Below are 66846 nucleotides of genomic sequence, written 5' to 3'. Positions count from 1 at the left end.
TTTAATGACCCAAAATGATGAGAGGTTTCTGCCTTCCCAACTCAATTTTTTGCATTTACTGTTAGAATTCCAAAGTAGATAGCAGTTGGGAGAATCATAACTAATCCATTTTTCTATCTCAATCCTATCTGACATTCTACTTTCGCCACGTGTCCCCTGTTACATAAGATTTTCTTTTTCTTTTTTTTCTATAATTCTTTTTTTGTCTGAATGGGACCCACTATTCTGTCGGACGTTGGCTTTGTCTGAGTTTTAATTGGTGGGTCTTCCACCATTTTTTTTTTGGTCAACTTTGTCTTATTTATTACTCCAACCACATCAAACATGAAACGTCCAACCATTAAATAAGTCAGTTGAGCTGATTTACTCTCTCTTTTTTTGGTATTAAATTCCATAAGAAGATTTCAAACTTGCAACTACTATGGTTGAAATGCCAAGGAATTGATTATTCTAGCTAGACTTGGCAAAAGAAATGAGTCGGTTTATCGCAAAAAATCAATCTTCGAAACTCAATAACACGTTCGATAAAGCTCGAGTTTGAAGTACGATGTGAAGATACTGAGAGATTACTGATGTTGCAGAACAGAAGACCCAGAAAATAAACAGGAAGAAGAAGAGAGGAGAGGCCATTGGTTAAAAAGGAATACCAATTATTCAGAAATTACAAATTTTCCTTCTTTGACAGTTTTTTTTTAATTAAAAAGAACAAGCTTTTACACTTTACATCTCCTTGCCACCTAGTAAACTGCAGAATTAAGTTCTAGGGGCAAATTCCAAGAGCCTTAATCTCTGCATCTTACAATGGTGATAAGGGAAAAGGAGAAAATTTTAACATAAAGAAAAAAGCCTGACCTTTTCCTGGATTCTTCTCTATATCATCTACCTGCTTGTTTCCTCTATTTTTTATACACATGATCTCCAAATCCTCCCTTCTAATGAAATTACAATGATCGATACATCGTCATGGTACTTCCTCCGGTCGCCCTGCGGTATTTCGAGTAATTCGTGGAAATCCATACCTGTATATCACCATAACCAAGTTAAGAATTTGAATATATCAGTGTTGTTATATTCTGAAAAGATGAAAAAAGAGAAGGGTTGTAGGGCGGGAATCTTTTCGTCGTACCAGCTCTCTTGGCAGCCCGAAACAGAAGTAGTTCAACCAGATGTTGAGCCGGGTCTCCCTCGGGTTGCAATGTGATGAAAAGTTCGACTTCAGAAACAGCTTCTTCGTTTGTGAAGTACTGGTAGAGTCCATCAGATGATAGTATCAAAAACCTGTCCTTTGGTCCTAATCTGTGGTGGTAGAGAGATGGTATACAATTGATGTATGGCGATCTCCCGACGTAGTCGATTCGGAACATCTCCAATAGTGCATTGTTCCATTTAGGCTGCACATAGGAAGAACACAACATCTGTGTCAACGACTGCAATCTCGGGATCGGGAATCAAAATTCCAATCTCAGATAGGAAATCTCATGTATTAACAGAATGATGAAATGCAAAAATCATATAACTTTGTGTCAATCCAGGGTGAAGAAAATGATTCAGTTATAAGTCCCTATGCCAAGCGCCCAGTTCATTAAACAAACTGAATTCATCCGATGGACAGAACCATATAGCATCGATATGCTATAGTGCTTGTAGCTGAAGTTTAGATATTATGCAATGGATGCATTCGACTGACCAGTTTGGACACCAGAGTGATAATGGTAGTTCCATGCCTCGAAATGTTTGCTTGGAACATTAAACGAAATCAACTATAATGAGTATAATCAGTTCGGAAGATGAAAGGTCAAGAAAAGAACAGTTGCAATCCAGATTAATGCATTTCAGATCAAACTAGCAAATCGGTTATCAATTCAACATTCACTAGAAAGATAAACACTAGATATAGTTTGAAGCGATCAATGCAGCTAATTGCTTCAGAAGAACAATCCATATAAGAGCAACACCAACCTGTTTGAGAAAACCAGCACCGAACGCACGGGTAACCTTCAACGAGCCTTTCACACGGTCGTTCATCACTGCACCAGCATCATCGGGGTGTTCATTTTTAATTCTCTGAACTTCCTGAAATACAAATCACAGCAAGAACTATATCAAGCAACAGAAATGCATCAAAATCCCAAAGGATATCATATCATATCATATCAGAAAAAAGTTGTCTTGCATTTTAGAATACTTATATCACCTCATCAACACTGGTGCTGTGATCCACGGAAAGCTGAAAAGCAGTAAGGTTGGCGGGGGTGAATCCTCTATCACCATCTAACGCTTCAATGTCATGAACTGGTTCTTCATTGATCTTTTCCAAGTCGTTCCGAATCTTCCCGAGCCAATAATCGGGCTCGGCCTTTTGCGCTAAAACAGCCCGGCTGTCACCAACATTCATCACATAAACATCGTCTCCCTTCATAAGCATCACAAGCACACACGAACCCATCAAAGCCAGTTCAGGATTTTCCACAAGCATCTTGTCTGCAGTATCCAAATAGGCCTCCTCTGTTTTCTTCAATGCCTGAGACAGAGCTTTGAGGACATCCGAATTATTAATCGACCTCGAACCGTTGGACCCGGATCGATTCAGTTGCTCCTTTAACCTCCGATCGAGTTCTAATCTTTCCCGGTCCCATTCGCACTTCCACCGCCGCTGATTATCCTCCCACTTCTCGGCGGCTCCTCGAAATTTCCCTCTTGAGTTCTTACCTTTCCTTCTCCGAGAATTCGATCCAGAATTTCCATCTCCACTAGCGCAAGGATGATTTTCTTGTTCCACACAATGAGAACAAGCATCACTCCCCCAATTTCTCTCCGAATCACTGTCATTAATCCCTAAAGAATCTCTTGTTTCTGAATAAGGATTCTCAGATCGTACAGGGGAAGTGGCCGGAGGGGCGACTCCGGCGGAATCGAGCTTCTCATCCCATAACAAACCTTTGAGCTCCTTGTGAACGGAGGAGTATAAATTCGACAAGAGATAATCGGGAGCATCTGGGCCGTTGAATCCATCATAAATCCCTACGAAAACCCACCCATGTTCTTCGGAAACCACAACATGAACTCGATCTTCCCCTGCTTTCCCCTGAGCCCACTGCAGATTCTGGCTCTCCATCGAATCGTCATCCTCTAGACTTCCCTCACTACTGAAATTCAAGCTGCTCACAGTCAAATTTTCGTTATGCTTCTCGGGCATGACGATCCAATCGGGTTCTTTAACCGCTTTAATCGGGGCAACAATGGAATTCTGCCCTCGATAAATCGACTTCGAAATCGCGCTTCGAAGAATCCGGATTAAGCGGCTTTTTCTGGATCTAGATCTGGAACCGAACCCTCCTCCATGAGAGAAACTTCTCTGAAACTCACCGGACGCAGAATTATCGAGAGGACCCGAAAAAATCCCCCGATCCAGTGGACCCGACATAAACCCTCGCTCAATTGGACCCGATAAAAACCCTCTCTCCAGAGGCCCGGAACATGGGATTCCACTGAAATTCCCCGAAATCGGCCCCGAATTGATCATGTTTCGAGGGATCGGCTGCAAAGGGATCGAAGCAAACGAAGTGGAGCTCTCAAAAGCCGCCGCTCGATCAATGCTATTGTAGGAATAGAGATCGATAAGAGCCGTGGAGAGGGGCGTCGATGTGTTGGCACTTACAGAAGCGCCGGAGATTGATCGGAAAGTGGTGGTTTCCTCCGAATGAACTTTGGACAAAGAAACCCTCAAAGGGTCCGGCCGGACATAGCAGAACGAGTGGCCGAGACCTTCATCGAGAGGATTCGATAGCAGAACGGAAATATCCGGCCGCCGGCGATTCTCCCCAACTCCGGTGAAGCAAACGCCGAGCTTCCCAATCCCGTTACCCATCGAGAAGAAGAAGAAAAAAATGAAAACTTGAAAAATAAAAAATAAAAAAAAGCTAAAACTATGTATATTTCATGGCAGAACGAAGGAAGAAGACGGAGGAGGAAAGGGAAGGCGAGTGGAAAATGAAGAAGAAGAAGAAGAAAGGGAGACAGAGGCGTTGACTTTGGAGTAACGTTGTTTGAAATAAGAAAAAACGCCGTCTTGGTTTTCAAATCTTTAAGAAAATTAAAAAATAAAAATAAAAATTGAAGAGGAAAGAAGAAAGAAAAAGTTATTATTATTTTTCCTTATTTTCCGTAGCGTGGGGCGTTGACTAAGGTTGGAAGTTTTACTCGGACTCAAATAGGCGTCTTTTCTTTAGGGTTAAAATAAATAAATAAATAAAAAGAAAAATCGGTAACCGAGACAGTGTTGTTCACGCGCGGCTTGAGTGGGGCCCGCTTTCAAATCAACGGTCCCGAACGAAACGTTTTGCACGCGTATAACTCGCCGATTTTGGAATTGGATTAAAATTAAACTCGAAATCCAGAGAATTAAATAAATGGAAAAAAAGTCAAACTGCAAAATTGAAGTTTTTTGCATCGCATGGGAAACCGAGTCACATCACCGTTGGATCATACGCAAGGGTTTGATGAAAACCATGGTTGACTGACACGTGGCAAGTGCCCTTAGCTCTGGTTGACGTTTCTGGAGCTCTCTACTCTCTTCCCCCTCCCGCAGCTAAACTTGACTTTTCCCTCTATTCCATAAAAGCAACCATTTATTAATTATTAATTCCTCTTATAAAATTCAATTTTTTCAAAGAAAAAAAATTGGGCCTTTTTTTTTGTCTTGTTTTTTTTGAGGAGTGCGTTGGGTTGGTTATTTATTGAATTTGGTATGGTGGAGTGGTTGCTGGTTAGTAATTGCGTTGCATTTACTACAATTTGAGAGTATTAGGTAGCCTTGACTTTCCATTTCTTTTTTATGTACTTCTTTATATATTTTTTTCCCTTTTTTTAAAAAACTCTTTTATGTTGCCTAATTCCTCATTAAACTTTACATAAAATTCATTTTCATCATCGTTTTACTAAATTTCTATGTTTTACTTCATAATAAATTTTAAGTTTAAATTTTTTTTTTTACTAATTTCTTTAAGTTAATTCAATTTACTTTACGCTGTTGACCTATTCTTGTATGTCATATCCTATTATATCTTCACCTGTGAGTTTAGTTAGCATGCAAAGTTAACATTTGAGTAATGATATTAATGTCAAATACTTATTGAGGTCCAAAATTGAAAATTTAAGGACATCATTAAAAATTATTTAAGTTCAATCACAAAATAAATATAATTATAATTAAATTTCATATCCGTTTCGTTTTTAATTTTTTTGGTTTTTTTTAATTAAGCTTCTAAATACTATTTTTACCAATATATTTCTTTATTTTACATCTATTTTTAGATATATTAAAAAAATTGAGCTAAAATTTTGAAACTAAAAAAAGTAATTTTCAAAAAGTAAATTTTGTTTTTTGTTTTTTGTTTTTTAATTTTGAAAGTACTTTGCACACCAAAATAGTTATAAGCAAACACGTATAATTTTAAAAAACATAAAATTAAAAATGAAAAGATATCAAATAGGACCTCAAGAACTAGATTTCTATCACGTGGATTTTCTTTTTAATACAACAAATGTTAAGACGATAGATTGAAAAGTTCTCACCTTTTAAGGAACAAAATACTTTTTATTTTTTTGAAGTTGGGGAAAAATAGAATTAATAATTTATTACTATTATTACTTTCAATTAACATTCAACTTCACGTTTTCTTCGTTTAATATTTGGTAAAAAATGAAAGTACATTTTCAACTCAGTGTGAATTAATGACCAGATTCAAGAAGTCTAATGTATCTAACAATTTCACCTAACAGTCAAAACTTCAAACTTACTATATTTGTATAAGAAATAGAGAATCTCTCCTGTTTTTCAACCCTACCAAAAATTCCTCATTTCCAATACAAAGTCAATTGTAATTTTTTTTTTCTCTTACAAATATTCCTTTCCCAACATTCATTTTTTCCTTTCATCAAATTAGTCAATATATTAGACCCGCTCAAACATTATAAAAACTAAAATATTTATTTATTTATGTATATAAAAATAGAGAGAATTAATTGTCAATTCGAGTTGCATAAAAATGGTGTTGTGGAGGTCAATTAGAAGTTAAATCAATTAATATAAAATGACCAATATGGGCATATACTCTCTCCACTTCCAGTTCATAGTTCATATCCCTAACATGGATGCCCATACACGTGTACCAATAGGAATCATCCACGTGGAAAATAAAACCAATATGTGGAGTATCGTGAGACAAAGCCAAATGGTTTTTAGGTACATGATGACACCCAACACCACCAAGAATTTAAAAGAAAAAAAAATGTTGATGGAATTTAATCCAATTCCCATGAATTCTAGAAATTAAAGGAGACCCCCAGTTTAGGGGTCGGAAAATAAAATTAAAAGATTGAATTAGTCAAATTCGAATATGAATTGCTTAAAATGTCCACTTTTGCATAATGATACCCCGTGATGAAAAAAGAAAAAAATAAATTAATTTCAAAGTCATAATGATTTCAAATATTGCAAGTGGGGAAAGCTTACGCAGCCACCATCTCCACAATCTTCCATCGTATTTTTTTATCCACGCCTCTATTTTTATTTATCCAATCGAATTTAATATTATATATTTATCCAATCCAATTTAATTAATATTGTATTAACACGAATGAAATGGTCTGATATTAACATCTCGCTCCGATGTAATTTATGAATTATCTTCTGTTATTCGTATGGAAGAAATGTGGAAATGAAAAATCGAATCTCGACCTCTAACATATGAACAAGATATTTTAATGGTTGAATTATGTTAATGTTAGCTTAATATACTAATCATAATTGGTAATAAGTCATTATTATTACGGAACTGTATATAAGATTATCATCTCATATTACGAGAGATTTTAACCTTAAAATTTATTTGTTCGTTAATTGACATTCTTGATCCCAAAAAATAACATATATATGTAAAATATTTGAATTTTTGTACAATCAACAAATAATAATCTAATACATATGAATTAGTTAATTGAATTATTTGAATATGATCTTTCATATATTATTAACACGTTGAAAGTTTTGAATATGGTTAGCAAGTGGGGCACTACAATATGGAAGTGATTAAGAAAAAAATATTAGTCAAACCAAATGAGTTTGTCGTCCTAATCTTAGCCATAATTATTATTTAATTAACCAACTTGGTGATATATATATATATATATAAAAATGTTAGAATAATGGATGAAATTACAGTAGTATAATATCACGTAAATATGAAATTGAAAAAGAAAGAAAGAACACAAGACCTATTGGGAATAATTAATGATTTCCAACGTGATAATGATTATGTTGAATATATATCTTTTTCATTAATTAAATTTATGGCTCGTCTAGAAGGAAAGATCCAGCCTTGCCCATTGACTAATCTATGTTTAAATATTAATTAAAATTATAATATAGGTATTTTTCTTGACAAATATTATGACATAGGGTTTGGATCTTGAAATATTGACTTGTGTTTTGATAAATTAATTGAACTTGCATGTACATTTTTACAATTATTTTAACGGAGGCGTGGGATATAAACGTAATTTGAAGTGAGATTATATGAACATAATTTTGATTACTAACCTTATAAAAAAATAAATATAACCCCTTAAAAGTTAAAGGTTGAACCTATTTTTATTGAACTAAATATTCAAATTGTAATTTTGTTCAACTCGGATGAATTTGAATGATTTTAAACTAAAATTTAAATCTTCCGCCACGAGGTTGAATGTGATAAAAAAATATTAGTTAAATACTATAAAATAAAATATTGAATGAACTGAAATTAAAGATATATATCTCCCTAATCAATTTATATTATATTTTACGGAAATTGTATTGGATGGCTAAACTTTTATATATATTTATAAAAATGTCAACCACTTTTGTATTTTTCAAATATGGTAAAATATTTGAATTTCTATTTTTGAAATTTTTATTATTCCAATTTTACTCTCATGATATCTAATATACACCTAATGTATATTTGATATACGCTCGATGGAAGTATATCTGATATACGCGCGATGGAAGTATATCTGATATACGTCCAATATATCTCTAATATACTTCCGATCTACATCTGATATCTGATGTACATCTGATATATCTCTGATATACATCATATGTACGTATTATACATCTAATATACATCTGATATACCTCTAATTATGATATACTAAATATATTTGTAATGATATACCTATGTATATCTTATATGATAATATTTGATGTATCTAAAGTAAGTAAGTATATATATATATATGATATATAATTGGTATATGAATGTTATGAGGGTAAATTTGATATTATATTATTGGATCTCCGTTTTTCTAAAAATTCTGCTATATTTGTAAATCTAAAATATAGATGTTAAATTTGTTTCTTTAAATTTTGTTGGCATATTTGTAACTACCCCTATATTCTACTAAGGATAAAAGATTCTGTTTTACTTAATAAATTTAGATTTATTTGGGTTTAACTTCAAGAGGAAACTTAATTAAGAAAGTTCAGAAGAGTGGGTAAACAAACCAATTCAAGAGTTGAATTGATTGGATTTTTTAGATGACCAAAAATTTTCAACGTCTAATTTTGACCATGATATAAAAGTCTTAGCTAGAATTTTGAAGACTCAGAAAGAAAAATCAATGGTAGTTAAAAAAAATGTATGACATTAACTTAAAGTAGATTTTGTTTTTCAATTTTATTTATTGTTATCTATTATTATTTATATAATCCATTACTATTCACGCATGCTAGAGAAAAAAAAATTAACAACATGATTTAGGAAAAAAAAAAACGAAGACAAACTAATACAAATTTGGTAGTAATTTCCAATATTTCAATACCTTAAACATAGTTGAATTAATCAAATATGTCTACTTATAGGTTTAAAACTCCCTTATTTAATTATAGACATAAAAAATGTTAAATATATATTTCGAGAGAAAAAGTATTATACCTCTTCCAAATTTCAAGTTTTGATTCTCTTGATTGACGTTTCCTTTTCCAAATATTAAGTATTATACATTTAACTTTATCATCAACCAATTTTAACATTAATTAATAGTATATCTTATAAAAAACTAGTAATCGGTGAGATATTAAATTGAAAATATCAAATATAAGAGACTAAATTGAAACATTTAAAATAATTAGAACTTGGTTAAAAACACTTTTGGTCAATGTACTTTGGCTAAAGTAACAATTTAGTTCTTGAACTTTAGTTTGTAACGATTTAGTTCCTGTACTTTCGAATTGGTAAAAATTTTGTCTTTGTAATTTAAAGTGGGTAACGATTTAGTCCTTATCGTTAAATTTTTTTTTTGTTAAATTTCTTATATATATAGATTGAAAAACAAAAAGAGACCAAATATGTTTATAATTATAAAGATTAAATTGTTATACGATAAAATTTTAAATGGGAGAGACTAAATTGTTACAAGTTCAAGTTCAAGAACTAAATTGTTACTTAAGTGAAAATACAAGACTAAATCGTTATAAACTAAAATTCAGAGACTAATTTGGGACCAGATGTATTTTTTAACCTTAAATTAAATTAAAAAAAAAAAACCTCCATCATTAAGCATTAAACATTAGAAGATATATTTAGCTAAAATATAAAATGGACAACATCCCATTCCATCTACCAAATTTAAATGTTATTACTAAAAGGGGCAATAGTGGAATTAAAAGCAATATAAATACAAGGCATTAATTAATTTCTATTTCACATACTGTTCACTTGACATTTGACCAAAGCAAAAGTTTTAACTCTCAATCCCATCCCCATGGTGTCAATTATTTGACTTTTGGAGGCACAATTACACATTTTTCTTAGAAAAAGAGGGAATATTCATATATTTGTAAAGTCAAGGAAAACAAATTAATAAATGAGAGAGACGTGTATTTTAATTTTTTTTTTCTAATCACCATTCACCTACCTTGTTTTCAAAATAACAATACTATTTGTTGTACTTTCAAAAAGAGAAGAAAAAAAAAATATTTTTGTTGTAACAAAATGAAAATCCTACAAGGAAAAAAAAAATATTTTTTACAATAAATATATGGACATGAATTTGAACTCTACAATCAATAGAATATATAAATATTTTAATCGTTAAAACGAAGTTTTAAAGAATAGTAAATTGTAGAAATAATAATAGTAATAATATAATAACAATTTTTTTGAACCCAAGTAAATGGCAAAAATTATTACTGCGTAATACCTTTATAGGCATATGATTACTTCTTCAAATTTATTTTACTACTTCAAATTTTAAAAATATCTATTTTAGTCTCAGAATTATTAAAAAAAATAATTCATTTTGATATTTTTTATACCATCTTTTTTACCTCCACATTATCAAATTGTTAGAAAAGATAGACAATAACTAAAACAGTTATTTTTTCAAAACTAATAAATTAAAATTGATATTTTAAAAGTTGAAGAAGACAAATTTGTTAGTGGAAGGATTAAAATAAAAGAATATACCAAGTTTAGGAAAAAAAAAAGAAATTTTAAATAGAAATATAGCAATTCATAGTTGATTTCAAGATTTTAAATGTTGATAAAAATATTTTTTAAAAATAAAAAATTTGTATATAATATTTTAATTAAAAAATAAGCATTTCACAATCTCTAAATTAATTAAAATGATTAATATTAATGTTACGTCCCTATTAACAATATTTTATTGATATTAATCATATTTTGTCAAATTTTTTACAATACCATAGAAATATTGATTTACCTTTCTTAATGATATCAATTCTATAAATACATGAAAATGTCGATAAAAATATTACATGTCCAGATATATTTAATACCATAGAAATATTGATTTACCTTTCTTAATGATATCAATTCTATAAATACATGAAAATGTCGATAAAAATATTACATGTCCAGATATATTTAATAGCTTGACCGGTTAAAGTTGTGGTTGTATTTTATTATTAGCAAATAAAGGATAGGCACGTGTGCAAAGAAGGATATTTATGGGAAACAGAGAAGAAGAATAATTGAGGAAACACGGGAATCCAGAAGTTAAGACTTTTTTGAGTAATATAAAGTCACATTGTTGAGCCCTCCACTTTGTCACCATTGTTTGGCATCCACGTTTTTTTCTACAACAATTTCACACCTCTATATGGCCACACACTTGGAATTTAAATCTGTTTTTGGTCAATTTTTATGACCCAAATTTATGGCCACACTAGACCAAATAAAGGAAAGAAAAAAAAAAAAAACTTCGTGGGTTTTCTTCCTATTTGGATTTGTTCAAACGTTTTGGTTCAATTCATAATCTATTTCGGTATAGTTTGATTCCACATTAACAAAACATATGAAAAAAAATTGCAGCTAATGACTATCCGTTTAATATTGTCTTAAAATTACTACTTTACCTTGTAAGATTCTAACAAACATCCCGTCAATCATTGTATACTTTGAAGATTAAGTTAGTACTTAGTCTGAACTAGTGTCGAACATAGTTTAGTTAGTTTGTATGACAATCAGGTCAGTGTTGAATACGCTTTCCACAAGGTCAGTTGATTGTACTTGTCTCACCTTGTCTCCTGTGTGTAAGAATTAAGACTCAAACACACGTTTATGGGAAAAAGAGTCAGTGGCATGCTTGAATCTCATCCCAACAATTATGACTAAAACAAAGCATCTCAAATCTATCCAATAAATGAACTATATATATATATATATAAAAGTATTACAAAGTGGAGCTAGAAGATTGAATTGGACTTATAGTAAAAAAAAAAAAAAGAATGCTTTAGCTATTGAGTTTTGCTTGGCAAAGATAATAATTACTAAATCATGAACAAGTTGATATTTCACATCAATTATTGATATTATTTTACCCAAAAAAATGCTATTTTTGAAATGGGCCATAACAGAAGTGAGAGAAAACGGGCCCGTGCGCAGCTGGGCGTCAATCTATAATAGAACAAGACGAGTGAAAAATGGACCGGGAGTTTTGCAATTTAAATTTCTAAAGTATTTATAAAAATATTTTTTTCATTAAACTAATTGTAAATATAACATTTGTAATTACACTTTTAACATTACTTTTTTTTAGAACTAGCATTAATTCAAAAATACATTAGTAATTAACTGATTTGATAATTCATAATAATGCTTCTTATTTTAATAACTATCTGATAATTGTAATTATTTCTTAAATTGTTAGTTTTTGCAATGGGCCCGTAAATGAGCCCAGCCCTTAAGAGTACAAGAAAATTCCACGGCCTACATTGACCCAAAGAATTGAACCTTAAGTCCAGAATCCACGGGCCAAGCTCTCGTGAATATGGCCCACGATCCGTAAGCGTGTAGATCGATTCCAAATATTCATCGAAGAACATAGCTTTTTTTTTTTCATAACTACCCTTCGAATGAAAAATTCGAACCAACTTCGAGTAATTGCCGGAAATATAATCTGTTCATGTGAGTAATTTTTGCATTTCTTTAACAAGAAACATTCATGATATTGTGACGTTAAATCGAAATTTTAACTAAAATTCTCGTTGATAATCTAAGAAATCGTAGTTTTCAGATACGGCTTCAACATTTTAGGTGATACGGCTGATGGAAGGGAGGAAGGATGAAGAATTGAAAGAGAAAACTAATTTCCATTTCATCCGTGGAGAATGGGGGAACGCACACTTGTTTGGTTGCCGAGAAACCGATGGAAAACTTTCAAGCTGAAGGTTTCAGGCTCTGAACATCCAAAATAACAATCACCAACCCAAAGGAACAGCCGAAATATAGACAAATTTCAGTTAGGTCAACCGAAAGGGGATTGAATTTGCAACCCATTTCAGTTTCGACGACTTGCGAGGAAATTGGAAGCTCTCAGGTCAGTTGTAGCAGGTCAATATTTGTGTACCTAATTTCAAGTGGGGCTGGGGAGAAGAAGAAGAAGATGATGCCATTTCCTTGCTTTTTGCAGTTGATTATGATTTCTAGAAAAGGGACAGCCCTAGAATTATACATGGTTGCGTATTATCAAACTCGTTTTCATCGCTGAGATTTGATTATTTTAAATCCCCCAATCACATCAATGTTCTACCTCCCCATTCTATGAATCGCATTAGAATTCTATATTCAACGGCTTAAGAAAACAGCAACCATGTATTTTGGGTGGAATAGGTCATATCTTCATGTAACCTAACGGTCCTTGGAATTTTCGATAATTTCTGCAATCACCCAATTTCTCTCCCTATCTCTCTCTCTCTAGATTCTAGGATTGGTCAATTAACCCATTTGTTCATCTTATGAAGACTCTGCCCTGAGGTCGAGGTTATGGAGTTTGGACCAGGCGAAGAGACTCGTGTTGGGACCAAGGGTGCCAGGATTCACCAATCTTGGGTGCGGTGGGTCTCCACGGTTAGATTTCATCACTCGCCCTGTGTTCTGATCTGAATTCTATAATATATTATCATCTTGATTCTTTGATATTTATCAAATTCTGCTGTATCCTTATGAACACATAACAAAATGTTTTGGTAAGTAAACAGAAACAAAGTAGTTATGATAGATTTGGGTCGTAGTCAAATCAAATTCTTTATCATATTTCAGCGCTTTTACTTTTCTCTTCGGTTTACAGTAAACTCGGTCTTTTTCCACAAAAGAAAAACCTGCAAGTTTCCTATTTTCTCCTGTATTTAAATGTGTATGGATTAAAACTTCTTGTCTTCTATCTCATCTCCAAGAGCTTCCTTCTTCTGAGAAACTCCGTTCGCCTCTAAAAGAAAGCCTCACCTTTCCTTTCTTCTTGCTATTGCTATTAAAGGTTTTGAAACTGTTCCTCTTTTTTCTTTTGTTCTTAAATTCTGTAATAAATATCGAAGGTGCTGCAACTCATTTCAGCTGCATCAATTTATTGTCTTGTGAGAGTTTCTTTTGGGGTAGCTCTGCTTTTAACGTTTTCAAAATAATATCTCCAACTGAAAAAACCTGTTTATGTTTCTTTTGATAATTTGTTGGAGTTTTAAGGGTCTCGTTTTTGGTATCCAGGTTTGAAAAACTTCGTTCTATTATTACCCTATTGCCAGATTGAACTTTCTAACCTTTTTTCTTCCTCAATCGTGATTGTTTGAGTTTTGGAGTGGATGTGATGATACTTCTCATGTCTGCACTTTCCATGTTCGAAACTCGAGCAAGGAGCTTTCTGGACATGGTTGAGATTACTTTTTGATTTTTCTTGTTATATGGTGTTCATTTATGTCTTATATAAATTTCTAAACTGAGGACAATTGATTGGGGAACTTCCCAGATCATATTTGGTTCAGTTCCTGTAGATAAAAATCTTTTTGGTAGATCTTGAAATGGTTAGTTTTGTTTTTGCACCTGGACCCTAAAGGATGATAGCAAACAAAAGAGGGCTGAGCTTAGTTTCCATGTAAGTGTGTAGAGAGCTTGGAGGACTTCTCATCATGTTTAAAATGGAAAAGCACATCCAGCGCCAGGATTCCAATCTTCAGTTTAACAGAAACGTTCAAGGCTGCTTCTGGAGCATGTTCCATACTGTTGACTACCATGCCTGGCATAATGTTAAAAAGATGCTTCCTTACAGAAAGCATTCAAGAAGTAAGTTTGGAGCACGGCCGAAAAACTTTAATTGATGCTTCTAAATTTTGTTCTGGGTCTCCATATTTCTGTTGGCATCATTCTAAATGGTTAGAATTTTTTTCACTTTTGTCTAATATTTTCATTCACTGAGGTTGTAAGTCTAATTTTTTCTTTTGATTGCCTTTTCGTTAAAATAGAAGATATTTGTGTAGTCTAATACTGACCTTCTAGTTCAAAAAAGTTCAAATATTATGATACTATTAGATGCTAAGGGGATCAATTGGATTCAAGAGGAGACAAATTGTGAAAGTTGGTTCAAACTGGTTTTTGTGTTAATATAGCGATGGTCGCGCTGATAGCATTCTATTTGGGATTTATGTGGATTTAGTCTTGTCTAATTTCATTTGCTTCTTCCGAGTATTTAAGTCCTACTTCAAACCTCATATGCAGGCAAGGGAAGTCCAAAATCAACTGTTAACCATCATGTTGCCGAAGTTCCAGAACAAATCAAGGATGAAAACAAGACTCTATTGGTAAGGGTGTAGTAGCATTACTAGAGTTGACCAGACAAAGTATTGTGAGATATTATTAGTAAATTCTGAATTTTATCAATGTTTAACAGTGTACAACAGAGAGTTGCCCGTTTGGCAAAAGCTCGGGAGAAGCTCATGAAAAGGAAGTGATTACTAAGAAAAAGTCCGAGGAAGAAAGCCAAAAGGACTTGAAATTGAACTTCAATTCAAAACGAAGGTTAAGTCGAACTAAGTCGATTCATCATTTAGAGCCTTCAGGTTTTTCTCTAGGAGATAATGGCGAAATTGGAGACAGCAGAGTCGCTTCTCAACAGAGAACTCCCATGGAATTAGCTGCATCTGGAAAGAGGAGTAATTCTCTGAATGCCATGGATGCTGTGGACTACTTTAGCCACAGAAAGATTGCTATCCGGTCAACATCTTTTAGAGAAAAATCTAATGGAGTAAAGGAAACCTTAGAAACTAAACAGATCACCAGAAACGTCTCCAGTCGCTCGTTTAAGGAAGACCTTGACATCCAAGAGATATACAAGGCAAACAGAAAACTATTTGCTGAATTGTTACATGGTGTAGATGCTAACCAGTCTCTCCAGATCCCGAAAAATCCAAAGTCCTCAGCAAGTCTAGCGAAATCAAGGTCCTTTCCTGCCCCTGGTTTAGCACGGAAAGGATATAGAAAGCTCAGCTCACTCGAACACAAGCAGAATGAATCATTTCCAAAAGGAAAGAAATATGTTGCCGGCCCTCAACCATCAAAGCTGGTCGAATCTGAATCTCCTACGAATTTTCATAACTCTGCTGGTACTTCAAGCCATAACGTAAGACAACAAACTAGCTCTTCTTACTTGGGCCTGGGTCGTGGATTAAAGCATGGGGGGTGGAATCAGTTGGTTATCAAGCGTTTCAATTTTATTAAGCATAAAATAAAGCACCCGTTCAAGGAGAGAAAGAAGGTAAATAACCAGAAAACAGTTAAACTAATACCAACTGGACATGAACTTCCCCCTGCTAGAGAAGAATCACAGGACAGTTTAGGAATTACCACAAGGAAAGATAGCACAGACATTAGAGGTTATGGTGAGACTAACAGTTATGAGAATGATAATACCGGTGGTGGAGTTCAAGCAAAGATGAGAATTGCTTCATTAAATGCTTCGCTGGAAAGATATTCTCAATTGGCCAACTCCGGTTTCAATAGAAACACAGAGGCAAAGTGCCACAACTCAGAAAGCTTAAGGCTGACAAGTGAAGATAAGATTCCGAATAGAGAGAAGTCTAAAAAATCCTTTGGAAGGAATCTTTCTATGCCTGATATTGATCTTTTTTGTACACTATTTACTGATCCTCCTCATGGTGTTTCTCGCACAGAAAAACCAAAAGCGGGTTTGGTGCATTCAAATATGGAAAATATTCGTACAAATCCAAATCCGGCCAATCTATTAGTGAATGCAGATAGATCCGAAGCACTGGATAGTGATTCACAGAGTATGGTACAAAGAAGTGATGACATTGAAAACATGCCTGTTGATCAAACAGGTTGTTTAAACGTGGTCCATAACAATGAGGTAACTGCTTGGGATGAGCTTGAGGAGAAAATACCTCACCTAGATATTTTAGACAGCAAACACCATCAGATATTGGGTAGTGAATCCAGATTCGATGATGTCAGTGAGCTTTCAGACGTCAGTCAACTCTTAGAAATTGAAACTTGTTTTCAAGATGATGACTTTTTAAAGCTCTCCGACTTAGAAGGTAAATATCAGAAGCTATCTTCTTCTAAGTTCTAACTAATACCTTAAAAACATATAACGTGCCTTCATGTATTAACATTTTCTAATCCTCTGGTGAATTGATTGGATCTATGCTATTGCTAAAGTTATTTATCAATTTTGCCAGAAATGATAACTCATGGTTTTGATTAAACTGTGTCAGGTTTTGAACTAAATACTGAGTTCGGTATTGCAAGTGAGCTTGACCCATTCTCTGACCAACCTAACATGGTTAGCACAGAGGCCTTACCAGATTTTGAAGCCACGGTCGAGCAAGAGATAATTGATGAAGCTGGAAAGATTTCTAACTATCTCTATCTACGTTCGGAACTCGATAGTATCGAAAATGTTGATTTCAACTATATGAGGTATATTCTTCAGCTCTCCAGCTTTATCGAAAGTGGTCATGTGAGATCACTCAGTTCTTCGATGTTTGATGGAGAGGAGGCCCACTTTTACAAGAAACTTGAATACTATTGGAAGAAGGTTGACAAAGATTCTGATCACCAGCTTCTGCTCGATTTAGTTTATGAGACATTACATAATGTTTTTGAAAGATCATTCATTTGTTTCCTCAAAACCTTCTCCTGGAAGAGCCGAATCCGCCCAATGCCACTGGGGCAATGTCTTCTAGAGGAGGTCCGAGAAAAAGTTGCCTGGTACCTGTGCTTGGGACCGGAACTAGACCAGTCTCTAGATGATGTCGTGGGGCGAGATTTAAGTAAAGGTGACGATTGGATGAACCTCCAATCTGATACAGAGTTCATAGCTCTTGAGTTGGAGGATTTGATTATTGATGAGCTTTTAGATGAAGTAATATATTTTTAGGATTTTTCTGGGTAGATGTTCATACTGTACAGTGGCAATCTCCAAATCTATGTACATAAGTTCTGATTCCAGAAAGCTGGTTCTCCTCCAGCATGAGTTTATAGTGTCATGTCCAAGTAAATGAAAAATATAAACAGCAAAATAGATGCAGGGATAGTTTGTTTTTCTTCTTTTTTCTTTCTTCTGAGAATTTTCAATCTCATGTAAATTATTATACATACTCTATATTTGTTCACCATAGAAATATGATTTCTTATAGTTACTTGTATGATTCATATCTTCATTTAGAATACTCTTAGTTCACTACAGTTTTTTAGAGTTACAATGAAGTTTGCAGCAAACTTGGGATAAAGAGAACATTTTACATTTGTTGGGAATTTTCCCACATAAAAATTCAACTTTGAGCAATCTATTATTTGGAAAGTTCTCCAATTCTTATTAACCAGAAGGGATAAGACTTTGGTGAGTTGTTTTCGTTTAAGGTCTATGTTTTCAACATGGAGTCGATCCCACGTCTCATAGGAAGGGGAAATGAAAAAAGGGAAGCCCTTTAAAGAAGTTTTTCTAAGGATAATGCATTCTAAGGATATCATAAGACAAATGTTTGATTCACATTCAATATGAAGGTTTCATTCATTTTAACTCTACACATCCAGCAACTGCAGAAGTGGCTTTAAAGACAAATGTTTTCCCTCACATTCAATACGAAGGTTGCAAAATTGGATGGAACTCATAGTTTGATTCAACCAGATAGCACGGTGCTGGAATATGCCAATCATAAGATCAAATAGCGAGTGTTAAATTCCATAAAGTTACAAATTCCGAATCCAATTAAGAAATTAGAAAATGTCAACAAAGAGCCATACGTGATTGAAAAGAAATTCTGTTCTCTTCAACTTCCCAAACAAACTATTCAGTCTTTTCGTGATTCTTCTTGCATTTCGATTTGGAAATCAATGGGATAATACACATATTGAAAAGGCACACACGACAGACTACAGGTTTTATGAAATGCAATACAATAATAAATTTCAACCGTGATCTTGTCAATGAACCAACAATGGCTGGGTTTATTATTGGTAAATCCACAGCTACCAGGGTGATCACGATATCCATCATCTCACACCAATTTTGCTACTATTTGGCCTGCGGTTAAGAAAATACATCCATTAAACCATGGGGAACTACATAACACAGAAAGCATCTACTTGGCACTGACGGCTGAATACTATATAATCATAACTGCAAGATGAAGAAGCAGAAGTGATCGTAGTATATCAAACAATTTTGCAAAATCACTCAAATTCAGAACTGTACATATCTAAAAATCTAAGCAAAGCAACAAGGAGGGAATGAAACCGTTATGTTATATTACATGCCACTTATTATTGTTCCATAAAAATATAACACGGTTGACGGAAAAAAAAAAGGAAAAAAAAGTTTGAAGAAAGTTACTAACTATTCATCCACCTCTCGACGGTGTTTCCTACTCCTCTTCTCAGAGCGCTTCCTTGCCCTGCCCCTTGTATCATCAGAGCTGCTAGCTTCAGAATCAGTTAATGATGCCTTTCTACTCTTGTGTTTGTGCCTTCCATGAGATTCCTCAGATGTATCAGAATCAGAGTCATCAGAATACCTATGGCTTCTTCTCCTTCTCTTCTCTTTTCTACTCTTCCTATGACGTCGCTTAAGTTTTTCACCCTCATCCGATGAGTCATCTCTTTTCCTGTGCTTCTCCTTTCTCCTCTTCCTTCTGTTGTCATCTGAATCATCAGATTCTCTTCTTCGGCTCCTCCTTTTTGACCTCCCCCTCTTCTTCTCTCTCGAATCTGAACCTGATCCATCATCAACCAAATCATCCTTTCTTTTCAATGATCTTTTCTTACCACTCCCTTTTTTCCCTCCCCTTTCAGCAATAATCCTTTCAATCTCTGAATCGACATCCGAGTCAGAACTTTCACTCTCATCCTCCTCACTCTCCTCATCACTCTCAACTGCACCTTTCCCCTTACCTATATTTCCTTTTAATTTATCCAGCTCAGACATAACATCAGCCTGGATAGCCTCTGGGTCTTTCTCCTTATCATTCTTAACACTCAAGAAATTCCTGCACTGAAAGCTAAGGTGTCCAACACGTCCACATCTCTTGCAAGCACCACGAACCTCATTGGCATTGGAACCAGTTATGCGAGCAAGTGCAAGAAGACCCTGAAAGCTTGCATATGCATTCTCTGCTTCTGGCTCAGAGCTAGCCGTGTTTGGTTGTGCAGAATTCTTGTTATCATCCTTGTTGGGTGCATATGGATCATACCCAATTGCACTCTGCCATATACCATGCGTTTGTAGGGCAGCACTACTATGTACCCTATTGTTCGCAGGCATGCGAACTCTTCCAGCTGTGGCTGGCATCTTGAGACTTGGGAATCAAACGCTGAGGAAAAATCAACTACTCAGAGGTAAAAGGCCTGTGAGAAACATTAAAAAAAAAATAAGAAAAAAAAACTAAATATTAGAGTTAAAAGTTAAAACCATAAAATACAAGCCATTTGAAAATGTAACTAGAGTGTGGCCACTAGGATAGATGGGGTGGGGCAAGGAGGGGTTGGGGGGTAAAAAAAAATCCCCTATCAGAATAAAATGGATAATGAGGCTTCTTAATTTCCATAGCTAATAAGGAAATTTTCAACCTAATAGCAACTTCCAATTAAAATATTTGTTCGTTTCCACAGAATACAAACAACATTTTATTGAATACTTGTCCACGTCAACTACAAGGCTTATAAATTGAACGAGACACAAATAAAACATCAATTTGCTGTCCAAAGAGTCCTTGATAGTGATTAAAAAATTATCAATCATTCTTGATCGGCATAAGTTCAACAAGGAAAACCAAAGTGTGCTCAAATTGATACAGCTTCTGACCCAACACCGCCCACTCTTCCACATAGCATTCACTTCAGAAAATAAAAATTGATCCAATCATTATAATCAGCATCGGCATAATTCTGGATTCATAAAATTCTCTTCTGGATATTCGCCTATGTTTCTTTTTTCTCTCTCGCAATTACCCCCTATTTTACTAGAGCAAGAGTTTTCTTATTGTTGCTTAATTTAAACTCTATAGGGAGATTTTTGTGTGTTTGCACGGGAGCCAAAACTCCATGAAAACACACTATTTGATAAGCTCCCTAAATACCCACGAAAGTTAAGAACACAAACAGTCCAAATCTCCACAAAATTTTAGATTATAAACTTCAAATATCTAAAATACAAAGAATCCAAAATCACAATCACGATTTAAGTTTAGAATCGAAAATTTCATAAATTATTGCTTACCTTATTTACAATCGCCGGATCTGGATGTCAAGGATCTGCCACTGCCGGGAGAAGAATCGCTGGAAGGGGGTTGTAGATCTGGAAAATCCGCCGCTGCCGTCAGGACCGCCGGCGTCGTTCGTAGATGGTCGTCACTCTCTCGCAAATAATTTCTTTCCTTTTCCTCACTCTCTCGCAATTTCGTCCTAAATTTCAACAAGGGTTTAATTATAATTGCTATATTCCTCTATTGGGATTTGGGAATACAGGCAGATAGGCCGTTTCCCGTTCTTAAAAGCAGTTTTCAACTAACGCCCGAGACGACGAATCTAAAGAAGAGAGAAAAAAAATTGCTCTTCGATTAAACACAAAAGATCTCAAACTCGATGAAATTACCTGCAGTTTGCAGACGGAACGAAATTCCCCAATTATCACCCTAGTTAGAGAGAGGCAAGGCCCGTGCTTCTGGCGAGCGGCGACTGTCTGAAAAAGAGTGCGATAGACCGACGGCTTTCAATTCGAGAGCGGTAGGTTCTTTCCGGCAAAATTCCCCAATACTTAACCCTAATTGGATAGAGGCCACACCGAACGCAAGGTCAGGCCTTAACTTCCGGCGAGCGGCGACCGTCGGAGAGATAGAGACTGAGCTAGCGGAGCGCGAGAGACGAAGGGCCTTCCAATTCGAGAGACGAGGGTTTTTGGCGCTGGCGCTGGCGCCGGCAGTTTCGAGAGAAAGATGGAAAGTTCTGTGACCAGATCGGGGACGACGATACCGTAGGAGCCGTGGAAATAAAATGCTTTTGTAATTTATCCACTTTTTTTTTTCTCTTTTTAATTTGCTAGAATGAAATAAAAGTTACGAATAACTTTGGTAGCAAGTATTCTAGATGGGCTGGGCTTCTGAGTAATTCGGGATGTTGGGATTTGGAATATTGGGCTGAGCTTGATAGCAGGTTTTGGGTCTTCGCGGTTAGTTTTCTAAATGGGTTGGGCCGCGGGGTAAGCCCGTGTATATATGTGTGGTATGTCGTGTTATTCGTTTTTCTCACTGAAATTATCTGCGAACTCCGAGATCTTACCTTTGTTGTCGTCGTTTTCTTTGCTCTCAGAAATCCGAGGAAAAATGGTCAGAAAGTTCTTCGTCGGCGGAAACTGGAAATGTGTACGCTTTTTGTTTTCCACATTCTCGTTGATCTCCTTCTATTTGTTTATATTTCGACGCTTGGCCGTTTATTTCATTTTGTCATCAGAAAATTCGTCAGTAATCAAATCTGTTGCTTGTATGGATCTTTCCTTGTTTGATTTGCAAAATACTCGTCCCTTTCGAAACGAGGGAAATTTCTAGACGAATTCCATGTTTCCCGCTTGGTCTTTCAATGTGCTACTTTGATCCTCCCGTTACTTTTCGATTCAAGTGTGCTGATTTTGATATTTAACTGTCTCCGATGAGTTGAGATGTAAAGGAATCTGATTTATAATGGAGGTTAGGGTTACTGATTTGTGTTTAGATTAATGAATATTGTTGTTGATTTGAATAATAATTTTACAGAACGGAACAACCGAGGAGGTGAAGAAAATCGTGACCTCGTTGAATGAAGCTGAGGTTCCTTCGGGAGATGTTGTCGGTACGTTTAGAAATCCCGATCACTGGATGAACTTCGTAATTTTTAAAGTAATAGGGACTCATTATGATGTTTAAACAAATAGAAACGAAACTAAGGTCTATGCTTGTATATCTACTTTGCAGATGTTGTTGTGAGTCCACCTTTCGTGTTTCTTCAGCTGGTGAAGAGTTTGTTGCGGGACGATTTCCATGTTGCAGCTCAGAACTGTTGGGTTCGTAAGGGTGGTGCTTTTACTGGAGAAGTTAGGTAGGATTTAATAGATTATCAAATCTTCTTCCACTGAAAGGCGCCTGGCTTGTTGTATTTACTACCTCTACTCTATTCACTTGTTATGATTTGTTATTTGTCCTAAATTTGAAGTTAATTGCAATAGATATTATCGGATGCTGCTGCTCTCTGACCAAAGTGCTGCTTGCTTTTGCTCCTATATTTGCTTGAAATCCTGGAGTTGAATGCCAGGATATTTTTCTTTCATGCTTTTGGAAGAAGCATGGCATCTGACTGATTGAAGATGATTTATTTTTCTACAGTGCTGAGATGCTTCTGAATTTGGGAATTCCATGGGTGATTATCGGTCATTCTGAAAGAAGACTTATTTTGAACGAGTCCAACGAGGTAACCACTGCATAAATGGAAATTTGACAGCTTATACCGACCTTTTATTTGACACTGCATCATTTGGTCCTGTTTCAAACTCTATTGTCACACATACTTGTGGATGCAGTTTGTTGGAGATAAAGTTGCATATGCCCTTTCTCAAGCCATTAATGTTATTGCTTGTGTTGGAGAGACTCTTGAGCAACGAGAATCAGGATCAACATTGGATGTTGTCTCTGCACAAACTAGAGCAATTGCAGGTATTTTTAAATGCTGAAAGCATAAGTCCCTTTTACCACTTTTGGAACTATGAGCTTTTTATCTTATGTTCTTTTGCATGTCGAGAAACTCTTAATTTTTTTCTCAGTTACCCCTTTTATGTATTTAATTTACTTTTCCTTGGCCTTCAACAAACCTGATTTTGTTTATGCTTACTTATATTTCATATTTTCATTCCCTTCTTGTGCACAATTGATGATCACCGCCCCTTCTGTTACATGGCAGATAAAATCTCCAATTGGGACAATGTTGTTTTGGCTTATGAGCCAGTTTGGGCGATTGGAACAGGGAAAGTTGCAACCCCTGCTCAGGCTCAGGAAGTAAGCTTTTGTTCTTAAACATTTATAAATCTCACTTGGATTCAGGTTAATTAACAATAACTTTGTGGTTTTTCCAAAGGTCCATTCTGAATTGAGGAAATGGTTTCACAAGAATGTTAGTGCTGAAGTTGCTGGATCAATCAGGATTATATATGGAGGTAACCTCTTTGCTTGATCCTATAAAAAAAATATTGCATGGGTTCTGTATTACATTATTTCCTATCTACTTCGTTGAGGTCTGGAAAAAAAACTACTCACAACAGTAAGTGAAACACTCAGAATCCTGTGTGTAAATAATATGATACAATAGGTGGCCTTTTTGGGTTCTGTGATTGGTGCTTGTCGACTTAATCAAACTTGTTACTTAATAATCAGGTTCTGTAAATGGTGCAAACTGCAAAGAGTTGGCAGCACAACCCGACTTGGATGGATTTTTGGTTGGTGGAGCGTCGCTAAAGGTTAACTTCTGAGAACTTTTTTCTTTTCTTTCTTTGGTTTTAAGTTTTTGACTTCTGTTGCTGACTTCGTGCAATGTTTCCTAAAAAACTAGCCTGAGTTCGTGGACATTATCAAGTCTGCTACAGTGAAGAAATCTGCGTGAATTTCTTAATGAGGCCAGAACATCAATGATGGTTCTTCCGTTTTGTTAAACTTATTTGAGGTTTAGAGAAGCCTTGTTTGGCTTCGGGAACTTGAAGCTCCTGTTTGGTAATTGATTTCTTTTCACGCTCTTGAAAATAAGGGATTTTGTTGTGGATGCTGAGAAATCATGGATGATAATCCACAATTTGAAAACAGTTTTTTGATTTAAATACGAACAAGTGTCCAAATCCTCGTTTTTTCCCCTCTCATTTGGTTTATTTTTGTTGTTATATTTTCCACAACTATCTTGCATTTCGACATACTCTTGGCATTTCTTTATTAGTTTAAGTGAGTGGAAATTTGAACCTGAAGATATATGCATAATAAAATGTTTTTGCTTAAATAGCGATTAGATGAAGAAATGAATGAAGCCAATTGATTTAAGGCATATATTTTTAATTAATTAGAAGGTGGAGCAGGGAGGGGTGCAATATCTGATTTTATTTTACCAAAAAAAAATGGTAATTATTTATTTTCATGCATTTTCATGGACGGTTATAGGTTGTCCAAAATCAATGTCCTTTTCCCAAAAAGGAAAAATCAATGTTATCTCTGGATTAGAATATTTTCATGAAATTGTTGTCCACGAAGAACGGTAGAGTTTAGGAAACAAAATTAGCTACACTGTCCTTTTATTTTGTTTTTTTAGGCAATTCCGAAAGTCTCTGTATAAAAATGTTTTTTTTAAATATAGTAGTAAATTTAAAGTTTAGATTTGAAATAATATATATATATGTGTGTGTATATATCACATAAAAAGGAAAAAAAAGTCAAATTTGTGACTTTTTAAAAAATAAAAGTGTTTTGACATTTTTTTAAATATTTTTCATCAAATATATTTTATTAACCACTTCAATTTTAATAGATGATAAATATATTTTGACTTTATTGGTGACCTATCGAATAATGAAGTATTATAATTATAATTATATAGAGAAAAAAATGTGGCTCGTAGAATTTGTTTATATTGAATGACATCCGTCCGATTGAACCATCGTGATCTATGGCATCCGTCCGATAGTGAGTGATGGGCCATGCCTGTGAGTGTGCGATAAAGGCGTTACGGTCATTATCGTAAAAGTCGTGGTTTTTGTGATTCGTGAAGCGCCCGCGGGTTTTTCTACGGACCGCTCTTTCTCCAGACTCCACTTATAAATTATCTGTGAATCTGCGCTCCTGTTTTTCGCTGTGATCGTATTCTCTGCTTCTAGGATTCTCAGGAAAAGAAAGAAAAAATGGCCAGGAAATTCTTCGTCGGAGGCAACTGGAAATGCGTATGCTTCTTATTTTCTTTCCTCTTGTTCGTTCTATTCTATCTATTTTGCCTCTATTTTTTCGATGTTCGGCTGTTTGGGTCATATGTTTTTGGGTTTTGAACTGAGGAACTTCTTCGTTGGGTTTTGAACTGAGAAAACACACATTTCTTCGTTGGGTTTTCGATGTTTTACCTTAGTAGATCCTGTGACTTTTCCGATCCGACTGTGCTGTATATAATTGATGAGTTTAAGTGTTGAGAAAGAATATCTAACTTCGGAATTGGAGGTCTGGAGTACTAGATTGTGCGTGATTGGACTAATCATCTTGTTTTGTTGATTGAATGAAAATTTTGTAGAATGGAACAACCGAGGAGGTGAAGAAAATTGTCAGCATGTTGAATGAAGCTGAAGTTCCTTCAGAAGATGTTGTGGGTATGTATGGAAATCTCGTTAGGTTTTCAGTTGTATGAGTGTCTTGTAACTTATAATATGGCTACGAAGTTCGTCCAGTGATTGATAGTCTGTACATGTTTTACTCCTGTGCAGAAGTTGTTTTGAGTCCACCTTTCGTGTTTCTTCCGCTGGTGAAGAGTTTGTTGAGGTCTGATTTTCAAGCTGCAGCGCAGAACTGTTGGGTTCGCAAAGGTGGTGCTTTTACTGGAGAAGTTAGGTATGATTTTAGTTAGTGCGTTCTCTGTATTGCACAGGAAGGTGCCTGGTGTGGCTAGTTGATAATGATAGCTGTATTCATTTGTTACAACTTATAGCTTTGTTCTATGTCCATGAAGTTAGCTGTAATAGATACTGATGGATGCAATGCTTTTGTCTTGATTTTTAATCGAAGGCTTGCTTCCAAATCTACAATGCTGAATCTTGTTTATATATATATCAGCACAATTCCTGAATCTAGTTTGAAGTTCGAAGCTGGTCATTTTTCTATCTATTCTTCACATTGATTAATGTTGTATGACTTCAATTTAAACATGTTTTCTAGGCCTTTTTCATTTTTATAGGAAGGACTAGTTCTCTTAACTTTTAAGAATTGAGGGTGCATCATGCCACTAATTTGAAGTTGATGTCTTTCCCCTGTAGTGCTGAGATGCTTGTCAATTTGGGAATTCCCTGGGTTATTATTGGGCATTCTGAAAGAAGACTTCTTTTGAACGAGTCCAATGAGGTAACCCCTGCTAGAATGGAAATTAATGACCACTGACCACAACCCTATCTTTACTAATTCAAAGTAAAAGATTAATGCACTATTAGCAAATATCACTAATCCAAAGTCCATTCCCCCATCCTTTTGAATACAGTTTATAGGAGATAAAGTTGCATATGCACTTTCTCAAGGCATTAAAGTCATTGCTTGTGTTGGAGAGACTCTCGAGCAGCGGGAATCAGGATCAACATTGGATGTTGTTTCAGCACAAACTAAAGCAATTGCAGGTACTTCCATAGCTCTGAAATTGAAAATGAAATTTTAAACTTTCAGGAATGCTGAGCTTTTGATCTATGTTCTGTTGAGTGCTGAGTAGCTTTTAGTACTATCTTATCAGTTCTAGTGGTATGTTTAATTCACTTTTCCCTGGCGTTCCATTATTCTTATTCAAAATGGATGACCCTGTCTGTCACGTTGCAGATAAAATCTCTAATTGGGACAATGTTGTTTTGGCTTATGAGCCAGTTTGGGCAATCGGAACAGGGAAAGTTGCAACCCCTGCTCAGGCTCAGGAAGTAAGCTTTGTTCTTAAACATTTTCAAACTTCACTTGGATTCAGGTTAATTAACAATAACATTGTGGTCTTTTTCAAAGGTCCATTCTGAATTGAGGAAATGGTTTCACAAAAATGTTAGTGCTGAAGTTGCGGAAAAAATCAGAATTATATATGGAGGTAATCTCTTTGCTCCTATCAAAAAGATTGATATGGATGCTGTATTACATTCTTTCCTATCTACTTCTTTGAGGTCTGGAAAACTACTCACAAGGGTAAGTGAAAAATTCAGAATCCTAGCCAAAAAGCCATTGGAGGTGAATTTCTTTAAAGGAAAGGACCAAATAAAACCTGAACTGATTCATATATATGAGCTGTGTGAAAATCCAAGGACCAAATAAAACCTTAACTGCTTCTTTTCTACCTACTTCGTTGAGGTGGTGAAAACTATAAATTCAAGCTACCGACAAGGAAGGCCTTTCCAGTAAATTTATGTGTAGTGTGTTTGAAATTTAGCTTTAACCCTCAGAAGCATAATAGCCAAGAGCCATCAGAGGGAGTAATATTTTTAGGAGACTACCCAATGGGAACCTTAATTTGATTAATATATATGAAATGTGTGTACTTGTATTATGTATGATGCAAATAGGCTTGTTTTTCCAGGTTATGTATCTGTGGAACCAATTTGTTTACGGTATTAACTGGTCTTTTAGGTTCTGTAAATGGTGCAAACTGCAAAGAATTGGCAGGACAACCTGATCTGGATGGATTTTTGGTCGGTGGAGCTTCTCTCAAGGTTGACTCTGCTGATAACCCAACATTTATTTTCACTTGTTTGGTCTAGTGTTCTTCACTCGACTTCGGTTGCTGACTCGTCTTTATTTTTCCTTGAACTAGCCTGAGTTTGTTGACATTATCAAGTCTGCCACAGTGAAGAAATCTGCATGAATGGCTGGACGAGGCATCGATGACCAATGAGGTACCCGGGACATATGGAAATCCTTGTTCTCTTGAGCAATAATGTTTGAGACCCAGTTCTGTATTGTATTCTCTCCTTTGTGATGCATTTTGACATAAATTTGGCACTGTTGAGGTCCATACTATGTTTAAGTTTGGACTGCGATCATCTCAATTCTGACTCAGATTGATGGGTGGGCTTTCAGATTTTCAAATTGCTGCTTCAGAATTCAAAGACTTGAGTTATAAATACACCTTGGTACTACAATGATTTTATTCATTTTTATTTCGGTGCACAATTTCTCTACCTTTTATTTTCTGTTTAATTTTGTTTTGAATATTTCGCTAATTAAAATTAATCCTCCTTTCATGTTTGAATATTTTGATTCTTTTAACTAACAACTTTTATTTTTAATATAAAATTCGGGTATTGTCAGTTCGATTTTCAAATTTTGGAACACAAGTTGTGTTGCATTTTAAAATTTTCACTGGTTGCTTGGATGATGGAAATTAGAACTGAAAATTATTGTAAATTTATAATATCAAATGATATACTTTGTTTATTTTTTATATTTTAATTTCAATTTGAAGATAACTTTGTTACTGGAATACTAACTTTACTTTCCATTTCAATATTAGAAGGCTTGACTAATATCTAATTACGAAAACATTTTTTTTTCTTTGACAATTAATTACGAAAATATTCTATTACTGTGAGATGACAATTAATTAAAAGAATCGTGACAATAAGTAGAGTATCATTATTATTATCTTATGATATACGTCATTTCCAAAGTTAGAAAAAGAATATTCAGCTGTCTATTGAGTCGTTGATGTCACTTTCCTTACTCGATAATCATACGATAATAAACTATTAATTTTTATAAACTATCTAGTAATTAAAATAACCTAGATATCATTCATTTCAATCAAATCATGACGCTGCACAAAATAATTGAAGCCCTAAGAAAATGTACTGCAAAAATAATTGTAATTTGAAAGGCGGTCAAGTCAACAGATCCGCCACCGCCGTTTGACCTTTGCCATAGCGCAGCTTCTTCTTACTTCGGCGGCTCACTCGCCGGCGACCGGGCTTTTGAGCCGCCGACGAGGAGCGGTCCCCCTTAAATTCTTTATTCCTCTCCTCTGATCTACGGAAATGGTGGTTTTCGGCCACTTGACTGGGACGCACGTGTGGCCCATGATTTGAAAATGAGCTCCCGCGATCGAGGCATTCTTGCGAGTCTAATCCAATAAAGAAAAGTCAAAAGTGGAATGCCTATCCATTGCCCAGCCGAGGTTTTGTCGATTTCGCGGGGCCGAGTTGTCGTCGGCAATCTCGTCTTTTCTTCCACTATTGTGATTCTGTGGAGAGGGCCGAAATCGAACGTCTCTGAATCGACGTTGGGAGCCTTCTGTGGGCTTATCCTCTTGGTGTGGAGACAGAAAGAGGGGACCAATATGCCCGCTAATTAATACGAAACTTCCCACGTTCCCGGCCGCCGGGCGGCGTGCAACCCTTCTTCCCACTTGGGTATTTTAGCCAATCGAGTGTGAGAATTTAGCTGAAACTTGTGGGTTTTATTTGTTTCTATTCAGTTAACTCTTCTACTGGTGATTGAGCAAACAAAACAACTCTTGAAAAGGAGAACCCTCCAGCTATTTGCACTTTTCTGTTCATAGTGACCGACTATGTGGGTTGCTGATACAATGAAAAGTGGTTAGTTATTTGGGAATATTTGAAGCTTATTTTATTTCTTCTTTGATGTCGGGTTGCGTTGAATCTGCTTGGTTTTACTGATTCTTGCTCTTTTCGGTGGTATCCAGCGTGAAAGCTCTTAAGGTTGGAGTGTATTTTGACTTACTTCTGATGGGCAGTTGCTTAAGTGCCAAACCTATAGCAGGAAGCGCATATAATAATACAGGTATTGAAAGGCTTACTGTCCTTCATTCGTAATGAAACAGTATTGGTGGACGTTTTTTGGCTTTGTGTTTGTCATTTCAAAGTTTTTGAGATTTCTTATTCATGTAACTGAACTTGTGTGCCTTCACCAGGTTAGTTTCATATCCGCAGAAGGAACGTAATACTGTCCTTTATATATGGTTGTTAGTGTAACTCATTGGTGGATATTTCACGATATCTTGTTGAATCCTTTGATATTTGATTATACAATGTGCACGAGTTCTTTCTTTTGTTGAATGTCTGGATTTGGTACCTTCGATTGAACTGAAGTAGTTGCGACCATGATATGCACTTGCACTCATGAGAGTTCCGAGTCAAGTAAATGGCCAGTAGTTCATTGCAAATCAATCATTTGTTTGTGCAGAGGTGAAGAACTCTAAAGCTGACAGCGATAGCAGTAATGGAAAGGATGTTGGTAGTATGACTAGCAAGATCTCATTGGCTTCCGTGCTGCCCGCCCCTCGGAGTGAGGGTGAAATCTCGCAGTCCTCCAATTTGAAGAGCTTCTCTTTTGCAGAGCTCAGTGAGGCAACCAGGAACTTCTGCCCTGATAGCGTGCTAGGAGAAGGCGGTTCTGGTTCAGTTTTCAAGGGTTGGATTGATGAGCATTCATTTACTGCTACCAAGCCTGGAACTGGAATGGGCATTGCAGTCAAAAGGCTCAACCAAGATAGTTTTCAAGGTCAGGGAGAATGGTTGGTAAGTTATCTCTTTGAGATAAAGCGTAGAGATGGCTCATTGTCGTACCTGATTTCTTTAGTATTAGATAGGTGATCTTAATATAACTATCTGCTACGATAGAACCTGCCCATTACCATGACTTATTTGTTGAACCAATTTGTCATTTATATGCTGCACAGATCCACTTATTTCATGCCTTCTTTTATCAATTAGGCTGAAGTGAGTTTTCTGAGCCTACTTGTTCATTCTCACCTTGTAAAATTGATTGGCTATTGTGTGGAGGATGAACAACGGCTACTCGTGTGTGAATTCATGCCTCGAGGAAGCTTGGAAAATCATCTTTTCTTACGTGAGTTTTCCTATCCTTCGAGCAACACAATAAGAACAACATTCTTAGTAATTTGTGATTGAAACTTAAGTTGTCATTGAAGGGGGTTCCTATTTTCAACCTCTTTCTTGGAGCCTCCGCTTGAAGGTTGCACTTGGTGCTGCAAAAGGGCTCGCCTTTCTCCACAGTGATGAAAGAAAAGTGGTCTACCGTGACCTGAGGACGTCTAATATCTTGCTTGATTCTGTAAGTCACTGTTGAATACAAGACTTTCTTGGGTCTATGACAAAAATGGCATCACCAGAATTGGGATCTTGCTCCTTCCTTTTTTTTTTGTTTACCCGTTTGAAAGATAACCGCTGTGAACTTCATTTTCTTATGTTTTCAGGACTACAATGCCAAACTTTCTGATCTTGGGTTTGCCAAAGACACAGGAGCAACAGGCAGTAGCAATGTCTCTACCAGGGCTATTGGTACCTCATATGCAGCTCCAGAATATTTTGCCACAGGTAATATTCAACATAACCAGAAAACATTACCGTCGGATTTTTCACATCCACCATGGTGTCATCAACTCTTGACTCGTTCCTATCATGGATCCTTGACTCTGCTTTCTTTTTCCTGATGAATAACATTTTTGTATTATGACTAATCTGAGAGATTCAAAGCAACGTTATAACATCTTACATTAATCACTTTGTGCTTTCACTCACTGTAGGTCATGTAACTACTTTGGCTGATGTCTATAGTTTTGGAGTTGTTTTACTGGAAATGTTGTCTGGGAGGAGAGCAATTGACAAGAATCGGCCATTCAGAGAACAAAATCTTATTGAATGGGCAAGACCTAACCTGGCAAACAAACGTAAGATCAATCGAATAATTGACGATCGTCTTGAAGGCCAATATTCATTGGATGGAGCCTATAAAGTATCTACTCTGACACTGCAATGCCTGTCCATTGATCCAAAGTCTAGGCCGAGCATGAACGAGGTTGTAACAGAACTAGAGCAGCTACAAGATTCTACATCCATTAATAGCAATAGAAATTCAATACAAAACTGCAGGCCTCGTAGGCATAGTGCTGATGATGCCAATAGTATTCGTAGTACTCACGCCCATCCATGGCGTCCTGTTTCCCCTGTTTATACTTAATCAGATGCAGGTGATGGTTTCACAACAGATCTTAGGTATCTGGCAGATACATATTATAGTTGATTGATTATAAACTTCTCATGCTAATAGTATCTGTTAAGCTTGGCAATTTCTTGGTCAGTTTGTAAACACAGAATGAATTGTTCACTATAAATTCTCGTTTGATTATCAAAGATTAGATTAGATGACTAAGTTTATCTATCTAAACCCTTTCATGTGCTGCTTTGTTGTGATATGTTGGTGTCTTTTGAAGGTAAGAGAACGAAATAATGAGCTACACTGAAATTGCTCGAAACGGGTTCGGTTTGGCATGGACAGATGCTTGGTTCTAAACCTTCTCAAAATGAAGCGACTCTTGTGTTTGTAGTTTACAGTATCCTAACACGCAACAGTGAGAGATATTAGTATAATTTGTATTGGTATGTCATATATGTTACTTGGAAATGATAGTCTTGAGAATAAAATGTTCATATTTGGATCTCCCATGAATGAGACTGAAATTTAATTGTACTACGTACATCTCATTTCAAGTTCTGGAAGAAGATTAAAAGAAATATTTACATTTGCAAATAAGTGCTGATATTGGCAGTTCGCAAATCTCGATTGAAGAGAAGAGTGCCATATTCGCCTGCTTTTCGGCCATACTTGGGCAATAAATCGATAAACCCATCTCAGTTTCTCTCTTCTTTTCACCATTTCTCGAGCCAAGCATGCGAACGGGAACATTTCTCTCTGGGTATAGGCTCGTTCAAGCATTTCGTCGAACAGTTTCTAGCACCTCTTCTACGCTCAATACAGTCCCCGTCCGATTTAGCTTTCTCTGCACTCAAACACCCGATAACTTATCGGCGAATGTATTAGAGTCGGAATTGGAGGGGCCCAGGTGCTTATCTTTGAGAATTGAGAAAATACCAAAGGGAGAATCGATTGGGTATGCCTTCAGGAGCTGGATGGGCGACGGCTTTCCTGTTCATCGAGGCGACATATTCCACGCCATCAATCGCCTCAGGAAGCTCGAGAGGAACAAGCGCGCACTCGAGGTTGCTATCTCCATCTCCCTCTTTAACTTTCTCTTTTCGTTTCCAGTTTTCTTAGATGTCATGAATTCTAATCTGCATCACTGTAGAGTTTGCTGTAGCGATTAGTTTTTTCCTTTGTCTTTAAGTATGTAAGCGAGAGCAGAACATAGAAAAATAGCTACTCAAGTATTTGCTTGAATCATTAAGAAGCTGAAAGTTGCAGAGATGGTGAATTTTGATGCAATATCTTCTCCGTAACTCTCGTCTATATCTCTACCTTTTTGTAAATTGTGAAAGTCGAGCAGAAGTAAAGGCTATAACGATGTGAAACTGAAGAATGGTTTTTCTTGATTAACGTTTTTCTGGTGTAATATCATGTGCCTTTGGTCCATTCTCTTCGTTTATGTTCATAAGTCACTGATTTAGCCATACCAAGCTTTCTCCATAATCTACAAAGTGATCAAGAATTGCCAATGTCACTTAAGAATTGCATTCAACTTCCACATTAGAACTTGCTAGAAGTACATATCAGGCCCCTTTTGTAAATTGGGTATAATTTCAAGAAAAAGCACAGGCAAAGAGATGTATAATTGAGATTGTCTTCTGCTCTTGGCAGGTTATGGAGTGGGTGATAAGGGAGAAACCGTACCGGATAAACGAATTGGACTACTCCTATCTGCTGGAATTTACGATCAAACACCATGGCATAGCACAAGGTGAGAAGCTCTTCTCTAACGTTCCTCTGGAATTTCAAGGAGAGTTGCTCTTCAACAATCTTGTGATTGCATGTTTAGATAAGGGAGCAATTAGGCTTTCACTAGCTTACATGAGAAAAATGAGGGAAGTTGGCCATCGCATCTCACACTTAGTTTTTAATCGCCTCATTATTCTCCACTCGTCTTCCCGACGTAGGAAAATTATCCCGAAAATTCTCACTCAAATGAAGGCTGATAAAGTGTCCTTGCATGTTTCTACATATAACATTCTTATGAAAATAGAAGCCAATGAGCACAACATTGAAGGGTTGATGAAGGTATTCAGCGATATGAAACGAACTAAGGTTGAACCGAATGAGGTGTCTTATTGCATAGTAGCTACTGCACATGCTGTGGCAAAGTTGTATACAGTAGTTGAGACCTATGCTGAGGCTATAGAAAATTCTATTACTGGGAGTAATTGGTCGACATACGACGTCCTAATCATCTTGTACGGGTATTTGAAGAAGGATAAAGAGCTAGAGAGGACTTGGGGTATCATACAAGAATTACCCCACATCCGGTCTAAAAGTTTTATACTTGCAATCGAAGCATTTGGTAGAATTGGTTTACTAAGCCGTGCCGAAGAGCTCTGGTCAGAAATGAAAACTATGGGAGGACTTAAAGCCACTGATCAATTCAATTCCATTATATCTGTTTATTGCAAACATGGGTTGATTAAGAAGGCAACAGAAGTCTTTAGGGAAATCGAAGCGAATGGGTGCAAACCAAATGCCATAACCTTTCGAAATCTGGCTTTAGGTTGCCTGAAAGCTGGTTTGGTGGAGGAAGCCATGAAAACACTAGAGCTGGGATCACATATTACAACCAGCAGCAAGACAGTTAGAAAGTCAAATCCATGGTTGGAGACCACTCTTTCAATGATCGAGATTTTGGCAGAGAGGGGAGATGTTGAAAATGCTGAAAAGTTATTCGAAGAACTCAAGGAAGCAAAGTACACGAGGTACACATTTGTATACAACACTTTGATCAAGGCCTACGTGAAGGCCAAGATTCATAATCCAAGTCTGTTGAGGAGGATGATCATAGGAGGAGCCAGGCCTGATTCAGAAACATACAGTTTGATCAAACTTTCTGAGCAGTTTCAAAGTTAAAAAAAAAAAAAAAAAAGTTTGAACAGTTGATGCAGTTTTCAACGGTCTTGTCTTTGATCAACAAGCCAATGCCATGGAACAATCCTTATTTCCTCTCTGATAGCTTCTGATTGCTCTGTGAGGCGTGCAAGCTACGGGTACCTCGTGGCCACTTGGCTGACATGGATGCTCAGAGGGAAGTAAAAAGTAAGTTGCCACTGACTCTGCTTGAATGAGGGGTAAAAAAAAAAAGATGAAACAAAATTTTGAGTATTAATTATCTTTATGTGTCCATGTGGGGAGTGTTTGGTTTCTGGATTCTTTCCCTCTGTCCTCTTCTGTTGTCATCTTCAACTCATCACATTGGGTCATCACATTTAAGCTTCATAAAACCACTAGACCCCAAAATAAAGTACAAGATGAAGTATTTACTAACAGTCACAAGAAGGAAAAGGTAGAATGAAGATTTTCAGAGAGATTTTTATTTAGCTTTTTTGCTGTCTTTACTTCTGAAGGAAATGTGTGATTTTTGAGTGTAGGACATGACAGGAGAGAGATTGGATGAACATATCCCAATTTCAGGTCCCTTCTCGTGACTGTATTTACAAAAGATAGAAGAAGAAAGAAGGAGAAGAAGAAGAAAGGCAGCAAATTGAAGACATGTTGGGCCCTTCTCGTCACATTATCTGCTCAATTTGCATGAAGAAAGAGACAATTATTTGATAAGAACATTATAACTTATAGAGGACGTTCGTTGGATTGGCTTATCAACTGAAACTGGACTTAGAAAAGAAAATCATTCAAATGAATGTTGATGAGAAAAATGAGAAATATCTAGCCGTTAGATCTTTTTTTTTCTCGATAATATCGAACCTTGGACCTTAAGAAAGATAGTCAAATGATTTGTCTATTAAACTAGGCTCGAATGTGTTAGAATTTAAATAGATTTATTTTTTAAATAAATGAATCAAAAGGATGTTTAAAGTAGTTTACTTTTTAGATGGATATGTTTTCTTTCACATATGGGGAGTTCATAAAAAAAAGGGTATGGGTGAACACAAAGTGACAAAGCATAGTTTTAAAAAAATGCTAGCCATTTGTTTAAAAAGTATTCATATCCTTCCCTTACGGTTACTTGATAACGTTTCAAAACTACCTTTTAAAATTGACATGTTAGAATTTATAATGACATGTAACTACAAATGTTTCAACCACATCACTTGATGTACCAAATGTTCTCGTGTTCGACGTCATCCATGCTCGAAGAGATCATGACCAAGAAATCTGGTTGGAGGAGAATCCTCTTGGGGTGTTGACTTTATCTACAAGTTTAGATTGTTCTCTTTAATTGTATGTTCTCTACTCCCTTTTATTTTTTTTTAAAGACATGGTTTTCCTCGATTTAGACTTAATTTTATCGAAAAGTTTTTTTCTCAATTGTCAATAGAATTTACTTTTTTATTATTTATCCAATTTTGTCATAATTCTTCTCCTACACTTCTCTTTCCGGACTTGATCTACATAAGCTTACACTTTAATTATCGCATGGTCTTTGAAATGTTAAAAATAGTATTGAAACTTTTGAAAAAAAAGGTCCCCTCGAGAAACAACTTTCAATTTTATAACGATTTAGCAACAAAAATTTAATAAATAAGTAACAAGTCACGTCGTAATCAGTATCTGGTCCTCATAAACTAAATACCACATATTCAATTAAAACTCGTTCACAGGTTAGATACCAGTTTATCTCAAATACAAAGATTAGTCCAAAAGAGGAAACAAATCCACAAGATTAGTTTAATCCAAAGTTGGCCAGGCATTGGCACGCACCACAGTCCACAGACACGAATCAACTGCCCAAAAAAAAAAAACCATTTTTCCCATTGGATTATCCAGCGAGGTCACTCTAATCTTTGAATTCAGAAGTTTTTTGGAGTATTGGGATTTGGGGGCAACTTGGACAAGTGTTAGAAGGAGGAGAGATTCCCAAATTTCGCTTAGAAACCCATCCATCGCTGATGGGTCACGAGGATGAATCGTGGTTTAGGTGGAAAGGGGGGCGAGAGGCTTTTATTGAATCAGATTTTTGAATTGTCAAGTTGTCAAAAGTTTCCATCGCAGGAAACAAACAGAGACTACGCTAGAGTTTTCCATCTAAAAGCGGGACCAATCCGCCATTAATGTTGAACTCTCGACCACTCTTCTTCCTTCCCCTCTCTATTTTGCGGGAAAGTTTCTGCTGAACTCCTCTGGGGAAGAAAACAGCACATATAACGAGAACCCAACGCTTGCTTTCTACGTTTCTGGCCTCCCTTCTTCCTATATTTTGTTTTGATTGCTGAGACAAGAAAAGGATGTGAGTTTCATCATTTTTGGTTCATTTCTGTATATGGGTTTGGCGTCTTGTATCCTGTATCATCGTGTTTTGCTTAAGATTTGAAGTTTGGAAAAGAAGTCGTCAACCATAAATGTTGGTGTTTCTTTATTCTGATGGGTCTTCTTATTCTTCTTCTACAGCGCTAAAGCTCTGAAGGTTGGGGACTCTCTTGGCTTCTTCTAATGGGTGCCTGCTTAAGTACCAGAGTCAAAGCTGAAAGCTCATGTAATACAGGTACTGCAAGGCTTTCTTTACTTAACTAATGAAACAATTTGTTGGAAGGAAGTAATTTGGATTTCTCGTTGTCTGGCTGAGGTTTGTAGAATTCCAAATTTATTTAGTGAGGCGTCTGCAATCTTGCCAAGCTAACTTACACGTCTGCAAAAGAGATGAAATCAAATGATGAGCTTAGTTAACATTGTGAAAATGATCATATGATATGCAAGTGAATTCCTGCTTTTATTGAATTTCCAGACTTCAACACCTTTGCTTAAACTGAAAGTATTTGGGACTGAGCTTTGTAAATGCACACACAACGGTCTCGATTCGATTAAACAATGGCTAGTTTGTTAGAGGTCGTGCATTTCTTTGTGCAGGGGCGAACTCTAATGCTGTGAGCACTGATGGGAACGATATCGGTATGCCACCAACTCCGCGAACTGAAGGCGAAATCTTGCAGTCCCCCAATTTAAAGAGCTTCAGCTTCGCAGAGCTTAAAGCAGCCACCAGGAACTTCCGTCCCGATAGCGTGCTAGGAGAAGGTGGTTTTGGTTCAGTCTTCAAGGGCTGGATTGATGAGCATTCCTTTGCTGCAGCCAAGCCCGGCACCGGAATGGTTATTGCAGTCAAAAGGCTTAACCAGGATGGATTTCAAGGCCACAGAGAGTGGTTGGTGAGTTAGCTCTCCAAAATCAAGCGCAGAGATGGCTTATTCTTATAATTGATGTGTACTTTTCAATATTAGCTTCCTTTAGCATATGATGGATGCTGATAATATAACTATCTGTTGGTCAGTCTAGGCTCTACAGATCCATTTATTTCGTGGTTTCTTTCATCTTATAGGCTGAAGTAAATTTTCTAGGCCAACTTTCTCATTGTCACCTCGTGAGATTGGTTGGCTATTGCTTGGAGGATGAGCACCGATTGCTCGTGTATGAATTCATGCCTCGAGGGAGCTTGGAAAATCATTTGTTTCGAAGTGAGTTTCTCCTATCAGCTACTGTTAAAATATTCGACTTAAGGAGAAGAACTTCGTTAACTTTTTGTGATTGAGATTTCGGTTGCATAATGTTTCAGGGGGATCCTATTTTCAACCTCTTTCGTGGAGCCTGCGCTTGAAGGTTGCACTTGGCGCTGCAAAAGGGCTTGCCTTTCTCCACAGCGACGAAATAAAAGTGATCTACCGCGACTTCAAGACTTCGAACATCCTACTTGATTCAGTAAGTAATTGGCGAACCATATCATAAGCATATTGGCAAGTAGTTTCTGCTTTCTTGTTTTGAAGATGGCCTAAAACTTCATTTTCTTATGCATTTAGAAATACAATGGCAAACTCTCTGATTTTGGGTTGGCCAAAGATGGGCCAACGGGTGATAAAAGCCACGTCTCTACTCGGGTGATGGGGACGTACGGATACGCAGCCCCGGAGTATCTGGCTACAGGTAATATTCAACAGAAACAAACTCCTGCTGTCACATTGTCGACATTAGTTTCAACTTGATATTGCATCATTTCGTGATAAAGAACAAATTTTGAATGGCTAAGATTGATAATCATTTGGCTTTCTCACTCACTCTAGGTCATCTAACCACTTGGAGTGATGTCTATAGCTTCGGAGTTGTTCTACTAGAAATATTATCGGGAAGGAGAGCAATCGACAAGAATCGACCCTCTAGAGAACACAACCTTGTGGAATGGGCAAAACCGTACCTTGCAAACAAACGTAAGATTTTTCGAGTAATCGACAGTCGTCTTGAGGGCCAATATTCATTGGATGGAGCCTACAAGGCATCCACCCTTGCGCTACAATGCCTTTCCATCCAACCCAAACTCAGACCCAACATGAATGATGTTGTTAAAGAACTAGAGCAACTACAAGATTCCAGGTACCCGACAAGCAACAGGAATTCAGTCAATAATCGCCGTGCTCGTAGGCATAGCACCGATGATGCCCGTAAGCCAGATAATGCTCAAGCTTATCCCCGGCCTTCTGTCTCGGTTCTCTACGCATAAGATGGTGGTCAGGCAACTACAAGAAGACTGAGGAACTTAGCTGATGCAATTCAATGTTCAGCAACTGTACAGTTTTGATCCTGTCATCCTTCTGTGGTGATTCTCGGATCGGTTCGGTTCAAGTTATTTGATTTCTGGTGGGTGCTACTGAATCCGAATAGCTAAGTAAAGTTCGATCTCGTCGTTGCTGCTGAAGTTGAGATGAGGAGCTATGCACCAAGATTTACTTGCTGCTTGAGTTTGTATTCTGTAAAGAATTTGTCTGATTTTTGTGTGGGGGAAAAATGAAGAAACTGAGAATAGAGGGAAGCTAGAATCTTTTAGATGATTGATGAGCAATAAAAGAATGTATCTGCTTTCAAATTCGTTCATATATTTTGCTAAAGTTATTGCAGTTTTGAGCTTGAATTGGCAAATAAGTAATGTTCCTAAAGTTCCTCTTTTGCCCATTTTCTATTAACAAGTGCCAAAGATGGTAACTGTTTATTTTACCATTCTTCACTTAATAATAAATATTTAGAAAATAAATAAATTGTAAAATTTTTAAATATTGAAAAATTGAAAAATCAATTCTTATATAAAATTTGTGTTTTTTTTTTAAAACTTAAAATGGTAGGAACAAGAAAGGATTAGAATAGATTTATGTTTCTTTTTTCAATAATATCAAACGTAGTTACATTTTTCTTTAGTTTATAAATAACAAACTTGAAATTAAAAATTAAAAAATATCAAATAAGACCTTATTTTCTAATCTTATTTCAAATTAATCGTTATAATTTTTGGATGATAAGAAGAGAAAAATAGTTGAATGGGACTTTATCTTATTTTGGAGTGCATATAAAATATAAATATAATATTTATTAGATTTTTTATAACCACTTTTTTTGTGCCACCAAAAATAATTTGATAAGTTGTTTTTTTTTTGTCATTTCTTATCGATAGGGAAGTTTCAACAATTGCAATAGATGTTATTTTAATGGCCCAAATTTGTAAGATATTTAAAAGAATGGAAGCAAAGCACGTGGCCTTAATTCATGGGGTCTCTTCACTAAGTTTCTTTTCAATGGATTCAATGGGATCTTCTCCAATTTCAAATGGGTGGACGTAAATTACGTTAAATTTTGAAATTAATTATTAAATATATTATATTGATGTGACATCAAATTATAGAATGTGTTGGCAAATATTTTAGATTAAAGGAGCATGCTTTTCCAAAATAAGTGATATAACATATACTTCAAATGTCACATCTCTCACAATAATAGTTACATATCTATTATTTTACTCTTTTGGTAATTAAATGGACAAAATAATAATTTTAAATTATAAAAATTAAGTTAATCTAATCAATACTCATGGTTGCATTTTATATTAATCTTTTTTCCTAGAATATCTATTTTACCATGTCAACGATCTTCATTTGAATGAAGAAAAAATTTCCTTTTCGATCAACTTTGTCTGGTCAGTGTCTAGAAGATTCAACCCATTTCCAAGACCCCATAATTGAATAAACGATGACCTACAAAGAATTCAGGATCTATTACCAATTCCTCCTTCTAATATTTGGTAATTGGAATGATTTCTTTTCTCCTCTCTTTTTCCTGTTTCAGTTTTTCGGGTCATCTATTTGAAGAAGTGAAAAAGGAAAACTCCCCGATAAAAACTACCGATCCAAATGGGTAAAGGTAATTCGTTTTCTTAGTTCAACAATTGTAGGAGAGAAGACCGAACCTTCGATTTCGAAAAATGTAACTAGTGTCTTATCCATTAAGCAGTGAAGGCGAAATTTTTGAATCAACGAACTCAAATCTACTATTTCCTTTGATTTTTACAGGTATACCAAAACCAGTGAAAATGGAGGGAAAAGAATAAGCATGGCTTGTCACCAAGTTCTCACCAACCCAGGAGTCCAATTTCTCCAATCTAACTTACCAAAAGATTTGTTTCTCAAGTTTACTATATCTCTGAAATCAAAAACCTTCTTCAGATGACTATTTCTGTGCCGGGTAGTGGTCTCAACGTCGGTATCCTCGAGAGTTTCCTCCTTCGTTTCGTCAGTTTCGCCGATGGGTTGAGGAATTGTTTCATCTTGACATGATTCAGTGATGATGTTTCCAAGAATCTCAACAACCTCACTCATTTTAGGGCGATTCTTAGGCTGCCTCATCAGGCATCTGTTGGCCAGTGATGCAAGTTTCTGTGCTGACTTGATGTCACATTCTCCTTCAAGCCGTGGGTCGATAATGAGGTGGAATTTCTTAGGGCCAGAGACATATGGTTTAACCCATTCCAAAAGCTTCTGTTCGTTGCGCGGTAGGTTCCTCTCCACGGCTCGTCGACCTGTAATGAGTTCATAGAGAACCACCCCGAAGCTCCACACATCGCTCTTTGCAGTCAGCCTTCCAGTCTGAACATACTCTGGAGCTGCATAGCCTATTGTACCCACAACCTTGAAACACACAAATAAATTGTCATCAGAAGGACACATCTTCTGTATTTGAGAATTACAACAGAACATCGCTTCAGATGTAACAGCATAAAAGCAATAAATGTAACATATGCCTATTTAGAAGCTAAAATCCAAGTGTGTGGCAAGAAAATGATTTGTTGATCCTGCATACTAGAAGGATAACTTTTGAAGTTAAACATATTAAAAAAGAAAGCAGTAATTAAGTACTTTATCAGGAAGTAGTTTACAGTGTTTTTAATTTGGAAAAATGATCTTACTTAACAAAAAGCAACTATCAACGTACATTACATCACAAGTTCAGTTGTATTTTTTAGTATTTCCAACAAGATAAAACTTACTGATGTTGACACATGACTGATTCCTTCGGGAGGACCCTGCCTGGCCAGTCCAAAATCTGAAAGCTTTGCATTAAATTCTTCATCTATCAGGATATTTGATGCTTTTAAGTCGCGGAAAATTAGCTGCATCGTACAAAAGCAGATCCAACACACTTAAATACGAAAGGCAGAAGCAACTATCAAACACATGCTGACCACAAGACAGAAATTCTGTGTTTTACTTCACATGGTAAGACGAGATAATTAACATCTGAGAAACATCAAGATTCAAGGATGGCAACAGTAGATTTTAACTACCCAGAATCTCATTAATTTATACCTGAAAATCCATTTCTTCATGTAAATATGCAAGACCTCGAGCTGCATCCTGAGCAATTTTAAGCCTTGCCAACCATGACAATGGTGAAGAAACTCGAACCAGATGGTCCTCCAGGCTTCTGTTGCGCATGAGCTCATAAACCAGAAGCCTTTGCATGCCCCTTTCATCATCCTCTGCACAGTATCCGACTAATTTTACAAGATTCGGATGCTTCACCACACCCAGAAAGTTCACCTCGTTGATCCACTCCTTGTGCCCCTGAATACTAGAATTTGTTTGAAAATTCGATGAGATTCGAATTTTAAAGCACTGGTAAAAGCTTGAACAGTTAATCTGCTCGATTCATTTTTACTCATTTCCAAATAAAGTAGAAGATCCCCTATCAGTCGTTTCCCAACTTGGGGGTTTTGGATGATTTAATTGGAAAAATTATACAGGATTGTCCCAGTGACTGGACATCAGGACAAATTAATTAAAACAAAACCTGAGTGATATTCTTATGATTTTGTTTCTACCATTCAATCCAAAGTCATGTAAGACAGTAGCAAAGGAACGAATTCGAATATTGCCTTTCAAGACTATAAGATTCAGGGGATGCATTTCAGGTTTAAGCTACTAAAACCAGAGAAGCTGAAGTTGTAAATTCCGATCATTCAACAATCTTAATGAACACACTAAGAAGTAAGAAGAAGAAGAAGACCATGCCTGGAAGCCGTTGCGATTAAGCTGTTTGATAGCAACCTCCATCTTCAAATCAGACACAGAGCCACCATTCTCATCATCTCCAGAAGCCCTAACAAGTCCTTTGAAAACACAACCAAATCCCCCCTCGCCAATCAACAGCGCCCTGCTAAACCCTCGAGTGGCCGATCTCAACTCGGAGAAAGAAAAAACCCGCAGATCGTTAGCCCTCCGCTGAGTCAAAAACTCATAGAACCCAATCGAGTCGGAAACATCCCTGGAATAGTCGGAGTCGAACTCAGAGCGCCTCGTATCGAAGGTGCTCGAAGCCATACTCAGGGAGCGCGCCCAGGAGACCTTCGAAGCTCTAGAAACGACGCCGTCTTCGTCGTCCCTTCTCTCGCCATTCGTGAAGTGGAAGCACTTCATAGCTTCAGAACCCAATCGAAAATCAAGCCCAGAATGGCGAAAGAGAAAAAAGGGGGCCCGAGAAAGAAGAAAAACGAAGACGATTAAGTCAATGGAAAGAAGAATCAACGAACTGGTATTGGTTAACATTTACATATTATATGTTGAAAAATGGAAGAGCGTTAGGTAATAAAGCAGAGAGAAAGTCCGCTTCCGCCATTGTCGTTTAGAGAGAGAAAGAGAAAGAGGAGAGAGAGTCAGAGGATCACGAGGGGTTGCAGACCGAGACGCTGAAGGCCAAAAATGGTTCAGGTAGCTCAGTTGCGAGGGAGGGACCCAGCAGTTAGTTGAGGGCCTTACTTGGGAATTCGAAATTGTTTAGGGCTATAACTGTAATTTGGATTAGGGCCGTACTTGGGAATACGAAATAGTCTAGGGCTATAACTGTAATTTAGTTACTTTGTCTGGAATCGGACTCGAGCGACGGGCAGGCAACCGTGCGACCCGGCCTCTCTTAAAAAGCTCTTCAAAGGCTGCGTGGTTATGTGAGATTCCAATTTTAAATGTTGTTTTTTTGTAGGAGGAATCTGACAAAATTACCGAAATGTCCCTCGACAAATATTATTTGAAAAAATGTTAAATATATGTTTTATTTTTTCAATTGAGTTGTTGTTGTTAGGGTTACTTGTTGTTTAAAAGGTTTCGATTTCTGATTTGGTTTTTTACATTTTAATATATTTTTTAAAACATATATTTTTTTTGACAATTTTAAATTTGGTTGATTTTTAAATTTATATGATCTAATATTTAGTTACTGAATCGAAAAATTTTAGATATAAAAATTAGGTCATCTAAGAAGAATTTTTCCAATTTTTAAGAACTCGTTGAAATTTTTGACTTCTTTTTTTTATGGTCTAATTCCTCCTAAAAAACATTTACTCGAGTATTATTCACCAATAAAAATTGTACAAAAATAAAATTATATACATCTAATCAAGTTCTAAAAATAATGAAAACTTAGTCTTATGTGGCAAGTTGTTTATGATGTCATATTCATATTCATACTTTTTGAATATTCATACTATTATTTTCAACCAGTCATTAAATCTCATTTGTTTGTCAACGTAGGCTTATTGAGGTGGGGTCTTTAAGAGGCATTTTGAATTCAATCTAATTTTTTGAATTACAAATTATAAAACTCAAATTAGTCCAATTAAATAAATAATAGTACTTTTAATATCTTATTACATACTTTTTTGCACATTGAATAAAAGCCCTTCAAACCATATTTAATTTATATTAGTTCAAGAACTAAAATTATTATTTAGCCTTTATAGTATACTACATAAGATATACATTAAAAAAACTACATTGAAAATATATTTTTAGACCATTTGTCATCAAATATGATATTCATATATTGGTTTTATAAAAGCAAACTTTATCGATTAAATTTTGTATCAGCAAAGACTATAGTAGGATAAATATGATACTACAATTCAATAAAATAAATATTTGTGTAATATTGTATTATCATTTTTAGTCATTAAATTAATATTTAAATTAGCGATGAAACTAGACTAAAGAACATAGCTATCTGTATTGATTGAACTATGATTTTTTGATACGATATTTTTGTAAATGAAAGATTGGTATTGGTAGGAGTAAAATCAAAGGTAAACACGAGGTCCTCTTGCCTTAAAATACACGTGTATCCGAGCTGGGACTAGAAGGAACAAACCAAATGTAACTAGCTAGTCCATATTATAGTTGACATAACTCGTCCCAAAATCCCTACTAGTTCTAGAACAAACTGGTTGATCACATACCCCAACTAGCCACAGAACATGTGGTCAAACTTCTTCTTTGTCTAAGCTAAACTTTTACAGATTATCTATTTTTGCACCCTTTTTCTAAACACGCTCTCCAGAGTGTAACTAAACTTTTATAAAACAAACTAAATGCACTGCACCGAATAAGATAGATCATGATCATTGAAGCATGGTTGAGAAAGACTTACAAAAATTGATAGTTAATACCTATATTAATAAGGTACATCTTCTTTTTCTGTAGCTCGATCATAAGAGTTCCAAAGTTAAGTATACTTGATTTACAGCAATCTTGGGTCGAGTGACTCAGGAATGCCAAGACAATTAGGGCCAAGTTCATATTCTAAATCCTAGTCTGAATCCTAGACTTGGAGTATTACAATAGTTCACTTCAAACCACTTGTTACGTGTGACTAAAATCTTTATAAATTTTGATGTGGTACCAATTATAAAATTATTTTTTCATACTCATTATTATAAAAGCAATAAGATTGGAAGAACAATCGATTTAACATTCATAATTAAGGAACATGGAGAGCTAACATAGCTTTCCCTCGATCAGAAGCAACTTCTATTACTACACGAAAACGTAAAAACAGCAAGCAATCAACGTCATCATAAATAATCCAATTATTGTGTCCGATCCGACCACTTTACGGATCATGGGCCTTGTACCTTGTTTCATTTTGGGCCGTTGGTTTATAGTATCTTGGGCCCAATGTATGGGCCGTTTTTAAGAACTCGAAACGTTTCACGTGGCCCAGATTACAGAGTTCCAATTTCCAAGTAAACTCCAAACCAATCTAGTTGGATGCTTTATCCTTTTAACTAAAAGTGAAAAATGTCATACTTTATATCCAAATTCGCAAGCTCAGTAAAAGAGAAAGTTATCAATTTTAAAATTTATGAGTAACAAGATATAAAATTAGAACTGCATTATTTTGTTACCCAATCGAGTAGAATTTTAATGGTAAATGTTGTTAACTTAAAATAGCTCCATAATTCGTGATAAAAGGAAGAAGATTCTTTATTCGAGTTTTCTTGTAACTCTTTTTTTCTCTCCCTTTTTGGAACAATATTTTTTTCATAAAAATATGTTTACATAATTGTTCCCTTTGCTAATACAAAATTTCTTTTAAAATAATGCACCTATTATTAATCTTAAAAGTAAGTTTGTGGTAAGAATTTCAATATGACAAGTGTTGTTTAAGTAGTCATACACTACCATCTTTTTGTGAGGTTGGAAGGTGTAAAACGACCTTTTCACCTGGAAAGAGAAGAGAGGTCTTGAAGGTTCAAGGAGGAGGAACCATGCTTTGAAATCTCACCTAGACCTCAACCTCAACCAAGGTCAAGCTGAGGTGTTAATAAATAAAACCTCTCTCAACCATTCATCCACTACCACATAACTCCTACCTAAATTTTCAGTCTTACTTAGTATTTTGTTAAATCGTAAGTGGGTCCCATCTTTCAATGTTATAAATACATGAATACTCTATATTCAGGTATGTAAATTTGATTGCTCGTATCCAGAACACCTCGAATTCTCATTAACTTGAGCGTCAAATCTCTTTTCCTTCCTTGAAAAAAAAAAAAAAGAATCCAAACTCCCTTGATCCTCTCCCCACTTAAATTTTAGGCTTGAACACATGAGTTGAATTGATTCTCCCACATTCACAAAATATGTTACATGCATATATATATATATATATATATATATAATAAATATATTTTTTTTTTTTGTTTGGAAAATTGAAAATTGAGCTGAATTGAAAAGGTGTGGTAGGGAAATAGTAGATTGGGAAAGCGCGAAAGGAAGAGAGGAAAAGTAATTAGATTTGGAGCGTTGCAGACGCTGACGCATTTCACCACCCACTCGTTATGTCTAATCGTAGCATAAGGAAATTTGTTTCTTTTTCTTTTATTATTATTATTTATTTTCGGATTTAATAAATATTTTTCCCAATTTCAGTTTCAGTACTAACTTACTTTCCTTTCTTATTTGTCTTCTTCCGTTTCCTTTTCACACATTTCCTGTCATTTCCGTCTCTCTCGCCCAACCGCTCTCCCCTAACCCATTCGCATTTATCGCCACTTTCCACTTCATTAAAACAGCAACAAAATAAATTAATAATAATAAAGGAATAAAACCAAAATCAAAGTAACCTTCTTGTTTCTTATTTCATGATTTTTGTTTTATTAGATAAAAATAAAACTGCATTTGATAATCTTTTTTTAATTCGTTCCTTTTCTTATTCTAGAAATTTAAACAATAACAATTTCTTATTTTTTTCATTCTATAAAATTTTAAATTAAAAAGTGAATGTTTTATGAGAATGAAAATTATAAATTAAAAGTTCATTTATTTTTTTAATATTTATTATGCGTTTCATAAGTCAAAGAAGGATATAATAGTGTTTTTATTTATGTTTTAATTAAAAAAATAAGAAATAAAAGCAATAAACAAGAAGCTTGATTTTAATGTTTTCAAAATTCATAAATTTTTGAAATGCTTTTAAAAAATGAGAAACGAACAACAAAAATAGTTATCGAATGTTTCTATGTTTCTAAAAAAACTAGAAACGATAACATTATCAAACAGATTCTAAATTTTAAATCGACTAAAATTTTGACACTTTTTTATGTTTTTTTTAACACCAATATAATGCATCATTTTCCTATTCATATATAATGTTAAGAAAATTATCTACCTTTGGTAAAATTTCGAAAGATTTACCAACCATGTAGAATCATTAAAGATTAAACTAAAATAGTAATTTAACCTTTTTTTTTCTCGGAAAAAACAAAATAAACTGTTAAATACGTAATGTAATATTTTTACAAGCTATTTTGGTAATTGGGTGTAAAATTAAAAAGAATAAGAAGGCAGTGCAGAGGGCATGGGCCAAGGGCACCCCACCCTACCGTCTGACATCCGCCTATAAATTCCCAAACATCAGCATAGATATGTTATACCATATACCCTACACTTCACATTTATTAACTATAGCTACCAATCTTCTCATTCTCTCACACCCCACCGTAAATAATTATTTGATTAGCGGATTTTAAAACTATCTACTTATAAACTAGTTTATCAACTCGGTATCATGCAAAACGACATTTATTGTTTGGTTGTGTCTAACTTAGAGAACTTCATTGGCTTCTCTTAGTTTGATGTGTAGCGTGAGCACGCAAATGTCACTCATGACATGACATTATTGCTTGATATGATATTTGATCTTCTCCTATTCAAGATTCACTTTATCATCATGCGCATTTTACTTGGGTGTTAGAGTCGTTTCAACGAACACCGCATTAATGTTAATTAAATACTTGGTCATGTCTCTTTTATGGTTTATACAAAATAAACCAAATATATATGTATAAACAAATTAATCTCTTTAGTTAAATTTTACTGCTGAAATAAAAGAAAACATTCACCCAATAGCAATATTCGAGAATATTTAGAAAGAAAAAAAAAAAGACTTAGCATCATGCTTTGTCCAAGTTACTTTGATTAACTAAATCAATAATTGATGATAAGAAAGTAAGAACTTTGGCAAGATACAAAAAATAATAATATAGAATTTGGGCATAACCATACTTAGTTATGCCGAAAACAAAAACATTGATGTGATTGTTCACGAGAAAGATCCATTGGGCATGACCCAGACACGTGTCAAGTGATTATTGGAAACAAGATGGCTTATAGATATTGCCAATTTGCCATGGCCTCCCCCTCCACTTGATGGTAAACCTTGTGTAAATAAAGGTATATAACTTAAAAATATATATGGATTTATGGCAGCTTAAATCAATCATTGATTAGTTGACGTTAGTTGTATCAATATTACTTCATTTCAAAATTAATTGGTAAAAGAAAAATAACTTGGGTATCTCGTAAATCTTGTTAGATTTCATTATCTTTTCGATATAGAATTCTTAACAAGTTGTGGCTAAATGGATCGATCTCACCAAAATATTGACAGTATGTCACTAAAGCTCTCAAGTCTCGAATGAGATATATTGATCAATTCTACCATATTGAGTGACGAGGAAGGTAAATACTCAATTTACTTTACATTTTTTTGTACTTGTATTACTATCATCTCAAGCATCATATGTACTTATAGGGACCATGTGAAAGCAGTCTCACAACAGAGATTTTAAGTCAAGAGGATGTAGCTAATCTCAAAGTCACCATGTTCATCTTACACCATAAAACATCAACCCCAATTATAGAGCTATGTATTTATTGTTTTCAAGTATGAGTTTGACAGCAGATTTAGAAATTGAATCTAAATTTAAAAATATGTTTGAAACTATGTGTGTACTCATAACATAACAATATATATATATGAAAATAAAATAGGTCACTTTGGTTGAATTTGAAAATCTTTGCTTTTTCAAATCTCAATTCTTCTTAAATTTTCAAACTCAACAATCCACCCTACCCTCCTCCAATCTTCCTATTAGTGAAAACCATTTTTTTCTGAAGAAAAAAGAGAGAATAATTGAGAAATATGTAGTGTAATATGAGCAGTCAATTTACAAGCCTTACCCTTCACAACACTCACATATGAAAGACATGCAAACATAAGAAGGAATCGAGAAGGATAACCAGAAGTTGGGCAAGAAGATGATATGAATTTGGAAAAAACTTGTTTTCGAAACAAAATTTTCAAATTTTTGGCCCACCAACCCCAAATTTTTACAATTCACTCACTCCTTTGTCTTCAGAAAAAAAAAAATGAATCGAGTGGCGCACCAAACACACCCTAAGATATTCACACGATCTGAAACATTTCATCCAAATGCTATAGACACTTTCATCTCGTTCAAAACACATGAGGAGTTTATTCTAATATACCCAATGACACGAAATAAATATGTGTTAATTTTAATGCGATAAAAAATATGGAGAGACTAAAATTAATCGAAACCCTAAACAACAGAACATAATAAATCTAAACTTGTAATTTAACCAAACCGAACCGATATCCATCCCGATATATTTAGAGTATTATACAGTCGTAGCTAAGGTAGGGGTAGGTGAAAATTAGTATGTGTTAGGGTTAGGCATCACAGCAAAAAGGCTACAAAATTAAAATTATAGGGTATCAAGTTCTCAGCAAAAAGGCTGCTTCTTGGGCGAGAGAGAGATATAGAGGCAGTGGCAGGGGCAGTGGCAGTCCTATATATAAATTAAACACCAGTAAACAAACAGCTAACGTTCCATCAAAATGCAACTAAATATAAATAATATTTTTAAAAATTTTAATTTAATTGTTCAAGAAGAGGCTGCTGCTGATTTTGGGTCGCGAACTTGGAAGAAATGTCGATTTTTGACGACGATGTCGTACATGTGCATGGGCTTGAATTTGGCGAAGCTTTTGGGGAGGGAAATGAGGTCGGCCGAGTCGTGGGAGCGATGGAATCGGACGAGTTCCTCCGGTTCGGCGGATGAGTTCCGGTACCGAGTCCACCCGAGTTCACCCAGTCGCTGCTCCAGTTCCGCGTACGACCCGATCACCTGGTTCGCCGGAAGGTACACCAGCACTCTCGGCCGAGCCCCTGGCGCCGTCGCCGTCCCCGGATACGGCGGGTCCTTCCCCTCGAACGACTCCCGCGTTGGGTTCGCGATCAACCGGGCCACGCCGTTCTTGTCGAACACCCAAACGCCCGACATCGTATTGTAGTGAAGAACAAATAGAGGAGCTGTTGCATTTATAGCGCAACAAATACATGCCTTTTTGCACCCAAGAAAAATTAAAATTACTCGCTCTGATAACCGTTGGATGTAGATTTTAAAGTTCTTATGTCCGTGATAACTATAAGATATAGATTCGAGTTACTTATTTTTGTGGTTTTTCTTCTCCGATACATCTAATTGTGTGAAAATATTAATCCACTCGTTTTAATTTAAAATTTTCTTTATGTGGTGTATTTTTAGTGGTGAAAATTTTAGATTAAAGAAAATGTACCAATTGGAAAGTCAATAAAAGCTTTTGTTTTTTTAGGATTGATACGTGTGTAGGCAAGTATTGAACAAATTATTTATGGAAGTTAGGTTGTAAACTTGGGAAAGAAACTTGTACTTATGATTTCACCATATATCTAACTAAAGGTTTAAAAGGGACTCGACAATATTTTACTACACTCCCATCAACATCAATATTATCTCATGTTTTGTCAATTTAAATCTAAATATTAAGAAGTCGTGAGTTCGAGTCTCCATCTCATATTTGTACTAAAATAAAGCTCACATTTTGTCTAATATATTTTTATTGGTTTATTTCTATTGTATAAAATATACACATGTTTTTACTTAGGTGTCAACTGACCACCATTAAAAATTTGACACTGTCTATTTCTTAAAACAAAAAAAAAGAACAATGTCTTTCTTTCTATACTTCTCTGTTTTATACGTCAGAACTTTAATGATAATCACCAAAAGATGGGTCAGCATCTAAATATGGTTCTTTTTTAATTGTATAAAAAGGGATTGGTAGGGAGAGGGAAGGTAGGGGAGGGTGTAGTGTCGTTAGAATTTAGAAATTTAATTTAATTTATTTATATTGTAATATAAATGGGAAAAAAACAATCTCGAAGTACTTGGTTTACTATGTCTAGTTGGTGTTGAAGCCCCACTTCGTGTACTTGCCTTTGAAATTCAAGTCCCTTTTTTGTGAAAATAAATAAATCGGTTTTTACGATTTACACCATCATAATCACATGTCACGACAAAAATTCCCTAATTTGTATATTTGTTTAAATATTGCTGCTTTTTAAATAATTCGAAAATTATGGTAGTAATTAATTGTAGTTGAGTATAAATGGAACGGTAGGGTTGTGTAAAAATGATGTCCGAGTAAATTTGGAAATATACTTTTTCATAGTTTTGTTATTTCAAAAATATAGAAATTTAAATAATTAATTTATAGAGCAATTTATTTTCAACGGCCGTCTTAGCTCAGCTGGTAGAGCGCATGGCTTTTAACCATGTGGTCGTGGGTTCGATTCCCACAGACGGCGCGTGGCTTTTATTGAAAATTTGTTAATCCCGTTTTATCCATTTCTAATATTGGATGAAATGACATTCGGCCCATGTTATTAATTTGGGCCTCCATCGGGGGGGATAAATACAATGAGAAATGAGCCATTTAGTTTATTCTTTCTTTCCTTCGGGAGTTAGAGAAATATTTTTCTATTTTGAGTGAAGTCTGAAACTAAATTTATATATTGAATAAATAAAAGCAAATCTGAAGATGGTTAGTAAATAAAACCTCTATTATTATTTTTCACTTTTTTTTAGTTGAGTTCAACAATTATGAGATCTATACGGATGAACAAACTCAATGTTAACATGTGTCTTATCCATTAAGATATATTCAAATTTTCTAAAATATCAAGTTAGAGTATAAATATTTCTACAACAAGGTTGCAACCCTCTTGTGAAATTGAGTTGAAAGCTTTATCACAAAGAATACCCTTCTTTAGACCCAACATCTAAAACAAGAGAATGATATTATAACAAACCAGTGTGAGGAGGAATATATATATGTATATGTATATATATATACTTTTTTTTTTCTTTTTGAGGTAAAAGGAATATTGAAATTGTTGTGTTAGTGAACAGGAGAGGAAATGATGTATTCATCAGCAACTTTAATTTTCTAAAATTAAATATTCAATTATGAAGGAAATATTATTGGAAGTTTTAACTCCCAAAAACTCAATCTCAGAATAACCCGAACCTCCCATTTAATTAAACAAAAAAAAATGCATCTTTCTACTAAATATTATAATGTTATAATAATTGTCCTAACTAAACAATTTTTTCAGTTGGTTGAAAAATGTAACTCACCATCACACTAGAGAAATTACCAAAAGTATGGAATCCAAAGCCGCCCTTGCTTTACACTTTCTTTTATCTTGTATGAAAAGGGTATAATCGGTATCCAATGTCCAATTTGAAAGTGGTGAAAAAGAAAAGAAAATAGAGAAAAAAAGTTTCCAACCCCACCCATGTGCACTTCTCTTAAGTGCAACTTACAAGAACACCAAATTCTTCCTTTATTGGCCCATCTCATAATTTGCAACTCAAAAAGTAAAAAAATAAAAATAAAAAATAAATCCAAATTTTGTTTTCTTTTGTGCTTCTTCCCACAGCATGATTGCCATTGCCAAGTCTGTAGCTTCCCATTTTCCATTAGAGCTTTTTAGAATTCTTTCTTTGGACAACCATTTTCTAAAACAATTTTCTTCAAGAAATAATGCCAACTGTTTTTCTCCATAAAGAATATTAGTAATGGAAGTTGAAACTCATTTAACTGAGAAATTACTTAAAGGAGGGTTAAAAAGGGAATGGAAGCAAGAGAAGCAAATTGAAGCAGGAATACATTTCCATTCCAACTGTATATTAATACAAGAACAAAAAAAAAAACTAAAAACAGGCACACATATTTAGTAGAAATTAATACAAATAAAAATAAATCTGTAACACTGAAATTGTCTGTAAAGAAGACTGCGGGCTAGAATCTTCATTCAGCCGCCTCAGCCTTTGTACTGTCCCATAACCACGACCCAACAGCAGTCAAAATGTTCTTTCCAATAATACCCCAATCCTTGCTCCTAAATTACGCTCAGATCAGATTAGTCCCAAAACAAAACACTTCCCCACGCCCCTCTCCACAACCCAACATCAGCATCTTAAAATTGACGCCACAAAGGTTAAAATTGGAAACTAAAAGAAACCCCCCAGTAAAAGTAAAAAACCATTTTTTTTTCTTGTGGTTGAAATTTATTACTTAGACCCGAAAGTTCTTGCCGGTGAAAGTCTGGCCGAACTGCCAATGGGCGGGAACGATGTTCCATGACGTGGAGGTTCGTCGGTCACTGCCGGTCACCCTGAAGGACAGAGCCTGGCCCACCAATACGGCATTGGATTGCCAGTTTTGCCCCCAGTTTCTGGTCATGCTCATCCACCCAGTCCTCGATCCCTTCACGCTCACCCTCACGATATCTCCTGCGCCTGCCACGTTGGTGATTAGCACCAAATTGAAGTAACGGAAGCCGTTGATCGTGAACCTGATTCCCCCCTGCTTCCGACATGGCACTCTGCGTAAATTCATTTTTAAAATGATTATTTTAGTCTATAAAGTATTTTAACCAGAATAGGATTTAAAATTTAAAATTTAGTACTCACCGGCGGTAAGAAACGGGGACAATGCCGGCGCGGTACTCGGCAATTTTGAGGAACATGGGCATGGCAAGGTCGAAGTGGGTGCGGGGAGGGTTGCACCAGCCGCCATTGTCGTTGGGGAGGGCGTAGTTCGGCGGGCAGAAGTTGGTGGCGGTGACTAAAATGGACGGGCTACCGGAATGGCACCACCGCGGGTCATTCGCGCACTTGATCTCAAAGCAAGCGCCGCAGCTCTGCCCACTATTGAACAGGGCCGTACTCAGCGCCGCCGTATTAACTCCATACCCTTGGCTGTACAAATTTCCGTACCCGCAAGCTCCACCTGCCAAACAAACAGAGGAAAATAAGAACAAGCCACGAGATCGAAAATGGATGAGAATGTAGAAATTGAGTTTCATACCCATAGTGCCGGAAGCGTCAGATCCGCCGTAGAATGTGGCGTGGGCGTCCTGCCATGGGCTGCCGGAGTAAACTCCGGGGATTCTCGCTTCCACCGCCAAGAAAACTGAGAGTACGGACGCAATGTACAAAAACTTAATACTGGCCATTTTTTCTGACAAAAGAAAAGGTAAGAAAAAATAGAGGGAGAGAAGACGGTGGAGATGATGGGCAGAGGACAGGGATGGTGGAGTACTTATGGGGGAGGGGTAGGGACTGGGGAGTAATTGCGCAAATGAAATTAAAAATTATTGTTGGGGTATTTTATTTAAGAGTATTAAAGGCTGAAAATCTGAGGAAAATTAAGAAGTAAATATTCTCGGTCGGAAAAGGAGTACGAGCTCGTACAGAAAAAAGAGACGGAATCGGGAGTTGAGGCGTGATGAGCGGCTGTGATTGGATTTTAAATATCGGGTGCGGCCCGGGGGATTCGGATTTGTTAACTGTAGCCGTTAATGAGGCAACCAACTAGAAGCCAACGAGAATTCGACGTGGAGTGCGGGCCCCGCAGAGCTCCGTAATCGACGCTGCATTTAATTTTCGTGGGAAGTGCTTCGAAGTTTGACCGGCTCGGTGGACTAGGACACACCACGGGCCGGGCCGTCTCGAGCCACGCGCCAACTGTAATTAGGTGGTCTCCAACATGCCTACTTACTTTTTCTGTTTTTACTTTTTTACCCTTCATTTGTCTCGCTCTCTCTTGTCATTCATGCGCACGCATGCAGGGAATTTCTTCTCCATTTTCCACGAAAAAATAAATGAAAACTGTTGTGAGTTATTATTATGACATATACGACATACGTATCACTCAATTATAGACTGTGACAGCTCCATAAAAGTTTAGGTATGTACGTATATACGCTGCATTAAAAACATTATGCCGAAGTAAAAATCTTTTACATTTAATCGTAAGATATACCAGAAAAATAGATTTTGACTAATTAATGGGACTTAGAAGTTGGGATCTCTTGGAATATATCATAGTTGTATTATCATTTAAATATTATAATATTGTGTTGCAAGTCAATATTCGACTAAGTTTTAGTTGTTGAACAAAATTTTGAAATAGTAGCAATTCATAAAAATATATATTCTTTTAAGTTAATGATCTTAGGGACGATGAGTATAATAGCAATTTAATGAAGAAGAATATAACATTGAATTAATGTGTAAATATATCAACAAAGGGGCAAAGAATATAACATTGAATTAATGTGTAAATATATCAACAAAGTGGCAATAGATGAATCATCATTTAAGTTGTTCTATAAACGTTGACATGAGGTCAGTTTCACTCGTAACATAAAATTTATGGGTATTTTAGAAAAATGTTGTGAATTTTTTTTTTCAAATATAATATATGTGGCTTATTTTAGTGTACTCTTTTACGTCATATTTGAGTCAAATTTTGAATTAGATTGTGTTGTTTCTTTTACCTGTATTTATTTTGTGCCTTATTTTGGCTGTAAATGTCTCATAAATCGATACAAAATTAATGCATGTTGAAAATTGAAACCCCATCATCACACTGTTTGCTTTAAATTTAAAAGTTATATAATTAATACAAATACGAATTAATAGTCCTACACTTTTTCTGGTGAGATCTCTTATTAATTTCAAAGGTTTCACATGTCAATTTTGAATGGTTGAACTTGGTTAGTATAAAATATAGTCCGAAAACTGAAAATCAATGTGAAACCTTTGAATATTGTAATTCTTTTAAGCATTTCCATTTTTTTTGTTGACTTCAATTATATCAGAGTAATATGAAAGGAAAAAGTAACACATGATTATATTTTTGTATTATTTCTTGATATAACATCTTAATATATATAAAATTTAATCTCAATATTCAATATATTAATTAGTAACGAGAGAGTAGACGTTATATATTTTCGACTTAGCATGCTTAATATTATTAACTCTGGGAGAAAATGTATGTCTGTATTTGGTTTTCAAGATTCGTTGAATTTAATATTAACAAAAAATTTGGTGTCTGAAATTTGACCGTCAGTCAACGCTCTTCCGATTTAAAATTTTCGCGCGGGCGCGTGAAGTACACGGCAGGGCAGCGCAATTTGTGGCGCTCCGAAATATCTAAAACGAGTTATGAGTTGCCACCACGTGGTTGTTAATCGCAATTGGCGGGAAACCAAACCAAATCCAACGAATTCCGTACATGCTGACGTCGGTGGATATAACCACGTCAGCACGCGAATTGGACAACACCTTCGGTCATTATAAATTTTTCTCTCGGAAATATTTATATGAAATTGCTAGACTCCCACGTCATTTTTTTCTTTGGAAATATTTCTATAAAGATTTGCGACTCTCGCATGATTTTTTAAATAATTCGACGCTCTTTTTTCATTTTAATTTAATAATATAGGGTGGGAATTAAATGTTCAATATGGTAGTAATTATCCTATTCACTAAACTTTGTTCAAATTGATAATGGGTAAGAGAATTAATCAATGTTAATGTAGTAAGTTTGGGCAAATCTATAAAAGAAAATTTGTTTATACTTTTTTCATGTATACTCATTTTTTCTTTAGTAATTACTTTTCGATTTAAATCTCATTTTAGTCCCTTAATTTTCAAATTTGTTAGGTGTCTTAGCCCGTAAACTATATTTAAATTGATTTTTTTGTTAAATCTAAGAAGGGACAGCTATTTTTTTTTATTCCACCAAATTTTTTTCGTGCTCGTACTTTCATTTCGCATATACAATTGCATAGTCCAATTTATTTCTCACTATTTGTGACACGAAGTGAAGCAATTAGTCGTTGATAAGCAAAATTTGTATTCTATAGTCGGTGAGTATAGTTCTTTTTTACTTTGATTTTGGTTTTATTTTTATGTTTATAGTCTGTTAGATGTTTCTTCAATCATAATACTATGGGTAAATTTTGTTGATTCTAAAAGCAATAATCCTACTGAAAATATTAAATATTTATGAAGAAGCCACAAATAACTTTTTTTTTCTTTGGAAATAACACAAATTACTATTAATGCCTCATTTAACAGAAAAAATAAGTTGATGATTGGATTATAATTAACAACACTAGTCCTAATGATTTGGCAATTATGAATTTAGTTCTTAATCTTTCTCAAATTCTCAAATTTATCTTTAATGCATGCTTTCTCAGGTTATTTTTTTATAGAAACAATTTGTTAAACAAATATTTGATCAATATCTAAATTATTATTTTACTAGCCTATTTTGATATATAAACAGCTATTTGATACATGAATTTCAAATCTTTCACCAACAAAATTAATTTTTTCCAAATAGCATGTCAAAACATGTCCACTTGTCCAAATTTACTAATAAAACAATAATTTAATCATAGGATTATTAACAAAGTTTAACAATTTTATTAGATGGGCATGTAATTGAATTTTCTTTTTTGGTAAAATTTAAAACTTTACCAAGGGCTCGAACCGATGACCTCTTGATTTGCAGTCAAATGCTCTACCACTGAGCTATGGACCCTCGGCTTTAATTAATGGTAATGTAACTAAAAATAAATAAGAACAGTATCCATACTTTCGTCGTTTCGAATCTCGTGGCTCCATTTAGGGATGAATGTTCCACGTCATTATACACGTAAGTAAAGCCTATTGGATGAAATGTGGGGTCCATGGATCAAATTGCATGCGCGGCTAATACGATAGGTCGGTGATGATTACCACTAATTAGAAGCTGCCCTTCACGCTGCAACCATGTGATCTCTAATCATAGCATCTTGATCTAAATTTCTCAGATGTTCTAAAGTCAAAACCAATAAAAAAAAAAAATTCTGTTTTTTATTTTTATTTTTATTTTTTAATTGGAACAAACCCATTAAATTAGTAGCAAATTGGAGAAATTCATAGTGGTGGAAAAACCATCATCACGTTCTGATCACCACAAAAATACCAATTTTCAAGCAACTAAGTTAATTACCAAAAATAAGAATAATAACCGAAACCATCTCTTCTAATTTTAATTACAACAATTAAAGAAATACGTAGCAAAAATAAAACAATAATGGGTTTAAACAGTATTTTAATCGGTGTACTCTCGATTTTTGTAAGTTCGATCTATATACTTTCATACAAAAATTAATTTTGGGTATAATTTTTCATGAAATCATGAAGAAAGCCACGATGTGCTTAAGATATTCTTTTAATTTTATAAAACAAGAATAAATTTAGAGAGTGATTTGAACCCATGACTTCTTAATTAGAAACAAATATCAATTACAAGTTTTTTTTTTTAACACCAAAATTAGTAATTAGGTTAGTGTGGGCTTGACAGATGCAGCAAATGTTTTCTTTCTTTTTTTTTCTCTCTCTCTGTGTTTTGTTTTAAAGGATGAATCCGATTTAAATTTGAAAAACTAGTGATGCGTATTTTGTTGACTTTTGAAAATCAATTATTTGGTTAATATTTATTAAATAGTGTTACGTATTATTAATGTTTGTGAATTAGACAGCAGCCATATGAGCACATGGTGGTTGAGAAGGATTATTTTGCTTCATAAAGTTGAATAATAGGAAAAGAGTGTAGCGCCAATTATGGCTTCATTTCTCATTCCCCAAATCAATTCAACTCTCTTTCTTTTGAAGCAATAGGTTTTAGGCCACAATCATCCTTACCTTACGTTTCATCTTTCTTCTAAGTTATTAAACAATGATTTTGTTTTATATTTTAGATTTAAATACTATTTTGGTTAACGTTCACTTTAGCCAATTTCGACCCTGTACTTTTAAATTTAGATCAATTTGATATATTTTTTGTAAAATTTATGTACAAATTTTATACACAAACATGAATATTTTAATACGAATTTATGATTATATTTGAAAAAATTTAGTGAGTAAAGTGTCAAGCTAAAATTACTATTTAAAAAATGAGATAAAAATGAAAATAAAAGATCAACTAAATTAGACATTTAGGGAGTTCATAGATACTAAAGATGAAAATTCAAAGATTAAAATGAACTAAAGTCAAAATTACATGAACTAAAATAATATTAAAACTTATAATTTATATAACCTATGCTTACGAATCATTTGTACAATAAAGTACTTGATATTTATGGTTCAAAGTTCAAACACACAAAGTCATTAAATATTATATTGTTACTTTTACAATTTCTTGCATTGTCTTCCCTTAATTTAAGGATCTCTTCATGTAGAGCCTAGAGGAGTATTATTTTAACGTCAATATAGTATTGAATCATATTAGATAGGTATTTTTAAGTTGGGTTTGCCTTATCATTCATATATATATATAGAGATATATTTGTATGTGTGTGAAGGAGATCCATAACTAAAGTAAGGTGTAATGGTCAAAAGTTGTAAAGTGGCAAGCTTAATTATTATTATTATTATTTTTGTTGCTTTTCAGTTCAACAACACCTAGATGTAAATTTAAGTATTTGACATTTCATAAAATAACATGTAAATGAACATATATGTCTTAACTTGTTTTCAAGTTGGTGCAAGCTTAACCTACCTGCTTGCGAACGAAGAAACGATTTTGATATTGCTATTAAAATCAATGAGAAAATTGGTTTAAATTAATCGGTTCAATTCAAGTTTTTTTTTTCTTTTCATATGTTAAGAAATGTGTTGGCTTTTCGTTTGGTCCCTTCTTTAGTTTCTAAGGTAGTAAAGACCACACAAAAAATTACTATATACACATGAAATTGAAAGTCGACAACTGCCATCTAGTTATAAATTCATAGAAAGTGAAGGTGGTCGTCAAATCCTCACTTCAATAAAAAACCAACCAAACTAACCTAACAAACACTCACAATATATCAAACAACAGACCCTTTTACATATAATAAGTAAATACAACGCTACTTGAAGAATATACTGATTACTTTACATTTATTCTAATGCGGCCATCTCTCACAGTAATATATTATATTGATTGATATCGGACTACCTCACCAAACTAGACTCAACCAGACCAAATTTGACTCGACTAGAATGACCCCACCCGAATAAAGCATACTAGGGAGACTAACAGTATAAATAAGAGGAGACATCCGGGACTCGAGGTACATTTTACAATTTGACTTTTTTTGCTATTCTCAAATATGAATCTTTTGTCAAGTTAGGCATCAGAATGTTTGGACTTAACATCACACAAGTGTGCAGATTTCTTGTGTGTGCAAGTGTTCGTCCGAACATTGAAGTCGAAGCTCGAATCCAAATTCTGCATCAACAGAAATATATATAGAGAATTATATTTACCCAAGTCCAAAACAAATTAGGGGGCCTTTTGTGGAGAGGTGGACTAGAAGACCACATGATGCATTTTTGGTGAGGAAGAGTATGATGATGCCAAGCGGTCTCCCTGTAGAGTGGCTGATATTGTGGTTGGGTGACAGGGAGAGTAAAGAGGGACCAAGAGACATTGATAGAACCTTTTTTTTTTTAAATGCAAATTTTGGGTAATGAGGAGGCAGCTTTATCAGCTGAGTGGGTATTAAAGGAAACAAAGGGGAAAAAAAGATGAGAAGAGCCAATCTCCATAACGGGACACATCATGTTTTGTTTCCCATGCTTCTACCTTCCTCTCTTTTATGTTTGGTGTCATTGAAACAATACTAACTAGAGGTACGATGTCTCAATTAGAGAGTCCTACAAATCATTTTGATGTTTGGTTTAGAGTGTGTTTGAGAGTGATGGTAGAATGAGTGATTTTAAAAAAAAAATAGATTTAAGTGTAATTAATTTTTCAAAAGCACGTTCTAAGTGATATCTTAAAAATCAATTTAAATGGTTTTAAACTTTCTTAAAATCAATTTTTTAATTTGCCAAACATGATCAATAGAAAGAAAAATAATTTTGACAATGACAAAAGTGATTTTGGTCAAATTCACATACACACGCTTACTTCTTAATACTTTCTCGTAAAGCACTTTAAATGATTTAGATTATTTTCAAATAACACTTTAAAATTATTTCTATACATGATAATTTTTAGTGGGAACTATTTTTTACTACGACAATGTATAAAAGCACTCACAAATGTTATATTAGTTATTAAACTTTGAATTATACTTATATTTGGTCTTTATGGTTAGCACGATTCATAGAATGTTGACATTAAACATATAGTAATTTGTCTAAGAATACAATGATATCACTCCAACTCAACTAAAATTCATCTAATAAAAATGACAAGATAAAAAACTAAACATATACTAACAGTACATGAACTGGAATTAGAATTTAACAAGTCAATAAATTTTCAAGAAGTAAAAAAAAAATAAATAAATAAATAAAAAAGAGAGAGAACGGAAAGAACTTCATTTTAATCGTACATTTATTTATCACTCATGACTGTAAATTTGTAATAACTTTTCTTTTATAACGTGAAAGAATTCTTTTACTTTGTTGATCAGTTCTCATTACAGCTTGTCATACTTCTAAAGAGAACAATTATTTTGTAAACATGATATTGCATGAAAATTAGAAATCAATCTTATAATGGCAGGAAAGTTGTTTGATTAGAGTGATTCAAATGTCCTAAGTTTACACTCAAGTTGGGAATTGTGGTTCTGTTTCATCAAGACGCTTAGAAACTTTTTTGGAGCCAGAGTTTTGCTCTCTTTTAATCCAGGATACCTGCACCCACTCTAAGACCGAAATTCGAGAGACATAAAAAATTTTGGTATCAATCTTCTACTTTCCCTTCTACAATTTCACCAGAGAAAATCATAGGCATAAAGAGGATTAAAGTAAAGAAAACTAACTAGAGATGGAATACAAGAGGATGGGTATACGTATAACTACCTATTGTAGACATAAAAAGATAATTATCACCAATAACTTTGCACATACAACATAGACCCGATAACTATTCTATGTTTCTACCAAAAAAACTCAACTGACAAAAATGAGTTCGTTACAACGATATATCAAAAAATTGAGTCCCATCCATGAAGTATTTACGATTTTACGAAAAATAGCAAACACCTATTTTTGTACTGACTACCAGTATAAGATTCACAACATTTTAATTTTTTGAAAAGTTTAAAAATATATCTTTGTCTGCATTTCTGAAAAATTTAACGATGGTCAGAAAAAGATGTGCAGACTATTAACTAAGTATTTTTAAAATAAAACCTAACTTTCTTCTCAAGGCAATTAAATCAGAAAATTCAGAAGAAGGCCTTACCTCGCTGTCTTGGTAGTTAGCAGCCTCTCTTTCCTCTCTTTTCCTAAAACGCAGAGAAATGCTACACTAGGAGATAAAGAAGGAAAGAGAAAGAAGCTTCCTATAGTTTTTATTACTTATAATGTTAAGTTCCAATCAAGTAATATAACAGCAGCAGTCTTTCGCAGCTTATTGGCTTAAAAACCATTCAGTAGAACTAATAAATAATGTTATATACCGCGGCTAGAGTCATTTTACCACCTCCAAAGATTTCCAAGGGATAAACTGCTGGCTGGCTTCTCTTAGGATAGTGCAGCATAGAAGAATAATCATTGAGAAATCTGACATGCCTATCAAAATATCAAATGTACACAAAATTGTTAAGTTCCAACTAAACTTAAACCTCAAGAACCTAGCTATCTGACTGATGCCAATAGAAGGTGTCAATTTTAAAGAGGATTACATCCATAGTCCATCACCATATATCAGATGCTAGAATTTTCATGCTCTGCTAAATCAATTTGTTCAACATCAAATGTTAAAAAAATTTGAGGCACCAATTAGAAGCAATTGTAAACGAGCAGGGCATCAAGTGTAACCAAGTTCATTGTTCGAACTTCACCAAGTGATTTCATGGATGCAACATCGTTGTTCGCCAATCAGAAGTGTGCCAAGCTGTATACGAGAGTCCAAGCAAGCTGAAAAAAAAAAGGAAGAGAAAAGGAAGTCAGCTGTCTGGATTAGTAGCTATCTTGCAGGATTGAACTTGGTAGCAAAACAAGCCCTTCCTAAAAAAAAAAAAAAAGAGTTCGTGTAAAGTGAAAACTGAAAAGTTGTCAAAATACCAGAAATAGAGTTATAGAAGCAAAAAGCCCTTCTTGGAGGAGAGCTCCATGACCTCCAAATTCTTCTTCATCAACTTTTAAAATCATTGCATAGTATCCATACACAATGCTGGTTGATATCACCAGAAAACTGAAAGTGGAAACCAGCACGGTAAGATAGCTCGCATTTACATATAAAATTAATTAAGAAAGGATTATTAGATGAGCACATAATCAAAAGCCAGCACCACATTTACCAAAGAATACTGCTATGATCCAAAATTAGTTATAGAGACAGAAGATGTAGAAGAATAGGAGGAAACTGCACATCGAAATCAATAAAGAAAAGTTGCTTTCATTTACATACGACATTAAGAAATGACAATTGATTAGTAGCATAATCAAGAACCAGCACCACTATATCTTGAAAGAATACTCCCATGGTCAATAATTAAATCACTTGCAATTGTATACAAAGTTGAGAAAGGACAGTAAAATGTGCATAATAATAATAAGCTACTACGTGGTACCACCATTTCTCAACAATATACTCCTACAATCTCAAATTTTATTATTAAACATTATCAAAATAATGTTCAGTGGATCCTAAAGGGGAGAAACATTTGTTGTACAGCTTTAACAATAAGCTATACAAGAACAACGCAAATACACTTTCAAAGTAATTTAATATTGAGAAGGTCGGAAATCGCAACTTACATTATAAACCATATGCCTCCAACCAAAGGTATGGAGCCCCACAGCAGTCCGAGTACAACGGCCACTGCTTGTCGAATCCAGTGCAAGACATCTCCTAATTGGTCCTATTGACAACAAATTTGATAAACAAAAACTAAGAACGATATTCAAGAGTACAAAATGCAATGAGACAACGTATCTCAAAAACATAATACGGCATCAAAACTTAAGTCTTCAAATAGAAGGTGACACTAATAGTGTAGAAGCGCCAATTTGGAAGTGTAAAGTCGCGTTAACAGTTTCCCTTTGCTTTCCAAATCAAGAATTAATGAACATAGCGTTTCATTAATAAATATATATATATATATATATATAAACTCTACTTCAATTGCGATATTCAAATACCACAATAACATGCTTAAATCCTAATTCTTTCGCAATCTAACGGAGAATATAAGCAGCAAGAGTAAATAAATACGCTAATAGAGAAAACACTCAAAATCTTCTAGGCAATCAGAATTCAGAAACGATTGTAACTTCGATCCAAGACCGAAAATTCAAGTACCTTGTCCCAGGAAGCCTCTGAATCGAACAATTTGGCGAGCTTGAACGGGGCCAAGTGACCGTTTTGGTGCTCTTGATGCTGATGAAGATTGAACTTAACCGGTTTCGCTTCCTTCATACCGGATAAACAAATCAAACCAGAAAATCGAAGAATCTAGAGGTAAGCTTAGATCTATATCTAGACTCCCGCAAAAGAGCAGACCAAATGCTCCAGTAGGGAAAAAAACTACACGAAGATCAGCAGCTCCTAGGGTTTCCAGGGGAGAGACGCGGCTGGATCGAGGAAGAAGCAACTTCAATTTCGAAGATTCATTCGCAGTCAAATACTGCCGCAAAACAATAATGTCTCCTGAAGTTTTCTTTTCGGCTACGAGTATATCAGAAATTAAGGTTGCTACTTCCTTTTCAGCCTTGGGAGCCCGTGTGGAAGATACCTAATCCGGTAGTTATGCCAATGCCACGTAGCCACTTCAAATTGGGCTGGCCCATTATACAGGATGTATCTAGACCAAATCTCAATGCAGGCTGGCCCATTTCTAAAAGTGCCAGTTTAATGGGCCAGCGCAGCCCAAATTTTGTCTATTTACAAATTTAGCCCTTTATCGATACCCATTCGTTTAAATTGATATATTTTGTTCATATTTTTTACTACCAAAATCAATTCATTCATAAAATTAAAAAATAATAATAAGAATATCTTGTTCTTATATTAAGCCAAGAGTATTTGGACTGATTGTACTTAAAAAAAAAAAAAGTATTTGGACTAATCGTGTAAAATTTGGATATTTGGACTAATCGTGTAAAATTTGGACGTTTGTATATATATATATGTATATGTTTGAATAGATAAAAAAAATTTAATAGTGTTTC

The 66846-nt window shown here is 35.0% G+C and overlaps 12 protein-coding genes and 1 non-coding gene across 28 annotated transcripts; 7 read left to right on the top strand and 6 right to left on the bottom strand.

Moving 5' to 3' along the window:
• Positions 1-629: 629 nt before the first annotated feature.
• PLL5 (pol-like 5) lies at positions 630-4051 on the bottom strand. Its single transcript, XM_022292761.2, has 4 exons — positions 2195-4051; positions 1960-2073; positions 1127-1391; positions 630-1019 (listed from the first exon to the last, which is right to left on the bottom strand). The coding sequence occupies exons 1-4, from the start codon at positions 3866-3868 to the stop codon at positions 904-906; spliced, it is 2169 nt and encodes a 722-aa protein (XP_022148453.1). The 5' UTR covers positions 3869-4051; the 3' UTR covers positions 630-903.
• Positions 4052-12365: 8314 nt separating this feature from the next.
• Positions 12366-18001, top strand: ATOBGM (GTP-binding protein Obg/CgtA). Of its 10 annotated transcripts, none has more exons than XM_088121039.1 (7): positions 12366-12476; positions 12579-12888; positions 13313-13418; positions 14395-14621; positions 15054-15136; positions 15226-16888; positions 17069-18001. In XM_088121039.1, exons 4-7 carry the CDS (start codon positions 14468-14470, stop codon positions 17731-17733), a joined length of 2565 nt encoding a protein of 854 aa, XP_087977165.1. In that variant the 5' UTR covers positions 12366-12476; positions 12579-12888; positions 13313-13418; positions 14395-14467; the 3' UTR covers positions 17734-18001. The 10 variants fall into 10 exon arrangements, with proteins under 10 accessions (XP_087977165.1, XP_087977164.1, XP_087977167.1 ...); XM_088121038.1 differs by having other exon boundaries at positions 12378-12476; positions 12586-12888; XM_088121041.1 differs by lacking the exon at positions 12366-12476 and having other exon boundaries at positions 12519-12888; positions 14446-14621.
• A 499-nt stretch (positions 18002-18500) lies between these two features.
• On the bottom strand, positions 18501-21859 carry CXIP4 (CAX interacting protein 4). 3 transcript variants are annotated; one of them, XM_022292707.2, is made up of 4 exons: positions 21445-21859; positions 21070-21254; positions 19204-20198; positions 18501-18879 (listed from the first exon to the last, which is right to left on the bottom strand). In XM_022292707.2, exons 3-4 carry the CDS (start codon positions 20140-20142, stop codon positions 18871-18873), a joined length of 948 nt encoding a protein of 315 aa, XP_022148399.1. In that variant the 5' UTR covers positions 20143-20198; positions 21070-21254; positions 21445-21859; the 3' UTR covers positions 18501-18870. The 3 variants fall into 3 exon arrangements, with proteins under 3 accessions (XP_022148399.1, XP_022148397.1, XP_087977276.1); XM_022292705.2 differs by having other exon boundaries at positions 19193-20198; positions 21445-21857; XM_088121150.1 differs by lacking the exon at positions 18501-18879 and having other exon boundaries at positions 18989-20198; positions 21445-21858.
• A 200-nt stretch (positions 21860-22059) lies between these two features.
• Positions 22060-24717, top strand: LOC111017057 (triosephosphate isomerase, cytosolic). The gene is made up of 9 exons (XM_022292708.2): positions 22060-22210; positions 22598-22673; positions 22796-22919; positions 23204-23288; positions 23398-23530; positions 23775-23869; positions 23949-24027; positions 24245-24327; positions 24420-24717. The coding sequence occupies exons 1-9, from the start codon at positions 22064-22066 to the stop codon at positions 24468-24470; spliced, it is 873 nt and encodes a 290-aa protein (XP_022148400.2). The 5' UTR covers positions 22060-22063; the 3' UTR covers positions 24471-24717.
• An 880-nt stretch (positions 24718-25597) lies between these two features.
• Positions 25598-28713, top strand: TPI (triosephosphate isomerase). The gene is made up of 9 exons (XM_022292709.2): positions 25598-25785; positions 26124-26199; positions 26314-26437; positions 26860-26944; positions 27078-27210; positions 27404-27498; positions 27578-27656; positions 28190-28272; positions 28374-28713. The coding sequence occupies exons 1-9, from the start codon at positions 25747-25749 to the stop codon at positions 28422-28424; spliced, it is 765 nt and encodes a 254-aa protein (XP_022148401.1). The 5' UTR covers positions 25598-25746; the 3' UTR covers positions 28425-28713.
• Positions 28714-29267: 554 nt separating this feature from the next.
• On the top strand, positions 29268-32758 carry LOC111017060 (putative serine/threonine-protein kinase PBL9). The gene is made up of 7 exons (XM_022292712.2): positions 29268-30153; positions 30261-30358; positions 30761-31095; positions 31291-31426; positions 31509-31651; positions 31794-31914; positions 32124-32758. Exons 2-7 carry the CDS (start codon positions 30304-30306, stop codon positions 32555-32557), a joined length of 1224 nt encoding a protein of 407 aa, XP_022148404.1. The 5' UTR covers positions 29268-30153; positions 30261-30303; the 3' UTR covers positions 32558-32758.
• LOC111017059 (Tetratricopeptide repeat (TPR)-like superfamily protein) lies at positions 32429-36281 on the top strand. Of its 3 annotated transcripts, none has more exons than XR_002602249.2 (4): positions 32429-32567; positions 32811-33597; positions 34193-35632; positions 35965-36281. XR_002602249.2 is itself a non-coding variant. In XM_022292711.2 (3 exons), the coding sequence occupies exons 2-3, from the start codon at positions 33268-33270 to the stop codon at positions 35444-35446; spliced, it is 1584 nt and encodes a 527-aa protein (XP_022148403.1). In that variant the 5' UTR covers positions 32429-32567; positions 32811-33267; the 3' UTR covers positions 35447-36281. The 3 variants fall into 3 exon arrangements, 1 of the variants encoding a protein (XP_022148403.1); XR_002602250.2 differs by having other exon boundaries at positions 34193-35879; XM_022292711.2 differs by having other exon boundaries at positions 34193-36281.
• A 1058-nt stretch (positions 36282-37339) lies between these two features.
• LOC111017061 (putative serine/threonine-protein kinase PBL9) lies at positions 37340-40405 on the top strand. The gene is made up of 7 exons (XM_022292713.2): positions 37340-37781; positions 37943-38036; positions 38399-38694; positions 38865-39000; positions 39099-39241; positions 39340-39463; positions 39601-40405. Exons 2-7 carry the CDS (start codon positions 37985-37987, stop codon positions 40032-40034), a joined length of 1185 nt encoding a protein of 394 aa, XP_022148405.1. The 5' UTR covers positions 37340-37781; positions 37943-37984; the 3' UTR covers positions 40035-40405.
• Positions 40406-41771: 1366 nt separating this feature from the next.
• Positions 41772-44715, bottom strand: LOC111017062 (Protein kinase superfamily protein). Of its 2 annotated transcripts, none has more exons than XM_022292714.2 (4): positions 43862-44715; positions 43162-43426; positions 42843-42965; positions 41772-42483 (listed from the first exon to the last, which is right to left on the bottom strand). In XM_022292714.2, the coding sequence occupies exons 1-4, from the start codon at positions 44398-44400 to the stop codon at positions 41917-41919; spliced, it is 1494 nt and encodes a 497-aa protein (XP_022148406.1). In that variant the 5' UTR covers positions 44401-44715; the 3' UTR covers positions 41772-41916. The 2 variants fall into 2 exon arrangements, with proteins under 2 accessions (XP_022148406.1, XP_022148407.1); XM_022292715.2 differs by having other exon boundaries at positions 43162-43419; positions 43867-44697.
• Positions 44716-51041: 6326 nt separating this feature from the next.
• Positions 51042-51884, bottom strand: LOC111017063 (flowering-promoting factor 1-like). The gene has a single exon (XM_022292716.2). The coding sequence runs from the start codon at positions 51769-51771 to the stop codon at positions 51373-51375; it is 399 nt and encodes a 132-aa protein (XP_022148408.1). The 5' UTR covers positions 51772-51884; the 3' UTR covers positions 51042-51372.
• A 1160-nt stretch (positions 51885-53044) lies between these two features.
• Positions 53045-53117, top strand: TRNAK-UUU (transfer RNA lysine (anticodon UUU)). Its single transcript has one exon. It is a non-coding gene; the product is annotated as a tRNA-Lys (tRNA).
• A 1352-nt stretch (positions 53118-54469) lies between these two features.
• Positions 54470-55909, bottom strand: LOC148212719 (expansin-A4). Its single transcript, XM_088120692.1, has 3 exons — positions 55688-55909; positions 55291-55609; positions 54470-55202 (listed from the first exon to the last, which is right to left on the bottom strand). Exons 1-3 carry the CDS (start codon positions 55833-55835, stop codon positions 54893-54895), a joined length of 777 nt encoding a protein of 258 aa, XP_087976818.1. The 5' UTR covers positions 55836-55909; the 3' UTR covers positions 54470-54892.
• An 8086-nt stretch (positions 55910-63995) lies between these two features.
• LOC111017115 (Rab5-interacting family protein) lies at positions 63996-66392 on the bottom strand. 2 transcript variants are annotated; one of them, XM_022292801.2, is made up of 5 exons: positions 65978-66392; positions 65434-65537; positions 64738-64867; positions 64515-64590; positions 63996-64242 (listed from the first exon to the last, which is right to left on the bottom strand). In XM_022292801.2, the coding sequence occupies exons 1-4, from the start codon at positions 66092-66094 to the stop codon at positions 64552-64554; spliced, it is 390 nt and encodes a 129-aa protein (XP_022148493.1). In that variant the 5' UTR covers positions 66095-66392; the 3' UTR covers positions 63996-64242; positions 64515-64551. The 2 variants fall into 2 exon arrangements, with proteins under 2 accessions (XP_022148493.1, XP_022148492.1); XM_022292800.2 differs by having other exon boundaries at positions 63996-64590.
• Between the last annotated feature and the right edge of the window lie 454 nt (positions 66393-66846).

Source organism: Momordica charantia (assembly GCF_013281855.1).
Source record: "Momordica charantia cultivar OHB3-1 chromosome 2 unlocalized genomic scaffold, Mcharantia_2.0 BLBB01000002.1, whole genome shotgun sequence".
NCBI lineage: Eukaryota > Viridiplantae > Streptophyta > Magnoliopsida > Cucurbitales > Cucurbitaceae > Momordica > Momordica charantia.
The sequence above is the reverse complement of the archived record's forward strand: the minus strand, read 5'-3'. Positions and strand labels throughout refer to the sequence as shown.

Bases quoted from the DNA above. Each gene is read 5' to 3' on its own strand.
- PLL5 (XM_022292761.2), bottom strand. From the start codon at position 3,868: ATGGGTAACGGGATTGGGAAGCTCGGCGTTTGCTTCACCGGAGTTGGG. The intron at 2,074-2,194 runs GTGATATAAGTA...TTTGTATTTCAG, and splicing joins ACAGCACCAGTGTTGATGAG to GAAGTTCAGAGAATTAAAAA. The intron at 1,020-1,126 runs GTACGACGAAAA...GGTGATATACAG, and splicing joins TCGGGCTGCCAAGAGAGCTG to GTATGGATTTCCACGAATTA.
- ATOBGM (XM_088121039.1), top strand. From the start codon at position 14,468: ATGTTTAAAATGGAAAAGCACATCCAGCGCCAGGATTCCAATCTTCAG. The intron at 15,137-15,225 runs GTAAGGGTGTAG...AATGTTTAACAG, and splicing joins ATGAAAACAAGACTCTATTG to TGTACAACAGAGAGTTGCCC. The intron at 16,889-17,068 runs GTAAATATCAGA...AAACTGTGTCAG, and splicing joins AAAGCTCTCCGACTTAGAAG to GTTTTGAACTAAATACTGAG.
- CXIP4 (XM_088121150.1), bottom strand. From the start codon at position 20,142: ATGCCAGCCACAGCTGGAAGAGTTCGCATGCCTGCGAACAATAGGGTA.
- LOC111017057 (XM_022292708.2), top strand. From the start codon at position 22,064: ATGTGTGGTATGTCGTGTTATTCGTTTTTCTCACTGAAATTATCTGCG. The intron at 23,531-23,774 runs GTATTTTTAAAT...GTTACATGGCAG, and splicing joins ACAAACTAGAGCAATTGCAG to ATAAAATCTCCAATTGGGAC. The intron at 24,328-24,419 runs GTTAACTTCTGA...CTAAAAAACTAG, and splicing joins TTGGTGGAGCGTCGCTAAAG to CCTGAGTTCGTGGACATTAT.
- TPI (XM_022292709.2), top strand. From the start codon at position 25,747: ATGGCCAGGAAATTCTTCGTCGGAGGCAACTGGAAATGC. The intron at 25,786-26,123 runs GTATGCTTCTTA...AAAATTTTGTAG, and splicing joins TCGGAGGCAACTGGAAATGC to AATGGAACAACCGAGGAGGT. The intron at 26,945-27,077 runs GTAACCCCTGCT...TTTTGAATACAG, and splicing joins TTTTGAACGAGTCCAATGAG to TTTATAGGAGATAAAGTTGC.
- LOC111017060 (XM_022292712.2), top strand. From the start codon at position 30,304: ATGGGCAGTTGCTTAAGTGCCAAACCTATAGCAGGAAGCGCATATAAT. The intron at 31,652-31,793 runs GTAAGTCACTGT...TTATGTTTTCAG, and splicing joins CTAATATCTTGCTTGATTCT to GACTACAATGCCAAACTTTC. The intron at 31,915-32,123 runs GTAATATTCAAC...CACTCACTGTAG, and splicing joins TCCAGAATATTTTGCCACAG to GTCATGTAACTACTTTGGCT.
- LOC111017059 (XM_022292711.2), top strand. From the start codon at position 33,268: ATGCGAACGGGAACATTTCTCTCTGGGTATAGGCTCGTTCAAGCATTT. The intron at 33,598-34,192 runs GTTGCTATCTCC...TGCTCTTGGCAG, and splicing joins GGAACAAGCGCGCACTCGAG to GTTATGGAGTGGGTGATAAG.
- LOC111017061 (XM_022292713.2), top strand. From the start codon at position 37,985: ATGGGTGCCTGCTTAAGTACCAGAGTCAAAGCTGAAAGCTCATGTAAT. The intron at 39,001-39,098 runs GTGAGTTTCTCC...ATAATGTTTCAG, and splicing joins GGAAAATCATTTGTTTCGAA to GGGGATCCTATTTTCAACCT. The intron at 39,242-39,339 runs GTAAGTAATTGG...TTATGCATTTAG, and splicing joins CGAACATCCTACTTGATTCA to AAATACAATGGCAAACTCTC.
- LOC111017062 (XM_022292714.2), bottom strand. From the start codon at position 44,400: ATGTTAACCAATACCAGTTCGTTGATTCTTCTTTCCATTGACTTAATC. The intron at 42,966-43,161 runs GTATAAATTAAT...TGTACGATGCAG, and splicing joins ATGAAGAAATGGATTTTCAG to CTAATTTTCCGCGACTTAAA. The intron at 42,484-42,842 runs GTAAGTTTTATC...GTGTGTTTCAAG, and splicing joins TCAGTCATGTGTCAACATCA to GTTGTGGGTACAATAGGCTA.
- LOC111017063 (XM_022292716.2), bottom strand. From the start codon at position 51,771: ATGTCGGGCGTTTGGGTGTTCGACAAGAACGGCGTGGCCCGGTTGATC.
- LOC148212719 (XM_088120692.1), bottom strand. From the start codon at position 55,835: ATGGCCAGTATTAAGTTTTTGTACATTGCGTCCGTACTCTCAGTTTTC. The intron at 55,610-55,687 runs GTATGAAACTCA...TTTGTTTGGCAG, and splicing joins TGACGCTTCCGGCACTATGG to GTGGAGCTTGCGGGTACGGA. The intron at 55,203-55,290 runs GTGAGTACTAAA...GAATTTACGCAG, and splicing joins GTCCCCGTTTCTTACCGCCG to AGTGCCATGTCGGAAGCAGG.
- LOC111017115 (XM_022292800.2), bottom strand. From the start codon at position 66,094: ATGAAGGAAGCGAAACCGGTTAAGTTCAATCTTCATCAGCATCAAGAG. The intron at 65,538-65,977 runs GTACTTGAATTT...TGTTGTCAATAG, and splicing joins CAGAGGCTTCCTGGGACAAG to GACCAATTAGGAGATGTCTT. The intron at 64,868-65,433 runs GTAAGTTGCGAT...TTCCACTTTCAG, and splicing joins GGAGGCATATGGTTTATAAT to TTTTCTGGTGATATCAACCA.